General features: G+C 32.1%; 7 protein-coding genes across 11 annotated transcripts in view; all 7 read left to right on the top strand.

Moving 5' to 3' along the window:
- LOC114195603 (protein LURP-one-related 7) overlaps positions 1–1,242 on the top strand; it is a 2,841-nt gene extending 1,599 nt beyond the window's left edge. For 2 of the 3 annotated variants that reach the window (XM_028086124.1, XM_028086125.1), the window contains exon 5: positions 596–1,242. In XM_028086124.1, coding sequence (XP_027941925.1) covers positions 596–727 — 132 coding nt within the window. In that variant the 3' untranslated portion in view covers positions 728–1,242. Of the gene's footprint in view, positions 1–340 lie in introns of all 3 variants that reach the window. The other variant, XM_028086126.1, reaches the window with a different exon arrangement.
- Positions 1,243–4,370: 3,128 nt separating this feature from the next.
- On the top strand, positions 4,371–20,781 carry LOC114193010 (E3 ubiquitin-protein ligase listerin). Of its 2 annotated transcripts, XM_028082693.1 has the most exons (16): positions 4,371–4,673; positions 4,744–4,864; positions 5,269–5,331; positions 6,774–6,851; positions 7,952–8,043; positions 8,543–8,645; positions 10,122–10,274; positions 10,624–11,273; positions 11,413–11,887; positions 12,857–13,386; positions 14,785–15,472; positions 16,134–16,815; positions 17,091–18,121; positions 18,244–18,699; positions 19,311–19,541; positions 19,996–20,781. In XM_028082693.1, the coding sequence occupies exons 1-16, from the start codon at positions 4,618–4,620 to the stop codon at positions 20,239–20,241; spliced, it is 5,655 nt and encodes a 1,884-aa protein (XP_027938494.1). In that variant the 5' UTR covers positions 4,371–4,617; the 3' UTR covers positions 20,242–20,781. The 2 variants fall into 2 exon arrangements, with proteins under 2 accessions (XP_027938494.1, XP_027938495.1); XM_028082694.1 differs by lacking the exons at positions 4,371–4,673; positions 4,744–4,864; positions 5,269–5,331; positions 6,774–6,851; positions 7,952–8,043 and having other exon boundaries at positions 8,547–8,635.
- Positions 20,782–26,072: 5,291 nt separating this feature from the next.
- On the top strand, positions 26,073–27,363 carry LOC114195092. Its single transcript, XM_028085488.1, has 2 exons — positions 26,073–26,157; positions 26,595–27,363. Exons 1-2 carry the CDS (start codon positions 26,073–26,075, stop codon positions 27,155–27,157), a joined length of 648 nt encoding a protein of 215 aa, XP_027941289.1. The 3' UTR covers positions 27,158–27,363.
- Positions 27,364–35,774: 8,411 nt separating this feature from the next.
- Positions 35,775–39,176, top strand: LOC114193338 (U2 small nuclear ribonucleoprotein B'' 2-like). Its single transcript, XM_028083089.1, has 5 exons — positions 35,775–35,933; positions 36,794–36,966; positions 37,351–37,444; positions 38,281–38,363; positions 38,591–39,176. The coding sequence occupies exons 1-5, from the start codon at positions 35,861–35,863 to the stop codon at positions 38,864–38,866; spliced, it is 699 nt and encodes a 232-aa protein (XP_027938890.1). The 5' UTR covers positions 35,775–35,860; the 3' UTR covers positions 38,867–39,176.
- A 4,325-nt stretch (positions 39,177–43,501) lies between these two features.
- On the top strand, positions 43,502–47,578 carry LOC114194576 (F-box/LRR-repeat protein 3-like). Of its 2 annotated transcripts, none has more exons than XM_028084905.1 (9): positions 43,502–44,301; positions 44,406–44,531; positions 44,862–44,966; positions 45,054–45,444; positions 45,525–45,654; positions 45,921–46,215; positions 46,371–46,630; positions 46,953–47,008; positions 47,098–47,578. In XM_028084905.1, the coding sequence occupies exons 1-8, from the start codon at positions 43,681–43,683 to the stop codon at positions 46,960–46,962; spliced, it is 1,938 nt and encodes a 645-aa protein (XP_027940706.1). In that variant the 5' UTR covers positions 43,502–43,680; the 3' UTR covers positions 46,963–47,008; positions 47,098–47,578. The 2 variants fall into 2 exon arrangements, with proteins under 2 accessions (XP_027940706.1, XP_027940705.1); XM_028084904.1 differs by having other exon boundaries at positions 44,403–44,531.
- An 11,047-nt stretch (positions 47,579–58,625) lies between these two features.
- LOC114194094 (WRKY transcription factor WRKY24-like) lies at positions 58,626–61,827 on the top strand. The gene is made up of 5 exons (XM_028084149.1): positions 58,626–59,005; positions 59,391–59,579; positions 59,671–60,284; positions 60,378–60,539; positions 61,050–61,827. The coding sequence occupies exons 1-5, from the start codon at positions 58,685–58,687 to the stop codon at positions 61,489–61,491; spliced, it is 1,728 nt and encodes a 575-aa protein (XP_027939950.1). The 5' UTR covers positions 58,626–58,684; the 3' UTR covers positions 61,492–61,827.
- A 3,721-nt stretch (positions 61,828–65,548) lies between these two features.
- On the top strand, positions 65,549–68,245 carry LOC114195091 (cation/H(+) antiporter 15-like). Its single transcript, XM_028085487.1, has 3 exons — positions 65,549–65,752; positions 65,951–66,955; positions 67,028–68,245. Exons 1-3 carry the CDS (start codon positions 65,549–65,551, stop codon positions 68,243–68,245), a joined length of 2,427 nt encoding a protein of 808 aa, XP_027941288.1.
- The last annotated feature ends 3,552 nt before the right edge of the window (positions 68,246–71,797 follow it).

The raw sequence follows: 71,797 nt of genomic DNA, 5'->3' as shown, positions 1-71,797 counted from the left end.
CAAGGGCCTATTTATTATATAGATGGATAACATTGATTTTGATATAATTAATTTTGAACTATTAAAGGTAATTGAGACCTTTGGTCCGATTATGGCATGCTGTCAAACAAGTACTTAGATGTTTCTAATTCCCATTTAAAATTTATAAACTTATGTCATAAATTATTTGTTACTTATAGACACATAGTTACCATCCGTCCATGTATAATTGAAATTATGTTTGGGAACCCAAGAAACTTTCTATTCAGAATCCAAACAATACATTTTCTTTTATTATACAACGGTGGAATGGTGTTTGAATCTATGCCCCTCATGTAAACAAACTCCTTGATCCTAGTAGGTAGATTCCAAATAATGTTACATTAGATACATTATGCCTCAGAAGATTGAAGATATGGAGGTGATGCAGCAGGATTATTCTGTGTATGAATCTACTGGCATGATTTGATATGAGTATGATGATAATTTAAAGCTGAGATTTGTACATTATGACAAAGGAGCCTGATTTACAAGTTTACAGTGTTGAAAGTTCGTTACAATCCAAGGTATCAAAACAATTGATTCCGATTTACTTGTTCATTATACTTTTGTGCAGAGTAGCCTGATGTACAAGCTCCACCAAATATTTGTCAGTAGGGGAAAATTTCGCCTAACAATATTTCCGGGGACTATTGATCATGCTCTAATTTTGGCTATGTTTGTGATATTTTTAAGTGGAAGAAAGTAGTATCATTAACATTAACACCCAAATGACACTGCAAGGAGGAAAAAAAGGTTTTGATTAATGTCTTTGATGATCTTTCTGTCTCACTCTTACACATTTGTTTTGCTCATAACTTCGGTTCATTCATTGACTAATAAGGGGAAGAAATGGGGTATTGGTCTTTATAGGAAGCAATGTTTTATTTAAACTGGTGCTAGATCCTAGCCCCAGAAACATTTTCATTTTTATTGAACTGGGCAACGCATCAAACATTTGTCATTTATCCCTATTGGATGATACTTTTATTTCATCTGTCTTCATTCTCACCATTCATTTGGAACATAGCCAGTATGTATGCAACGACTCCTGAAAGGCGCTTTATGTATTAAAATATAGATATAGATTTGGAGGAAGCATCCACGTTTAGAATGCAGATCCAACCATAGAGAACTAGAGACTGGTCAAACAAAATATCTGTACTGAAAATTGATTCAGCAATCAATTTATTTATTTAGTGAAATTGAATACATTTGGATCTACTATTTGCTAGTATCGTTCTGTTTGTATTTGACCTGTGTTTTTGTTTTTGTTATCAAAGTAAATGTGGTCTTTGTAAGTGTTTGATTGATAATCTATCAGGACAAGTTAGATCCAAATCCCGTCGAAGCTAGCAATTTTGCTTCTGCGTTTTTTGTTTCTTTTAACGTAGTTTGGTTATGTAACAGAAAGGCAAACAAGCTGTTAGTTATTCAGCATTAACAACAGTAATGTATCAGCATTGCTTAATTTTATTTGATAATGATGTGTTTGAATAAAACATTTATTTATATTATTTGTTAGTGAAAGTTTTGCCAGAGTTTTTTATATTGATATTGAACAAGTTTTACTTTCTATATTGATTGATACTATTTTCAAATAATGTTGATACAATTATTGCACTTTACATAAGTTAACATTGTTTTTTTAGTTTTCTTTTTATGGACAATGCTACTTGTTAGAATTTGTTAGTGTCAGAGTTAAACTTACAACATCTTATATCCTTCATTTGAAACCTATTAAACCAATGTTATATATCCATTGATATATATATATATATATATATATATATATATATATATATATATATATATATATATATATATATATATATATATATATATATATATATATATATATTATAAAATTGGATGTCGATTAAAAAGTTATTCCAACGATAAAAAAAAAACAAAATAACGCTGTTAAAAGAAAAATAATTGATTGATACGATGGAAACATGTCACCTTCCTCAAGTTGGAGTTTGTGTACCCTCATCTTTTTTTCTTAATTTTTTTTGTATTCAGTGGAAATACAAAGAGGTAAATATTTTTACTTGTTATTTTTCTTCCATTTTTTTTTTCTGTTTTCTTTGGAACTCATCGTAAAATAGGAAAGTATTAAAAGAAGCGAAGAATGTAAATTCTATCTAAAGGAAAATGTCATTCAGTTCTTCTGCAAACAAAATAATTTTAGAAAAATATGTATTACATATGCGGACATGGTCACTTAGAAGCCAACTCATCACCTAGAAGATGTTAATAAATGTCAAAGACTAAAACAAAAATAAAAATTTTGTGGGGGACCTAAATGGAAAAAATTATTGAGAACCAAAAACAAAATGTAGAAAATTATTAAAGGCCAAAGTAAAACAAAAAACACATTTCAATCTTGCCGGAAATGTTATCACTTAACACATGATAATGAAAAAGGATAATATACTTTAACTCACTCTTATCATAAATAAGAATTTTATTAATAACATAAATAAGAAAAAAAAATTGGAAAATCATATGTAAAATTTTGAAAATGAGAATGACAATTTGTGAGTTCAAAATTCTACGATTCATTAATATATATCTTTTAATTTCGAAATCTACATAACAGTTACGAAATAGTTTAAATGTCAATAAGTATATCAATGTGCAATATGTATAGTTAAAGACAACACAGGGCGAGTCGACTCGTATATCCCGCATAAATTTAAACTAAAAAACAAAACTTATATATTTTTAATATTAAATGAAAATACACATATTCCATGACCGAGAATAATTTGTAATCATTATCATTAATCAAACATTTAGATAAATACTTGAACATAACTATTATGATTAATAATATTTATAATTCCAATAAAAAAAATCTTCATAACAACAATTGGAAAAATCAAGACTCAAAAAGTATACCAATTATATTTAAACTACATTTTTTTTCTTCTTCTTTACTTAATGCATTATACTTGTTAATTAAAAATAATAAAATTAAAAAATAACAATCTTTATGTGGACCGACCCGCAGGTTCATAAGCCATATATTATGTAAAACAAATAAGAAAAATCAGTCCGAATTTTTAAATTGACACACACCACCTGACTCACTTTTTATAGATTAAATGTGATACAGATCAACCTGCATTGACTCCATAAAGGTCAACTAATTTATTTTTAACAAAATATGATGAGTTGAATTAACTTTTTGATAAAATATTATTGTTTTAAGTTGTTAAAACACTAGATGATTTTGTTAACGAGTGTTTGTCTCATGTGACTAGCTATCATGTACTGATACATTAATTTGGATCACATATATGTATTCTCGACAGGTATCTGTGTCTGATACGTTATGATATTTTACTAATATTTATCAGTAAAGTATCTAATTTATAAAACACTAACACTTATATGATGATAATAATTTATATTTTTTTATTTACACAATGTTTAATATCTATGATTTTAATTTAAATTCATACAATAACAATTTAATATATATATACTCTTAAGACTTTTTTTATATTTTTCAATATAAATATACCACACATTTTATTAAATATCTAACTGATTTTTTACAAATATAATTGCTATTCATTTCAAATATAAAGATGGCTTTAGACATAAATTACGAATAAATACCACAAATTATAGCAAGTTTACCACCACGGTATTAATATTTGAAATTTAAATGTAGAAATGAAAAATACATATAAGAAATAAAAATAATCTCATTATCTAATAGTGGAATTATATATTTTAAGAAAGAAAAGAAAAATAAATAATGGCCCGATTGAGAAATGTTTGTTGTTATTGATGACACTTTGAAAAAATTAAAAAGAAGATCAAATTTTAAAATTGAAGGAAAAATATAAAAATAAATTGTTTAAATCAATACCCATGATCATTGTATTTATTAATATGACATAATACCTTAAAGTCACATTCGGATTGATTAAAATTAGATAACAATAGAGTATAATTTTTAAACAATAATATTTAAAAAATAAATATAATTTTTGAAATGTTTGATAATATTTTTACTTTAATTTATCTTAAAGAGTTTAAGATAATTGACGCAGTCTGTTTAGATTCTATTTTCAAGATATATTTCATATAAAAAAAGTTAAGAAATATACTTCAATTAATCAAATAGAAAATGTAAACAAAGCGTTAAGCCTAGAGATATAAAAAAAAAAGGAAAAACGTAAAAAGAATATTTGTATTTATTTTGATGAAAAATATTATAAAATCTTATTTAATAAAATATCAAAATTTATCTAAAATCTTCTATCTATATACAAGGGTTTTAAAGCCACGCGTGACATCAAATACTCTTCGATTACTTGTCCATACGGTGCACGACGGTGATTGGTATAAATTAGCTGCGAATCGTAAACTCGCCATCGACATTTCTAGCAATCCTCTCTGCGATTCTCACCAGCATCGTCAAAGCACTAATATATAAATATTCAGTAGCTGAAGATTTCATTTGCCAAACGACGCACGGAGACTCTGATATTACTGTATTTATTCGCTCTTCTTCGTTTCCCTAACTAGCACTTCCACAAAACAAGAGGAATTTGCTTACGCATTATAAAGAGAATAATGGGAAAGCAGAAAGGAGAAAACGCCAGAAGCAAGTCACGCCCTTCCAGTAGCAGGTTAGCGTCAATCCCTAATTTGAAATTTCAACTTCGTCTTCCTCGTCTTATCGATTCTTCTTCCTCGCAGTCTCGCCGCCTCGCTCTTGCCTTCCGGCCCCGCCGCCGCTGCCGCCGTTGGATTTGATGGTTTTGTCGGCAGCTCGCGCCTCGATCTTCCTTCTTCGTCCGAGGACTCCCTCCCCTTTGTCGTATGTATTTCTAGTTTTATGCTACTTTTTACTTTTGAAGATGGTTGTTGTGAGAGAGAGTTCTCTTTCCTGTTCAATTTTTGTGTTATTTATGACTGTAGTTATAATCGAGTATTGATTAGGTCTGTTTTTGTGGTCGTAATTAATATACTGGAATGGTACTGCTGCAGCGAGTTTCATGTTCTGGTTCAATAAATTGAGTTCATAATTAGCACGCGTGTGCTACTTGCATACACTTGAGTTTGAAGTTTTAATTTGCGATGTCTTTCATTCTGTGTTTGTATGAGAGTTTTGTACTGAGTTGGAATTGAGTTAGTAGAGCTGACTAGTCTGTTAGTGTTGCTTAGTGGACAATATTTCAATCCTTGCCTTAATGTCAATATATTGATTTATCGGATATGCAGGATGTTGATAGTGAGCTTGCGGTTCACTTGAAGAGGCTAGGCAGGAAGGATCCCACCACTAAGGTAAATTTGGATTAACTTGTGAGCTAGTTTGTAGATATATCTGGCATGCTCATCTGCAACTGGTTATAGTATTAATCCCAATGAGGTGTTCTCCCTAGATTCTAGGTTTAAAATTATCTTTTAGTTTAAATCAAATACCAATAAAACGAGTGAAAGGCGATGAATCTCATACACACATCATACATGAAAAAGGACGCTATACGTTAGAAAAATAATATGAGAAAAGGTACTTGTGAGATCTATCTTTAGATTCATATACATGTAGAAAGAGAAAGAGAGATGTGTATCTTGCAATAGAAGTACAAAGACAGAGAACAAAAAACAAAATAAAGTTCACTTGTGTAGAACTCTAGATGACAAATAGATACCACGAAAGGCAACTTCTACAAAGTTGCTTAGGAGGTAATATAATAATATAAACTATTGTAACCCTTCACCTGAAGCTGATACAAATAGTATGTACAAACTTAGGAACAAAGCCCATCGAGGTCTTCTTTGGGTTTTTGTCAAAATATTTCAAGTTGATTACTGGAGCTAACAATCTCAATACAATTTTTCTTGGACGACAACTTTTCTTAATTAAAATGATGGTCAATTTCTATGTGTTTGATTCTCTCATGAAACATGGGGTTGGAAATGATGTGAAGAGCTATTTGGTTATCACAATACTTCATTTCCTTATTTATTGGGTTTCACAAAATATCAGTTCTTGGAGAAATTGTTTTATCCAAACAAGTTCACAAGTGAGTGACACTGTTGCCCTATATTCAACTTCAAGAATTGACTGAGAAATTACATTATATTTTTTTTTTTGTTTTTCAAAGATATTAATATTCCTTCCAATGAAAACACAATATCTAGTCAGTATCACAATTCCCAAAGATTTGATTATTTTCTTTATCTTCATGTACCATACTTTCTCATAGAGCATTTTTGAGGTATATAAGGATGTGAATGACAACATTGCAATGATCAATACAAGGAATTTGCATAAACCAACTTGTCACACCAAGTGCATAAGATAGGTTAGGTCTAGTAATAGTGAGATAAATAAGTTTTCCAACAAGTCTTCTGTATCTCTTTGTATCTAAGAAAGGTTCACTTTATTTTGTCACTAATTTTTGGTTTGGATCCATAGGCTTGTTTCATTTTGCACATCTAAAGTATACACCTTTGAGAAATTGCAATACCTTTCTTTAAGTAAGCCACTATACTGTCTATAAAGTATTTGAGACATCCAAGATCTTTGGTCTAAAAGTGATTGCATAAGTGCTTCTTCATTTGAGAGATTTTATTTCATGCTGCCTTATCATTTTCACTCGCTTAAGCAAGCTTTGCTATTATAAATCTGTTGGTTATTTGTTCGCTCAAGTGAGCACATGACATCACTTATAAGTGAGTTTGTGCTTAAGGCTTCTTATTTTCCATTTTCTTTTTCACAGCTTAAGGCATTGACAGCTCTATCTATGCTGCTTCAAGAAAAGTCTGCAAAAGAAAGCATTCTAATAGTTCCGCAATGGGTATGTTGTCTTCATATTATATTACTTGTTTGTCTCTGAATTGTCTGCATCAGTTCTTTTACCTTTTATACAAAGAATATATAGTTTGAATAGTGAACTGATTGTTCTTTTGCATGGTGATTTTTCCCTTAAAGAATAAAAACAATTTCTTTCCTCCAAATGGTCTAACTGTTTGGCATTTAATCATGTAAGATTTTTATCTCAACAAATCATGATTACCATTTATTGAAAACTGTTGAAATCGAGAAAGGAGACAGGTATACCAACGGGATGGGAGTGATAAGATATGTTGTGCAAATCTATTTTTTCCCCTGAACGTACTGGAGTTGGAGGGAATTGAAAGGGTTAGGACGGGACTCTATATTTTACATTACACCTTAAGGTAGACTAATCAATAAAAGTCCCTTTTTTTTTTACATATTTAGGTAGACTAAGTTAGACATTGGATGTATGGTCTTTCATTTTATGGCCTGTTACAATGTGGATTCCTTTGTCGGATGACATAATAACAACATTGGAGAAGCAAGGCAGTGGCAGCCAAGACAGCCCAGTTCGCCCAATTAGAGTTTTATTTTGTTTTTTTATAGGTTCGATTTCATTCAGTAGAATCCTTAATTGATTTAGGTCCTATGATTTTGGATCTCTTTCCAGTTTCCATGGCTAGTCAAGACTAGAGATCTTATCACTTGTTATCTCTTTCTTTTGTTATCGGCAGTCTCTAAAAAGTCTGTGTGAGTATGCAGTGATGGGCATCATTTATTCTCTCTTTTAAGTTTATTTGGACAATGGAGCAAACCATAATTAATCACAAAGTTCATAGACCATGCAGCTCTCTGTAGACATGATTTGACAGACTAACAATAACTACTGTACTCTGATATGTAGGAAAAAAACAAATAGACCTCCAATTTTAATATTTAGAAATGGATGGGACTTGGAACATTGGATTGGGTGTCAGACTTCCATTTGTTTTGTTTGATCATATGCATCTTTCTTCTCTGGTGGATATTGGCCCCTTTTTTAATTTTTTAAATCCACTAGTGTCAATCTCCAAATATACTTTTTTAGTATATTTGACTATTTAATTTGTTCTTATGTAGGCATTTGAGTATAAAAGGCTTTTGCTGGACTACAATAGGGAGGTTCGGCGGGCCACTCATGATACCATGACTGCTCTTGTTACTTCTGTTGGGTAAGAACTTTTCTGACGGACATTTATATGCTGTTCTTTTTGCTTTCTCAATTGTACAATTTAATATATGAAAATGGAAATTTGAATGTGTAGCCTCATTTTCTGCAAACTTATATGGATACTTGTCTGACAACAATAGCACATAAGACCTTAAGCTTGGGGATATTGACATACTGTTTTCTATTACAGCGTGTTTACTGTCCATACTAGTTATAATTATTCCATTTCAATTATCTGATTGCTTATATCTTCTATGTTACTTGCACAATAGTTTGTGGGGAAGCCAAGCATCTTCTTGTAATGGCCTCAACATTTTAGTCTACCTGTCTGCTGCAAAATGCATTTCTACTAGTTTCTAGAATCCACATTTTTTTTAATGGAGATTGAATATTAGCTATTTACTTGTGTAATTGATCCAAAATTTGACGATTCTCTGGAGAGAACTTAATTAATGCAGTAGAAGATTTATAGTTGATTTCCCCTCTCACATCCTTCTCAGGAGAGATTTAGCTCTGCATTTGAAGACTTTGATGGGACCATGGTGGTTTGCTCAATTTGATCGAGTTTCTGAAGTTTCTCAGGCAGCAAAAAGGTCTTTCCAGGTTTGCTATGTTTGTTATTGCAAATTACAGTTGTGTTCTAAATTATTTCTTTCATGATGATGAACAAAGTCATCTTAAAGTATAGTAAACTTGTTTAGAATTTCATGCTTTATACATGTATATGTTTTCAACCTGCCAGGAGCACAAATGATCAGTTCTGGAAGCTTACAGTAATATTATGCATAGAAAGTACATGTCTTGCCATTGTTTCTTATCTACAAGTATCCACTTTAATTTGTAATAATTTTTTTATGGAATGGAAGAGAGGTTTATAAAGGAAAATGTTTATCTGGAATTTGTGTTTTAGTATTATAAAGAGTTGGTTCATTGAAAATTTTCAAGTTAATTGGTAAGTTCATAGATATAGTTCTTCAAATATTCTAGTGGTGTGGACCAAGATGCAATTATTAGTTTTATAGCATATCTTAGAGGTCCCGGTGGTTTCCTTCTTCTTTTGAAAATCTTTCTAGTAATCTGGGAGTAAAATATTCTGGCAAAAGTTTTCTGGATAGTAGTGCCATATCCTGTCTTCTATAGTTGTATCCTCTTTTAATGCATAAGAAATATATAGTTGTTGTTGCTCTGGGTGTGGGAGAGAGAGTTGAAACCCCCCCTAATTGTAGTCACCCGTAGGCTACCATAGTGGCAATTTTTGGTTAAAACAGTTCCTTTGGGGACTACTTTACTTGCAACTTTAGAGGTAGTGGTTTAGTCCTCCTACATCATCTAAAGTTCTCTTACAAGTTAATTTTGGAAGGTTGAGAGATAATCCTAAATTCTAAGAAATCCTAGTTGTGCTGGTCCTACCTACACTTATGCTATATGTGATTTGGTAGGCGTCCTACAAACCTAATTAACAATCAAGCCTGGCTTCAGTTGGTATCTTGAGCTATTGTATCAGTCTGTGATGTCAGGATAAGGATGATCCACCTGATAATTTCTTTTCTTTTATGTATTTTAGTACAACTATAAGCTCAAAAAATGATGGGGAATTTTTCTAAGTTACTTTGAATGAAATGTTCAATGTAATTTGTGTAGAATTGATTATCATGGGAAATATTTCTTGAAGTCTTAAACATATAGTTTTCTTATGCATATCTTTATGTTCAATGCATGCTTGCATGTTCCATGCTGAAAGTGATGGCCCAACTTTGTTTAAAAACATATTTAAAAAATGACACAGTGAGGATTTACATGAAAAGAACATGAAGGGCATTGATATGCTTAAACTGAAAACTGAAATATGTAAGTCTTTGTTTTGAAGTATCATTAAAATGTACATGGATGTCAGAATGCATTCCATTTTATTGCAGGTGTGTTGTGTTTAGTTGAATGTTCAGTTCAGTAACTTGTAATTTGTTGGGTTTGTGGTCTTACTAGGTATATTCTGCAAAGCAGATTTTAAACTTGTGCTTGACAACTTTATTACCAAATTTTTGCTGTTATTTGTTTTAGTCCTTTGTTTGATTGTGACAGGCAGCCTTTCCAGCACAGGAAAAGAGACTTGATGCTTTGGTTTTATGCACAACACAGATATTTATGTATTTAGAAGAAAACCTAAAGCTCACACCGCAAAATTTATCTGATAAAGCTGTAGCTACAGATGAGTTAGATGAGATATATCAGCAGGTATATCGTGAGAAATCACTTTAACACACTTAGATATCAAGTCTTTGATTTATTCATTTGCATTGGCTCTCCTTTTTAGTGGATTAAGAAAGATATTCTCAACAGTAAAATTTAATGGATGGATACCTTCTTTTAGTATCACAAATACCACAAACATTTTTTTAGTTATTATATGATGTAAGGATTTTAAAATTATGGTATGCTTATTGCATCATGGAAGCTCTTTTTACAAACTGATTATAGGCAGACATGTATTTTTAATTTAATCATTTAATCTTTTGCTCAAATGTGTCAACCTATCTTGGTGGCATACTTTTTTTACCTAAAGTCTAATATCTTGATCTAACAGGTGATATCATCAACGTTGTTAGCATTGGCCACTCTTCTTGATGTTTTAATTTGCTTACAACAACGACCTGGTTTTGAGAACGTAACTACTGAACCTAAACATGCTTCTAAGGCTAGGGCAGCTGCTGTTTCTTTTACCGAGAAGCTGTTCAAAGATCATAAATACTTTCATGACTTTTTGAGGTCAGAAAGGCCTAGCATTCGATCAGCTACTTATAGTGTATTGAAGAGCTTAATAAAAAATATGCCACAGGCTATTAATGATGGAAATTTAAAATCTGTTGCTGGTGCAATTCTTGGTGCTTTCAATGAGAAGGATCCAACTTGTCATCCCTCAATGTGGGATGTAATATTACTTTTCTCTAGACAATTCCCAGATGGTTGGTCTTCCTTAAACATTCAAAAAAGCATACTAAATCCGTTTTGGAATTTTCTTAGGAATGGTTGCTTTGGTTCCCAGAAGGTTTCATATCCAGCTTTGGTTTTATTCTTAGACAATGTTCCACCTAAATCTGTTGGAGGGGATAAGTTTTTTCTTGAATTTTTCAAGAACTTTTGGGCTGGAAGGAGAATTTCTCTATCTATAGATAGACTGGCATTTTTCCAGGCACTGCAAGAATGTTTCCTTTGGGCTTTGAAAAATGCTTCAAGGTACAAAACTTTTTCCTTTTAATTCTTTGGCTGCATTTTTTCGGATCTATTTACAACTTGTCTGTATGCCCCTCACCCACCAAAGAAAATATTTAGCTTTCCTTGTACCTTTTTATAACCTGTCTTCTGCTTGTATTAGATATAATGATGGAGAAGAGTCAATCTGTCACTTCCGAGTCACTCTTGTTGATCATGTCCTTGTAAAGCTTTTATGGAAGGATTTCCTTACAGCTGGAACCTCAAGAGCTGATGACATAATCAACTTAGGAAAAGCAACAGTTTCATTGGAGGAAAATGTTTCTGAAAGCAAGAAAGTGGATATGCTGAATATGAAGTATCCTATGCCCTATTTGCAAGAGTTGGGGAAGTGCTTTATTGAAATCCTTTTAGGCATTTTTATATTGGATATCAATGTTCTATCTGTTTTTATTGAGGAACTTCAGGATAATTGCATGGGTGCTCTTGAGCAAGCAGTTAATGTGGACATTGTTGAACGAATCATTTTGTTCATGTTTTTGCTGGAAAAACATGCTGTGCTGAAAGGTGCAATTTGGCCATTGGCCTATATTGTGGGACCAATGTTGGGGAAGTCTTTCTCACTCATTAAATCTTCAGTAAGTTGATATTTCTACAAACCTCTGACATTGTAATCTATCTTACTCCTTTTGTTGTAATTTTAATGATCGGTTGGATAATGAGAAATTGGTATTGACATATCACATATCTGTATTATGGAGTATATACAACATTTTCATCTTAATCAGAATGGAGTTCCTGTTCGTACTTGCTCACCTTGTAATAGTTTTCTGGCATAATCATTTATATTTTTATCTATGCTTAGAATCAGCCTCTTTTATACAGCTTGAACAAATCTGGGTTTGATGGGCTCTATTGTTACTCTGGAGATTATTTTTAGGTCTTTTAAACAGTAATGTTTTAAATCTAGAGACAGATGGTATACAAAGGAGATTTTTTGGGGGATTTTCAAATAGAGAATAGTTAAGAAACACGTAAAATATAAATAAGTTGTTAGATTTATGCTTCATATAATATATTACATATCTTATTGTAGGTGTAAAAGTTGTTTGACATCCCATATTCTTATTGTTACTTACATCAGTTATCACTCTAGTGTAACTTACATCAACTACTACACCAATGAATGTGATCTTAATCAATCCATTTGGTGAAGTATAATTTTATATTACATTGATGGTGTTTGTCAAATTTTGTGAAAAACAAACAACAATAAGACATTAATAAAATTCTTCATATTTTAATATATTTTGAAAAGTTCATATTACGTTGATTACATGAAAGGAACTTCCAGTTCAGGTGGGTTTTTGATAATAAATTGTATTACAAGCTATTGAATGATGTAATAGTTGGTGTAAGTTACACTAGCAACTTATGGGAATCAGTTATGATGTCACCATTGTTAGCTTAGCCTGTTTAGAAATTGGTATAAAAGTTGCATAGGATTACAACGTTGTTAAATTTAACAAGCATCAAATGATTACTTTAGATGTGAATGATATTTTCTACCATGTTTTTCCAGACTCACCTCGTTTTTTAAATATCAGGATTCACCAGATACTGTGAGACTTCTGTCAGTTGCTGTTTCAGTATTTGGACCACAAATGATTGTCCAAGAAGTTTTTATTAAAAACAAAGGGCATTATTCTAGTCAGGTTTCATGTAATGGGGATAAAGTAGGGGAAGCTGAAGACTTTATGCAAATATTCAAGAATATATTTGTTCCTTGGTGCCTGCAATCAAATAGTTGTTCAACCAGTGCTCGGGTAGATTTGTTATTGGCACTGCTGGATGATGAGCATTTCTCAGAACAGTGGTCCTTCATCATCAACTATGTGATTGGCCAAAGTTATTCTGAATTCGAATCAAAGTTATTAGATGCTGACCATGCAGCAATATTGGCCATGCTCCTGGAAAAAGCAAGGGATGGGAGAATGAAGAGGAAAGTGAAAGATGATTCCACTCATAGTCCAGGCAGTAATGCCAAAGATTGGCATCATCAATATCTCGAATTATCTGCTATTGCTGTTTCTCAATCCCTGCCACCTTTCAGCACTTCTCATGTGCAGTTTATATGGTATGTTAATTCAAAGTTTCAGCAGCAAGATGAAGTAATGGCACACATTATTTATTAATTCACCTGTCAGGAACTATACATGTCAATCATATGATGCTATATACTTCTCTTTTCCTTTTTTGTTTTAAATCCAAAGTTTAGTTATCTTCCTATATTTTGGTCTTTGATACTATTTCTTGCACGAAACAGATTAGTAATTTTCGAAATTTGATATAGCAAGCAAAATTGGAAATAGAGTAAATTAATCAATGGATCCATAAATTATATGAGAATTTTTATATAGGTCCTTGTACTTTAACAAGAATTTTTAAACAGATTATGTTTTGGTTTCTGGGCTAGGTTTCTGGCTGTTGGAAAAGATACTCTTGACCCCTTTTTTGATGTAGAGACCTGTTTGAAAATTTCCAATCAGTTTAGGACCTACTGAATATTAAACTAGTAATTTGATCTTTGAACTATTTGGGAATTTTCAAGAGCATCCTTGTACTTTAACAAGGATCGAGATTATTTTGTCTAACTTTGACGAAATCCCATCTCAGACATCCAATTAAAAATGATTTATAAGTCCAAGAACCCTATTTAAAATTCTCTTATAGTTCAGAAACTAACAAATTCATTTCAGCAAGGAGGGGGTAGTAATGGCTGTGAAATGGAATGCATCAATTGGTGTCAAGTGTTGCTAATTGTTTTGATTGTATCAATGCATGCATGCATGAATATGTTTGTACATAATTTAGTCTCATAACAGAACTTCCATAGAACTGAGTTTTTTTTCTTTTTTTTTGTTGGGTGGGTTTGACAATGAGGAGAGGAAAATCATGGGTGGATTGAATTGACTGAGTCTGGTGATTCATTGTCTCTTATTAAAAAGGATTTTTGAGGTGGTTAGATTTTGATGACAGCATATCTTTTCCCATTTTACAAATGCTAATTCAGACAGTCCACTTTAAACATCACCATATCTATGAACCTGCAACTAATTATGCAAAATATGGAAAGTGGATAGTTTCTGTAGTTTATGATGTTTGAAAGTTGACATGGATAATATGCATATGAAGCCATCAAGGCTTATAGGGAAAAAAGGCATGTGTAGCTGGTAACAATAGACTGATATACAAAGTTGAATAGAATAGATATATAAATATTTTGAACCTGTTCCACAGAAATAAAGGATTGACAACTTAAGTTGAATAGACTTCGTTCAGACTTGTTTAATTTTTGTTTGGAGGTTCTTTTTGTAATTTGTTATATGGATTTGGTTTGCCCCCTCCCCCACATACATTTTTTGTTTTTGTTTTCTTTTAATAAATTTATTGATGTGAAGGCATCATGCCTAGCATGAATTTATAAAAAGTTGCGTATACTTCACTCTGATCTTATTATGTTCTTGACCTGCAGCTCTCTTCTTGGTGGTTTAACAGAAGAAAAATCTTCTTTTCTGTCCAGAAATGCTTTGATTCTCATTTATGAAGAGATTTTCCGGAAGTTACTATGTTTTCTCCAGACTTCACCTTTCTTTTGGGTACGGAATGCGGCTTCTGTTTTAATCAATGATGAAAAAACCTCTGTAGAATTTGATAGTTCTCTCAACATTATTGAGATAGCTAAATTTGCTCTTGACATACTTGATGGTAGTTTCTATAGCCTGAAGACTCTTGATGGGGAAAGTGGACTTGTATCTGGAATTTTATCTGCAATTTTTGTCATTGAATGGGAGTGTAATTTAAGCAAAGCACTAGGTGATTCACTTGATGACAATTCAATGATACAAATCAAGCCCAGGATAACATTTGGTGAATACGTGTGTGCTTTCCATAACAAGATAAATGTTCAATTTTTGAAAAGCCTTTGCTCAGATAGCCGCAAGAGATTGTCAAATATCTTAGTTCAGTCAACAAGATTAGCTCTATTTGCCGAAGATAGACTTAGTAATGATGAAATTGTATCGTTATGCTGTACATGGGTTCTTGAAGTTCTTGAGCATGTCTGTCTGGATGAAAATGAAGAACAAAGTGTGCTACAATATCTACTGAGTAAGGATGAAGTGTGGCCTGTGTTTGTTGCTCCAAATTTTAGCTTGACAAAGGTATTGACAAATTTATGTGTTTATCTTTTATTTTTGAAATGTACTATTGCTTACTAAGTAAAATGGAATTATTCATGTTATTTAATTTGACATTCATACTGGAAACAAATTTCTTGTAAAACTACGTTGATGTGAATATAGGGTGTGTTTGAATAAATTTCTACAAAAACACTTCTAGAAGAGGAAAATAAGAAGTAACATGAAATAAGTTTCTATACTACGTGCTAAAATTAGCTCATGCATAAACTAAAAGTCATGTTTTCGAAAAGATAATATGGGGAAGTTTCTCCAAATTAATTTATGCATACGTTAATTTTAGTTTATGGAGAAAACTCTATCTATTTTCTTTACTTATTTATTTCTTCTAGTAGTTCATACAGAGAAATTTATTCATACGTGTCCTTAGCTAATTGAGCTATCGTTAATAATAGCCAATAAGACTCTTTTGGAGTTTATTGACTGAGTATGTAGCTAGTATTTCTAATATTCTTTTTTCATCTTTATTTAGTGAATGCTCAGAACAAATTTTAGTGCCTTCAGACAGTGGTTTATGATAAAGCTAGATATGGCTTCTAGGAAATAAAACATGTAGTCAAATCTCTGCATGATATATAGAGAAAATTATGTGCTACTTTTAACCATTAATTTATACTGAATGCAGGCTTCTGGAGACAAGAAGTTTGTTGCTTTTATTGACAGGTTAATATCAAAAATAGGGATTGATAGAGTTATTTCTGGGTGTGGTGTTCTTAATCCATCTTTGCTTGGAAAAGGTCAAGAGCTTGCATCTTCTGCATGGTTAACTGCTGAAATCCTGTGCACTTGGAGATGGCCTGGAAGCTGTGCTATGTCTTCTTTCTTACCTTCATTCTGTGCTTATGCCAAGGGCAGTAATTCTGTACAGGAAGGCCTGTTAGATGAAACATTAAGAATTTTGCTTGATGGTTCCCTTGTTTATGGAGGCACTGGCACAAAAAATTCCGTTAGTATGTGGCCAGTTCCAGCTGATGAAATGGAAGGTGTTGAAGAACCATTCTTAAGAGCACTTATTTCGTTTCTCTCTGCTTTATTCAAAGAGAAAATATGGGGCCCAGCAAAGGCATCCAGTCTGATAGAACTTTTTGTGAATAAACTTTTTATTGGGGAAGCAGTTAATACTAATTGTCTTAAGATTCTACCTTTGCTTATAAATATACTTCTAGAACCATTTTATGGGTATGAGGAACCTGGTACTGGTGTCCATCATTGTACTTTAGAAGAAAGTTTTGTGCAAAATACTATGATAGACTGGCTGGAGAGGGCACTAAGTCTTCCTCCTTTGGTCACATGGAAAACAGGAGAAGGTAAGCTTCCCTTTCTTCAGATAAAAACACTATGATAATTCACTAGTTTGTTCTGAAAAGGCATTTTTATCAGTAAGGATAGAGATTCCATTAAAATTCTGTGTTTTTGGCATACTTTAAGATGATTCTGTACATGGGCGTGTGCTTTTTTTTTTTTTTTATAGTGATAATTGTTCACTTTGTTCAAATGAAACTGTTACCATGAAGAATTTCTATCCAAAAAATCTCACGATGAATAATGTTGGTATTAATAAAATTGCTCGTTATTCTTGTAGACATGGAGGATTGGCTTCAGTTAGTTATTGGCTGTTATCCTTTCATCTCAGTGGGTGGTTCACAAGCATTGAAGCCAGCGAGAAATATCAGCTCTGATGAGAGGAAGCTTCTGTATAAATTATTCCAGAAGCAAAGGCATGTTGCTGGTGGATCAGCTATATTTAACCAGCTTACAGTGGTGCAGATGCTTCTGTCAAAACTTATGATTGTTTCTGTAGGATATTGCTGGAATGAATTCTGTAAAGAAGATTGGGACTTTTTATTGTCTAACCTAAGGTGTTGGATTCAATCAGCAGTTGTCATGATGGAGGATGTAACTGAAAATATAAATGGTGTTGTTGATAGCTCAGCTGATAATTTAAATCTGATGAGTCAGAAAATTGAGCAAATTGTTTTAATTTCAGATCCTTTTCCAATAAAGATTTGTGAAAATGCCCTTTTGTCTTTCTTGCTTCTCCTTAAGCATTGTAAACTTCAACAAGATGAAGAGAGAGATAATCTAAGTACATCTAAATCAGAAAATTTGGATTCTGTTAAAGATCGAATTCTAGAGGGTGTCCTCCGCCTACTATTTTGTACAGGCATTTCTGAGGCTATTGCATCTGATTGCTGTAAAGAAGCTGCCTTAGTTGTTGCATCATCACGGGTTGAATATACACACTTTTGGAATTTGGTAGCTTTTGGGGTTGTTAATTCCTCTTCACAATGTAGAGATAAAGCAGTGAAATCAGTTGAATTTTGGGGACTAAGGAAAGGGTCTATTAGCTCTTTGTATACTTTACTTTTTACTTCCAAGCCAATTCCTCCATTGCAGTTTGCTGCATATTTTGTTCTTTCAAATGATCCTGTTTTAAGCATTGCTATCCTTGAAGATAATGCTTGCAATTCAAATGTATATGCTGCTACTGACGATGATAGGCAGCATGACATGTCACTAGAAGAAAAGGTTCATCTGAAAAAGGAAATATCTGTCATGGTAGAAAGGGCGCCTTTTGAGGTTCTTGGAACGGACTCTCTTTCACATCAACGCGTAAGAATGCTTTATATGGGAATGAAATTGAACTATGCTTCATAAACATTTTCTAATGTTTATTTATTCATTTACTTTACCGTTTCATTGTTGGTACTAATGATTTACAAAATACATTTTAGGTAAATCTCTTCCTTGCTTGGTCTTTGTTGTTATCACATCTGCAGTCATTATCTTCCTCATCTCAGAGGGAGAGACTGATCCAGTACATACAAGACTCTGCTACCCCAGTTGTTTTGGATTGCCTTTTCCAGCATATTCCTGTAGAGACTTTCACAGTTCAGAGTCTAAAGAAGAAAGATGCAGAGCTTTCTGGTGGCTTGTCGGAAGCTGCAAGTGCTGCAACCCGTGCCACCACAACTGGTTCACTCTTGTTTGCCGTGGAATCTCTTTGGCCTGTTGAATTGGAGAAAATTTCATCACTTGCTGGTGCAATATATGGTTTAATGCTCCAGGTTCTTCCAGCTTATGTACGTGGCTGGTTTAGTGATTTACGTGACCGTAACACTTCAGCTGTCATTGAATCCTTTACAAGGACTTGCTGCAGCCCTCCTCTCATTGCAAATGAATTGTCTCAGGTATGATGTAATTAATTTCTTGTCCATGTAAGTAGTTTGTTGTTTGATAAATATTTTCGTGAAATAGCAGAATCTGTTATCATAGAGTGTGGACATTAAAACGTTAAGTTGCATGATCGTATCATATTTTTTGAATAGCACAAACTAATTAAATATTTTAGTGTGATAGTCACATTACTCTTTCCGGACAAAGGTATATTAATAGATACACTAGTATTTGCGTGTTCTAAACTTCTTTAACCTTGACTATAAGTACTATAGATAAATCTGATGATTCATGGGTGGCATTAACAAGGATTCTACTAGAAGTTAACTGGGGGAAGGTTCAGAACATAAATTGCAGCTGTCAATGAGATTTTGTGCTGTAACTGTTGCTTAGAATCCATTGGTCATAGTTACAGAGGATCTATTTATGTTTGGATCAAATCTCAATGTTCTAAAGTTCTAAAATACTTGTTTGTGCCAGAACCCAACGGCATTGTTTGGTCCTTGAAGCCAGCCCACCTAGTGGAAAAAGGCTTTGTTTGTTCTTTATTATTGTAACATGCAATAATTTATATAGGTATAAGCTTAGTTCTGTTATATATGCTCACTTATAATCTCCAATGCAGATTAAGAAAGCCGACTTTCGTGATGAGAATTTCTCAGTAAGTGTAAGCAAATCAGCAAACGAGATTGTTGCTACTTACACAAAGGATGAAACGGGAATGGATCTAGTCATTCGTCTCCCTGCATCTTATCCACTAAGGCCAGTAGATGTTGATTGTACAAGGAGCCTTGGAATTGCTGAGACCAAGCAAAGGAAATGGTTGATGTCAATGATGCTATTTGTTCGTAATCAGGTATTTTGTAGTTGGCTTCTGCTGCCCACTTTTGCGAGTTGCTCAGAATTAATCGTGTAGAGTCAAAACTCGTATAACTTACTCTTTTTTGTTTACCTTGCATGATTAGTTCAAATTAGTTTACTGAGAATTCTTTCCTGTGACCGATTACTTTTTAGTTTATACCAGTCTTGCTGAATAATATAAACCTTTATGAAATTCAGTGGACAATGGCTTAACGTGATAATTAATGATCATCAGAGCAGGTTTGCGTTGAAGTTACTCTTTGTTTGCATTGCATGATTAGTTCAAATATAACGGTTTGCTGAAATTATTTTCTGTGATTGATTACTTTTTAGTTTTACCAGTATATAGACCTTTGTGAAATTCAGTGCACAATGGATTAATTTGAGAATTAATGATTATCAGAGCAGGTTTGCGCTGAAACTAACTATTATTTCTTCTGGTCCTGCAGAATGGAGCTTTAGCAGAAGCTATAGGAATTTGGAAGCGCAATTTCGATAAAGAATTTGAAGGTGTTGAGGAGTGCCCGATCTGCTACAGTGTAATTCACACCACAGACCACAGTCTTCCACGTCTTGGTTGCAAGACATGCAAACACAAATTTCATTCTGCTTGTCTCTGTAAATGGTTTTCTACTTCTCACAAATCATCATGCCCATTGTGTCAATCTCCGTTCTATGGTTTACACCTTGAGTAATGAATTCAGTTTTACCAATTTTGCTGGCTTGTGATTTCTTGCACTGAAAGTAGTGGATGAAGAGAATGTCTCGACATTTGAGAATTAACAGTAATTTCAAGCATTGAGAATCAATGCTCTGATTGAGGCAGGGACAACTTACAAACTACAACTGGTTACCGAAGCAAAGGTGATTTCCAGATTCTTTTCTCCACAAAGCTTCTTTTTATTAGAAAGATAGCGTTGAACTCCTCGAAATTAAAGAGGAAGTTGAACAGTGTTTTTTGCGGCAACAGCATGGGTGTATTATATTTTCCATCAGGAGAGGTGTATCAGATTCCTTTCTCTTTTGTAATATTTATCCTCTCATTGGATTTTGCTTCCCGTGGTTGTAATAATTATCTCAGAATGGCTTGTACATTTTAGATTATTTTATTGTCACAACCACTCATAAATTCAATTATGTTTATTAGAATTTAATTTTATAATATCAACTTACAGTGAGAGGGTTGCATTTATGTATATAAATTGATCATATCTTTTATGTATATATTATTTAAACTTTGAATGTATTTTTTATGTTTTTTAATTTAAATTATTTAAAATGAACGTTACATATTTGAAATTAAGTAAATAAATACGTTATTAATTAAAAACATATAATTGACTATTTCGTTATAACATATTATATGCCAACATGGTACTCTTATAAATAGCTTCTATTAATTTACTTTTTTTCTTAAGACTTATAATATGCTTTGACTTTGGAATGAACTAAACCTTGTCTAAGAAGGTATCAAATCAAACTATACTTAATTATGTCAACGCCATGGTCAACCTTCTTAGTTGACACTACAAGGTAATGCGCCAAAATTATCTTCTAATCAATCTTAGTCATGGGTGTATAGAATATGTATAATTGGTATTTAATCAAATGCTAAAATTATCGAAAGAATTGATATACATCGACACGTGTTCAAGTCATACATCGATCAAATATCTCATGCAATCTTATTATATCTTCCTCTCTTTATCACGGTTTTTAAATAATGAAAGAGAACAATTTAGAAGGAATTGATTGGGAAGATGAGGAAGTGGACTACATACCAAGACCACTACGACAAAAATAAAAAACATTTTGCCTATGACAGTATAAAAAAGATTGCATGCGTAATTCAGATAAATCAGATAAAAATAATTAGTGCAAAACTACGAAATTCCCAAAGCAATACAACATGTGCATGCAACGTGTAAGTCACCAGGATTAAATGCGTAATGTCTCCATTTTTTAGTGGTCCATTCCTTTCGGTATTTACTTTTAATGCTGATAATTAGGGTTTGATTTCTCGCCATAATCATAAGTGTTAAAAAATTTAAGTATGTCAAATAAAGTTAAAAATTTAATAAAAACAAATATTATAAATTCATTATTTTAATTTTTTTTTTGTGTTATTAATTTCTTATATGATTGATTTATCTCTTATTGTTGTTGTATTTTACTGGTATCTTTTATTAAAAAATTCAACACCATTATTTTCACGACCATCTTATTAGATAAATACAATATAATTATTGTATCGAAATTCTTTCTAATAGAAATTCATACAACACTAATAACAACATAACATAAATATAAAAGCTCAATTATAAGGCAGTTAGTGCCGTTATGCTTGACTTGTGTTTTTGAGACACTAGAAACACCACTAAATGATTTACCAAATAAACCAAATTATATTGGCAAATGGTGGTGACATGAACGATACTAAATATTACAATTATTGTGAAGAAACGAGGATTAAAAGTAAAGATAATGGAGGAAATCACGGCTTTTGGAAGAAATATGAACATAATGTGGCCAACTATGGTGTTTTTCTATTACATCCATTCATGCTTGGGTAGTATCTTCTGGTCCTAACTGATCCACTAATGGCACATTCAATCAAAGTGATGTTTAATCTGAATTATGTGCGTGCATGAGATAAGTTTTTATATTCAACACACCCCACGCACGGGATTCTTCTTAGTTGAATTTAAAGGTCATAATCGTAGTGCATGTTTGAAATCTCTAAGACCTGCATGCATATTATCTTAATTTATCATAATTGTTTTACACAATACATAACTACTCAGTAATTTTCTATGCTTGAGTCAAATAAAAGCTAGTGATAACGGAAACAAAAATCAAGAATTCAGTTATTGAAAACTTTAGGTATGAAAACTAACTCGATAGCCGTGCTTCTACATACGTCACTCGACTATTTTTTCTTTTTATATTTGAAAAAAGTAAATGGATAACATAATATTATTTAGTTTATTCTAGAAATTAGTATAATACATATCAAAATATGTACTCTATATGTTGTGATACCGTTCATCCTTTTTGAGTTATAGATCTAGAGTGATATATTGGATTTTCATTCATTTGTATTCATTTGTATTGGACATATCCTATATTGATCCGATATATATTAGGTTAAATTATAATATATAATTTTAATGAAGTGTAGATCTTATTTTACAAATTTATTTTGTGACATTAAATTAGATATAACTTTTTTATTAAGATATTAAGATATACATAATTATCTAATATGATTTCAAAATTTAATTTTATTATACATAATATATAAGAGAGTAAAATATTAGTTTATATAGTTCAAAAAGATATATGAGAAATTATTAAAATTGCATATATTAATTAATGTTTTTAAATCATTTTCATCTATCTCAAATACTTAAACTTTATTATCTTAGATTATTAAGATTAATGTGTCAATCAATTACCAAAATCATAATGAACAATTATCGAATCTCAATCAATTGAATTTTATTTTATATATGACATGTAAATTGAAGAGAGTAAGTTAATGGTGTGTTTGGATTAGACAATTTAAGAGAGTAATTCATTTATTTGAAGAATTTGAATTTCTTTGAAACAAAATAACTTGTTTGGATGAGTGTATATATTAATATTTTTTAAAAAGTTATTTCAAATAACTAAAGTAATTGAATTTGAAATTCACTCAAAAAAGAAAGAAATTAAAATTTCATAAGTTGTGAAATTTCTCATTAGTCAAGATAAAAAAAAAGGTTGAGGCCAACTCAACAGACAATCGACCAATCGATCAGGACTGACTCGATCGAATTCGGTCAAATTTCAGTCAATATCAACTTGGACAAAATTTGGTTCGAATTGAATTGACCGAATTCGGCCAAATTTCGATTGAGCTGACTTAGTCAAGTTTGACCAAATATTTGGCTAAGGCCAATTCGACCAAATTTGGCCGAAGCTAACTCAATCGAAATTTGGTCAGAACCGAGTACGGCCAAATTAAATTAGTCAATAATCACAAAAATTCTTCGATAAATAAAAAATTAACGACAACTTACGAATGACCAATAGAAAAACTTTATTAACGGACGGAAAAATCCATTAGCAATTACCAACAATCAATATTCATTTGTAATTATTCATTGATAAGTATTTGTCAGTAATTACATCGAATTTTTTGTCATTTTTAATTATCTATCAGTAAATACTACAATTTGGTTTTCTTCTTTTTTCCTTTTTTTCTCTCTTTCTCTTCTTCTTCTTATTCTTATTTCTCCTCCTCAATCGTCACTCTTACTACATCCGTCGTTGTTGTCACATCCACCACCTCCTCTTCTTCCTTCTCCTTCACCTTCTTCTTTTTCTACTCATCCTCCTCCTTTGTTGTTGTGACTAACACCTCTATCGATGGAATTATCAACATATTTTACTAACGGACTTGAAAAAAATTGAGTTACTGATAGATTTTTCAACGACGTGATGAAAGCCCAAAGTGAGAAATTTGATGCTCATTTTACTGATGAAAATATCAATTACTAATAAGATTCATAAATTATAGACGGATGTTACCCATGAATAACAAAATTTATAATTTATCAACGAATATTACTAACGGATCCATTATTGACGAATCTTTCAATTAGTAATTAAAATTATAAACCCATTGGTAAAATTCGTTGTTAAATTCTGTTGTACCAACAAAATTTGTTTTCTCGATGATTTAATTAGTATTTTTTTTGTATTCTTCTTCTCATCCTCCTCTTCCTTCTCCTTTTTACATATCTCTAATTCATTTATAAGACATATTTTATCAGATTTAATGAAAAATTTGACATCCATTTTACCAACAAATTTAACAAGAAATTAAAAGAAAAGTTAATTACTGACATACCGACAGAATTTATCACGAAATAGTCAAAGACCAAAGGTGGAAACTTTGGTGCCTATGTTATCAACAAAATTTCTGACTGAATTACTTAAACACTGAATTATCAATTAATTTTACTAATGAATTCATTGTCGATGGATCGGTGATAAAAGTTATAAATTATTGATGAATTTTCTTACAAAATTTATCGATGGATCCATTATCTATGAAATTTAATGACAAAAATATTTGTCAATATAAAAATTCTAATACACTAACAAGATTATATGACGAATCCATTACAGAAAAAAATATTCGTCGATAATAAATTGTTTTACCAATAAATTTTTTCATCAGTAAAGTTCAATAATTACAAAATTTCTTTTAGTGTATTAGCCCATTTTTAATATGTATGAATTTGAAGTATTTTTAAACAAATTTGTAAACTAATGAAAATATTTAATTAATATATAATGATTTGTAAACAAATTTTTGTATTTTGTTACTTTTTTTAAAAAAATTCAATATTCAAGAAAATACACTACAAAAAACTAAAATAATACATTTTTCACATTTACTATTACTCTGGACTGTAAAAAAAAGGTTAAGAGTCTTTTCTGGTCTACATAGAGCAATTTAGAAAATCCCAATCGAGTCTCTTCAAATCTTTTATGTTCTCTTTATATATATAAATTTATTTTAATACAAATATGTAACAGTGTCAATTAAACTTTTTTTTAATATGATGGTATTATCTTTCTAATACAAGGGGCTTAGATTTATATTGTGCCTTTCTTTTATTTTTTATATAATAAAAACAACAAAATTTAAACACCCACACGCACACGTAAGTTATAAATCATATAATTAGATTGAAGATCCATGCATAGATATGATGTAGAAGGGGATATTCAACTCATGTAAGTTATAAGGAAACTCCCTGGGTATAAAATTCCAGCCATAAAATTCTATATAACATATATTTCCGAGTGCAAAACATCTTTAGTTGACAACAACCAAATAACATGACCAGTTTACATGGATAGAAAACTAGGTGAAGAACAAATTCTTCCTCAATCTTACAAACAACATATACGATCGACCAATTAACTGGATCCTTTTAAAAAAGAATTTTCTAATAAAAAACAGTATATCTCAAAGTTGACTTTGAACACCATTTTCTCTCAAATCAGATTTCACCATCTGCAAACTGCACAACTTCATTCTTCAAATAGCAAATGACGAAAAGTTAGCCCGAAAGAGCCAATGTGATTTTGAACGCCGCATACTATAAACAAAGATCCAATCATATTAACTATTGTGGGAGAATCTGAATATTGTAAAGCCTTCGTTACCAACTGAAATATTGCTTAGATTGCCATATGAGATAACTTTTTATGAAGAAAGAAACCTGTTTTATGTTTATCAAAAAATATATATATATTTTTATAAATAATTATTTGGGATATTCCATATACACATAAAATGTATATGGGTCCCAACCGGCCCAACAAATGGCTCGACCGTCCTGACGACTTATATGGGTTCGACAACCTCGACAAGTTCGGCTGACCCGACGACCCAAGCGTTACCGACGAGTTTGACAACCTAGTAGGGTTGGACCAGACCAAGTCGACGACCTTAACGAGCATAATGGGTCTGTATGGGTCGTCAAGTTGGTATGACCTTTTTGGATCGTCAGGCCGACCTAGCCCGTTTAGGTTTCCTTGCCGGTTAGGTACGTTGGTCGTCAGGTGGAACCAGCTCAATTGAGTAGTTGGGTTAGCCTGATCCATCTGGGTCGTCGAGCCCATTTCCAAATTTATCATGAATTCAAAACATAATTAAGCCTAAAATAAATATTGTTAAAATGAAATTTTATCTCACAAGAAATTCAATTGTTTTATCCAAACAAGAAATTGAAATGTAAGGTATTTTAATTTTTTTATCCAAACAAGTTATTTAGAAATTGAAGAGATTTTAATCGTAAGTAATTCAAATACAATGCATTTTAATTTCTAAGTGGTTAAAATGTTCATCCAAATACAAGGTTATACTTTGTGATGCAGGTCTATTGATAAAATAGTGTTATTGATGGATTGTTTTCTTATAGCACTAACCCTAATTATTAAAACTCTAAAACATGGTATGATGTAATGGAGAGGCCTATATAAGAACATTCACCACCATCGTCTTCCACTCCCATTCATACTAAAGCAATCATTTTACATACTCTCAATATTCCGGAGCTGGCAAACTCGAGTTCACATAAACCATGGCTACACGATCAAGAAGATCGCAACAAGAGAACCATAACAGACTTATACAAAGCCATGACCTCAGAGGACACCAACACAATGCACCGTCTTCTAGCCCCAGACCTGGAGTGGTGGTTCCACGGCCCACCCTCCCACCGCCACCACCTCGTTCCTCATCTCACCGCCACCACCACCACTTATACAAAGCCTGTGCTGGTTCCTGACCTCATCGTTGGCTTCGGATCAGTGACCATCGCTGAAGGGTTCGACGAGACCAACTTGGTGTGGTGGGTGCACGCGTGGACCACCACCGCTGACGGCGTCATCACGGAGATTAGGGAGTACGTCAACACCTCCGTCACCGTCACCAGGCTCGGCTTCCATGGCTCCGACGATGTTGTTGCTTCTGCCATGTGTCAAAGCGTTTGGCAGAGCAAGCTTTCCGATGAGTCTGTTCCAGGACTCATTCTCGCCATCTAGTGAACTGAAGTTCCAAAAGGCTTCGTTGGTTGTTTCTGAAATTCACTATATTTATCTGTCAGTTCAGTGTTGTGTGTCTTAGGTTGAATGAAAGAATCTTCTTGCTGTTGGTTGTGCCATCTTTTGTTATTGTGTGTTTATTTAGGTACGTTGAAACGATGTGTCTGGATAAATAAATATGTGCTACGTATCATGTTCTAGTTTCATGGCTCTCTCTAGTGTCTTCAATTACATTTAACTATTGAGTCAAAAAATAATATATCAAAATCCTATTATATAAGAACATTGTTTCTTTATTTGAGCAACTTTTCCTAATTACCTTTTTCATTTCCAATACCTACGAAGAGAGATAACGACATGTTATTATATATTTTGGAACACTTATAAGAAGAGAAAAGAAGAAGAATCATTAGAACTGTCACGAATAATGTTAATTATGAAACTGGTTGCAATTTTGGTTCTTGCACTGGCATGTCAGAACATATAAATGTAACTAACAAGAAATATGTTGTACAGTATTGCTTATAAACTACCCTTAACCTTTCTCCTTCTAATAAATAAATTAACAACAGATGGTAAATGCTGATTGTGGTGTTGTTGCTGATATTTTGAAGCTGATTTGGCTGTACATAGAATTGTCAACAAATTCAAGAGAAGTCAAAACTTAGTGAGGACTGTCACCAAGATTTGAAATATTTGAGATTCTTGACTTCATCTTTTTCTCTTTCTTATCCATGTGTACATTTTCACTGAGATGGGAATCCAGAAAATGAGGTATTGCATAATCAAAAAAGTTTGATAATCTATTTTGGTGTCTGCATCAAATTTTATAGTTTCACTTCCAATATACTATTTTATTAACTATTTGTAAAACTAAAAAATAGAAAAAAGATGGTTGTGTACTATTTAATGTGAAGCCTGAAAATAAATAAATAAAATAGTAAATCATTGTATAATATTATTTAATTAATTTTTATTAAATTTACCCTTAATTATAATAAAATGATTATATTCAAAGTCCAAAATTTTTATTTTATAATCACCACAAAAAAATAAATAAATGTGTTTTAGGGACCATCCATTTTAGTCGCTAAATGACCAAAAATCAGTCGCAAATCGTTTAACGACCGAAATAGATACTAAACAGAACTAGTGACGAAAATCCTGGTCGCAAACCACTTAGCAACCGAATATATATTTGGTCGTTAAATAGTCACCGAAATTATAGTCACTAATTGGTCGCTAAAAGGATCGGTTGCGTTTAACTTTTAGATACCAATTTACTCACCAAAAATTTCGTAGCTAATTCGGTGGCTAGTATTAAAAATTTAACGACCTTTTTTTTGTTGCTAACGACAAATAAAATCTATGATTTTAAACTAATTTGGTCATTAATTCGGTCACAAATGTGATAAAAATATCAATAATTATTTATTTTTTACTTCGAATTTGAATTTAAATTTTTAATATTTTATTAATTATTTTTTATTGTTGTGAATGCTTTAAATATTCTCCAATTCTCATTTTCATCACATAATTTACATTTACAACATAAAAAATAAGGTAAAAGTAATAAAAGAAAAGATTAAGAAACAAGTAATCATAAAATTCATTCAACAAAATTACAAAATAATTAAGCGTGCATTGTATTTACAGACAACAAGTCCTATATCCCAGAAAAATTAAAAATAAAATACAAAATTCCTCTACTACCACTCAACACCATTCATCTAGCAAGACTATATCACATGTAACATCCCTAGGGAATATTACTTAAAAATAAATAATAAAAGAAACAATTATATTAATAGCCATCTTTATAAAAACCCTAACGCAGGAGAATTTCAAATTTTTTTTTTAAAATAGCGCGCCAAAACTCATAACTCATAACTGAATTCATAAAATGTTACAAGTTCCCAAAATTTGCGTTTAAAACGTAAAATACATATGAGTAAAACCCTAGCTCTAATCCCATGCTAGCCCTCACTCCACCATCTGAACATCCTCAGCACCACCTGTATCAACATCTGCTCCCGTGTAACGAATTACACGATCATCGCCAAACACAAACAGAAAGGGTGAGCTGAGAAAAATAAAATAACAAGCATAAACAAAACGAGATGAATCATATACCCGTCCTATTCATTATATAAAATTCTTGGCCATGACCCTAACCCCAAGACTTAACAGTCTTCAAATCATACAATTGGTTAGCCTTGGACTCGGGAACATGATGCTCACACGAACCTGCCCGCTCGTGGTCCTGCCTCTACGAACCTCCCCGCTCGTAGTCCTGCTCTACGAACCTCCCCGCTCGTAGTCCAACACATGTGATCCACCAGCCCCGTACCTCCCCGCACGTGGCATCTCTCAACGTGAGCACGGAACATACGAACCTACCTCGCTCGTATCCCCACGTAAGAGTAACTAGATATGAACCTCCCCGCTCATACCATCACATGTTAACCACCATCCATGAACCTACCCGTTCATGGCACAGCATCTCCCGATCCAAGCAAAGCATCATTATCAGTTAAAAACGACACACACAGCTCATAACCTGCCACGCAAGCGCCTGGCGCGTCAACCAGTGCCGCCTGACGAAACAGGTTCAGGCCGCCTGGCGGTTTACGTCCCACCGCCAGGCGCTATGGCCTCCAACAGAAGCTCGTTGTCTCGCGTTCGCCTAGCGGATCTGATCTCACCGCCAGGCGCCAGCCTCTGCAGACTCCCCCTTTGGGTCTTCGACCGCCTGGCGCACCCAGTCCAGCCGCCAGGCGCTGTGACAGTACCATACCAGTCATGTTTTTGTCTCTCTTTCCATTTATCCCACACTACCCTAATCTCTCTAAGGTAGCAAGACAATCTTGGTTAACCCCACTCTCATTCTGGATTTCTTAGTCAACCTCTTGACTGATTACAGTACCTATAACTCCCATTTCAAACTCCCTATCACACCTACAATGCCCCAAATTTCTTCCACATTATATCGTAAGCTCTCTTATCTCCTAATAAAAGCCACATAGTATATTTTCCCATACCACATTCTCTACTTAAATTGCTTTATCACCGTACCACACTCCCTGCTCAGTGAATTCATAACTCATTCTACACAAATCATAGGTATTACCTCAAATCTTAATCCAACTATCTCTTATTCCAGTTGCGACCCCAACAAGTGTGTTCATTCAATTCTGAGACTGGTCACCAAAATTCTTGTTCTTACTATTTCAAACTACACTCCTTACAATCTTACCATATCACGCTCATGCCTTCACACTTAATCCTATTTCCTTAATCCTATACTCCATGCTATTTCTATCTTACAGCTTTATCAATATTTGTCTAACTCATGACTCATCCCAGTTCTACTCACTTCCACCCTCTTCTCTCTCTTTTAAGCACACAAAGGACGTACCCGCACCCATCATCGCCTGGCGGCAAGCAGCGCGCCGCCAGGCGGTACACCAGTGTTCTGCGGAATCACAGGATCCTCCATTCCTATCATGTACTCCGTCCATTTTCCAATTTCCATCCCTACCAATTTCAGTCACCAAGAAGCAACCATACCTATATTACCTACTAACTTGCTACTCTCAATTTGTTTCATAAAAGCGGCTCTACATTCACCCTCATGTGCAACCCGAATCAATTCACACATGATCATCCCTCAACCCTTACCATTTCGCAATTTGATGATCCATTTCGGTCCAGAAAGGTATCCAATAGAACCCACTCACACCAATCACAGAAAACACATACGCACTTACACGATTAGCAACAAACATCAACAAAGAACGCGAACGGAGTCGCGCCGCCTGGCAGGGATTCATCGCCGCCAGGCGGTTCAAACCAAAACAAGAACAAAAACTCATCACTGATGTGCCGCCTGGCAGTAGGGATTGAACCGCCAGGCGGTTTCTGGGAAAAACCCAGAAACTTCGATGAAACAGTGCACAAACTGACAGATTACATGCAATTTCGATCATGAGGCACAATGTAATTGATATAACTAAAAGAAAACACATAGAGCAACTCCCCTTACCTGGATTCCTTGCTAAATTCGGGTTGATATGCTTATCCCTTCACCAAAACCTCCCTCTGGAAAACCTTTTCTTATGACTAACACGAACCCCCCAATGCTATTTTCTCCTCTTTTAACCTTCTCTCTCCCTATAACTCTCCCTTAATTGCTCTTTTAGTGGCTTACCCGAATTTTAATTAAAAAAATGATATTAAAGCTCACCAAGTGTTTAATTAATCCCTTAGTTTTCCAGCCCTTAGGTTACCTCCCCCTCGGCTGATAGGTTTCTACCTTTCCACATTCATTCACAAGGAAAATTTGACAAAAAGACATTATTTAGTTCTCACCAAGGTTTTGAACCCACACTCATGCACATACCAATTCAACCAATCCAGATTTCATGATAACTCCTACAATTCTAAGAGTTTATCATGACGCCAAGCATTCAATATATAATTACATAAAAACGCATAATTTAATAACATCCAAGTGACACACGTAGGACTCGAACCCAAGTCCTCACACATAATAAAAGTACTCTCAACCACTTGAGCTAGTATTTTTCCACGTCATAATCCATCACATTTATTGTTTTAAATGTTATCGCTACCCGTCCTAATTAAATAATTAATTAAATAACTATTTAATTTTCCCGGTTCTTACATCACACACAACCATTCACCTGCAAAGAAAATAGATCGTCCTACAACATCAGCCATCAAACAATCATCTTCATCATTCACAAACTCCAAAAGTAGGCCCGTCTTTCTCACATTCAACCTCCCAAACACCATCCACTGAACCAATTTTACCTAAAAACAATTTTACCAAAAAAGAAAACGTTCATCTTCTTCACAACAAAATCAATCAATTGGAAGGTTAAGATCCATAAAGAGATTATTTGGTTCTTCACTCTTTGAGATGTAAAGTCTTCCTCTAGTAAGACAAAGAAACAGAGAATATTAGAATTTGGGTTTCACTTTCAACCTGCATTAGAAAAAAATAAGACAAAGACATTTGCTCAGAACATCCATTATCATCACATACCAAGCACACCAATTTCCAGACACATTACATCACATACAACATACATGACATCATACTTCATGCTTTAAGGGGTAAATCAATCAATCATGGAATAATCAAGTAATTAAAATGATTTTGTTGTCAATCTTGCTCAACCTAAAGAGCTCTCGCTCAAGTCAAAGACTCTTGCTTGAGCAAGATTGCAAATCCCTATTTTTTGACCTCTTTTTTTATTTTTCGGGGAGAAAGCTGCCTATTTTTACATCTAGGATTTACATAGACAACATATATCACTATCAAGATTAAGAATACATTATTATTATTTAGATTAGATCTTTCGATTTCAAAATTCAAAAATAAGATCAAATTGGAAAAATAAAGATTGGGTTGAGCCATACATAGAAAAGAGTATACAATAATGATGTATTTGACAAATTAAATACCATCGTTTAATTTAATAATAACATAACGAACCTTTGGGATTAATTGATAATAGTAGTTGATTTTTGTAAAAGATTTCATTAACTCCTAGCATTAACATTTACGAGTTCTTGCTTAAGCTAACTCATCTCGCTTAGGCGAGATTACTCTCGCTCAGACGAAAGGTCCTCGCTCAGGCGACAACTCGAGACAGAGAGCATGAATGAGTTTCTACTATTCTCGTTTAGGCGAGAGCTTCTCATTTGGGCAAAAAACTCCTCACTTAGGCGGGAACAATAGATCCTCACCTGCGCTCAAACATGCAAAGCCAAAAACTAGAGCAGAAAAATATACAATTCAATGCAAACATCAATCCAGCAATAGAAAACACATACAAGGGTTAAAAAAAATCATTCCGAAAACTTATAAATTCTAGCTTCCCTTAACTTGACAGATGCTAACCCAACAAAAACAAGTCCCAACAGAAGAGTACCACAACACGATTACAACTTAAGGAACTGATAAACAAGAACAAGGGAGAACTAATGAGGTCCATGACCACAATCTGAATCAGGCTAGAACTGCCGAACTAAAAAAGAAAAGGAAAATAAATGGGAGGTTGAGTTCGACTTACATTGAGAGCATTCGGTTAACTCGAAGGAGGATCTCACAAGGTCCTACCTCCGCTTCTGTTTCAAGGAAAACAAGAAAGGTGAGCTATTTTGGAGTGAATAAGGGAAAAAATGAGTGAAAAGCTGAATGGGAAGATTGAAGAGATTTTCTGAAAGGAGATAATGGCTGGTTGGACCTCTTGAATTTTAAACTGAGCCCAAAACTTTAAAATATAAAGTGGACTTTACAATTTTTGGAGATTTAGACAATGAATTTGAGATTGTTATGGAAAATGTTTAAAAAAAAAAGGATTACATGTTATTTTACATTAATTTTAATATAATTGTATATTAATTATAAAATTTTACACTTTTTTAGCATAAGACGAACAAAATAACAGTTATATTATTTCTTTAATAGAAAAATAAAAAAATAAAAATTCAATTAAAAAATATTAAATTTTTTAATATGTCAAAAATATTTAATAAAAAATCAATTAAAAATATTCAAATTTATAAAGACTTAAAATTTAATTAAATCTATAGATTAATTAATACAAATTTATTCTACTATTTTATGAAAAAAAATATAACAAATTAATTAATGGTTTTAAGTTTAAGTCTCGAGTACATAATTATATTAAATATTTATGTTTTTTTCATCATTTATACTTATTTCACTCATGCAACGTTGAATTCAATATTTTTTTTTATGTTAAATTAACAAAAACTAATGTTTATGTATAAATTATCATGTCATAAATAAATTAAGGTTTTACTTCCTGCACCCATAATCACTATCTACACTCTCATAATTTTTAAGAGATTATTTTATGTTATATTTCAATGGTGACTTTCAGACTAACTGTAATGAAAATCTTCGAAACCAAACTTTCCATAACAAAACATGATTTCTTGAATAAATTTTTCAGAACAAATCTTTTATAACATGAATCCAACTTTGCAGAACATGGTTTTGGAATATATGTGATGTTTTTTAGAATAAACTTTCGAAAACTTTAGAGATGTTTTGTGGAATAGGATTGCTAACACAAGCTTTTCACTATATGATATGTTTCTCGGAACAAATTTTCTACTAAGTCCAACATTTTTCTCTCTCTTCTTTTTTTTCCTTTTTCTTTCAAAGAGTGGAGAATAAGAATGCAGTCAAATGTACAGCATAGAAAAAAGAAGACACGGTGACGATAATGGCTCTTTGCTTTTTTAAAACAAGGCATATTAGTTATTTGGTTTAATTACTCAAAATGTACTCAATTTGGTTTTAAAATTTCGAAATAGTATCCACTTTTAAGTTTGTCTTAATTTAGTATCAAATTCATAATGTGCATCAATGTAGTACTATCGGTTAAGTTTTCGCAAACGTCGTTAAGTATCTTGTCACGTGTTAGTCTCTGATTTTTTAATTTATATTTTTTAATTTTTTTTTAAATTGTCATGTGTCAAATCCTTGATGTGATACGTGACATTGTCAGTGACACATGACAAGGTACCGTCACGTGCCAATGTACCAAGTTTTGATCTCAATTTAGTATCCACATATGTCTATTTGTTTCAATTTAGTAACGTTTATTTGTTTCAATTTAGTACCCGCTCTATTTGTTTCAATTTTGTCCGAATATTTTTTTTTAAAATAGAGAAATATTTTGTCTCTTTTAAAACAAAATTTATTATTTATATAAATGTTATATTTATATTTGTTATTAAAAATGACTTATAAAATTAAGTATTGAAATTTATATTAAAGTTAACAGTAAAAGTCATGAATAACAGACTTTTACCATTTTAACTTTAATATAAATTTCAATACTTAATTTTATAAGTCATTTTTAGTAACAAATATCAATATAATATTTATATAAATAATAAATTTTGTCTTAAGGGAGATACAATATTTCTCGATTTAAAAAAAAGATATATTTGAACAAAATTGAAACAAATAAAGCAGGTACTAAATTGAAACAAATAAACATATATGTATACTAAATTGAAACAAATAGACACGTGTGAGTACTAAATTGAAATCAAGACAATGACACTTGGTATATATTGCCACGTGGCGGTAGCTTGCCACGTGTCACTAACAATGTCACATGTCACATCAAATATTTGAAACGTGACAATTTTTTTTTAAATAAAATTCAAAATAAAAAAAAATTAAAAAAATCAGAGGTTAACACGTGGCAAGATACTTAACGGCGTTTGCGAAAACTTAACAGAGGATATTACATTATTGATGCACATTACAAATTTGGGTACGAAATTAAGACAAACTTAAAAGTGGGTACCATTTTAAATATTTGTAACCAAACCGAGTATGTTATGAGGAATTAAGCCTAGTTTTTTTTAACCAATAGTGTAAAGGTGCAAATACTAGCAATGAGGTGCAAAAAGAAAAAAATCACAGTTTAAAAACCTGTTACGATGGTAACTAGCAAACCCATTATAATGAAAGATGGGCCAAGCCCACTCATAAATTTGAATTTCTTTTAAAAAGCCCATAAAAAACAACGTTTTGTTTCTGATCTTCGTCTATGCTTGGTTAGGGCACCACCGCTACACTGTGTTCATTCATCTCCATCAGAAGGAGGAGAGAGAGAGAGAATGTTATCAGGGGACATACCTCCAAACCAGACCATTTACATCAAGAATCTCAATGAGAAGGTCAAGAAAGACGGTAACATCTTTTCACACCCTTCTTCACATGTTTTTTTTTTTTACTGTCTGCTTAATTAGCAACCATTTTCTCACTGTAATATTTTAACTCTGTTATGTTGCAACTTCTGTCGGTAAAGTTTTAAGTGAATTGGGATGTAATTTGGGGCAGGATGATAGTCTTTAAGTTTGTTTTGATCCGCTGAATTAGAGTAACTGGATTTGGCTTAGGAGCTGTGATTCTTGTATCACTTTTTGTTAAAATTTTGTTGATAATGAGGAATTTAATGATGTGGGCATGTTTCAATTAGACCATGTGGAGCTTAATAAGCTGGAGATACATGTAGTGGCATTTTATTATGGTTGCCCATGATTTTACATCTCAAATGCTGTAATTGGAGATGTTGATACGGCTTTTAGGGTTTAAGAACAATTAATTAACTTTGAATTTTCATGTTCACCCTGTGACGGTTCAAAATTAATTGGATTTATTCTTTTGGTGATTTCGTTTGTGACTCTAGGGGTTTCAAAAAACTAATTTGATGTTGATATGTGACAATTTTTTTTTTTCACGAATTGGAGTGATTGTGGACTTGGCTTAGGAGGAGCAATTTGTATCTCTTTTGGCTGAAATTTTATTGCTTATGGTGAAGGGGCGTGTTTCAATTGAGCAATATGGGTTTTTTTATTAACCAAGATATATGTGGTGACATTTTGTTATGCTTGCCAATGATTTTGCATCTTAGATGTTGTAATTTGATATGTTATTTTACTGATCTTGTTGATATGACTTTAGGTTTTAGAAAAATAGATTCATTTTGAATTTGATATTGACCCTGTAGCCGAATTTAATGTTATATGCTGTTCTATTCAATGTGGCAGAGTTGAAGAGATCACTGTATTGCTTGTTCTCTCAATATGGAAGGATTTTGGATGTTGTTGCTCTAAAGACTCCCAGGCTTCGAGGACAGGCATGGGTTTGTTTCAGTGAAGTCACTGCAGCCAGCAATGCTGTGAGACAAATGCAAAACTTTCCATTTTATGAAAAACCTATGGTAATCAAGTTGTGGTTTGTTAGTTTGCTTACAGTTCTGTCATAAATATGATATATCTTGTACCCAACTGTTGAAACCATTTCTTGTTGCTTGTGCAAGTTATTTCACTGTTTTTCTCTTCTATTATGGATTTATGTTTTGGCCCAACTATACTTCCATCTGGGTATTATTATTTAAAATTGTTTAAAATTTCTTTGATCCAAATTTCTAGTGTCCTGTTGAAACTATTTTCATCATCAAGAATGACACAAAATATGAATGAGGTCTCATGTCCCTCCCCCCCAGCAGTTTCCCATGAAGCTGCTTGGTATTTTGATTTTGGTTAATGCGTCATATATCTACAACATATGTCTAAAAGCTTTTTTTGCCAATAATTCGATGCAGAGAATTCAATATGCAAAAACTAAGTCTGATTGTATTGCAAAAGAAGAGGGTAGTTATGTTCCAAGGGAAAAGAAGAAGAAACAAGAGGAGAAAGGTGGGCATAACTGTCATTTATTGTTTCCTTCGTCATTTTTTGAATTGTAGAACTAATGCATACATGTACCGTTATTATCTTTCCCTCTTTTTAAGTTTGAACAGGACAAAGGATCATATATAATGAGATTGTAGCATTGCAAACACTAGTACTTAGAAATTAATGGGAGGAATCCGCAATGCAGCTAAAAGGAAGAAATAATTAGTGTTATTTAATTCTATCATAACATGACAATTCTATATGGAGAATTTAAAACTGAAAAATGTTAAATAGGTGAAAGTGTGTGAATATATGATGGAGATCATACTGTGATTGAACCCAATGGTCGTTTGTTGTGGTCATTCCTGAATGCACCTGATGTACTTTTTAAGTTAGTTTCGTTTCCTTTACCTAGGAACTTTAGCAAACCTTTACCAATCTCAGATTTCTTGGGCCCAAAATAAAATGATAGAAATTTTCTGTTGTAACGTTGTTAGTGAGCTTGTAGTGTTTATATAGCGTTTGTGACGTTAATTTTTTTTTCCCATATACATGGACTCCTATGCGTGTGAAAGATTAGTAAATCAACCCACCTATTCCCCCTCCAAATTTTCGAAAAAAACAAAAAGTCATCCTTCAATTCCTGCATCTAGATTTGAAGTGTAAATAAATCTTCATTTCCATTTAAATTCCATGTTTAACATTTTAAGAGAAAAATATCGAAATTCACCCTTTGGAAATTGTTTTTGTGATCCTTCTTTCTGATCTTGTTGTTACGAATTAATATTAGTTCATTTGTTGGGTTTGTAGTAATTTCTGACTGTTTAATTTAGACTCACATAGTTTTGCCTGTTCAGCTGAAAGAAAGCGGCGTGCTGAGGAAGCACAACAATCTGGTGCGGCTAATGGCACACATAGTGCTAGTAATGGTGGTCCAACTGTAAGTTTCTATAATCATTTATGGTGTCTGATTTTCTCTCTCTCCTCTTTCATATTTGGTTCATCAGATCAATCTTCATGTCTGATAGTTTTGTAAGCATGATTGAAACTAGCAAATTAAACAACAATGATTATTGTGATAGTTTTTGGTTTTGGTTTAACTGTAGGTCGGTGGATATGATGGTAATGTTTATTGGACTAACATAGAATATCTACTATTATCTGCAGGCATCATTCCGTCAAGGACCCAGTGCCCAAGAAGCAGCTGCTCCTAATAATATTTTATTCATAGAGAATTTGCCTCATGAAACTACTGGTAGGATGCTTGAAATGCTCTTCGAACAATACCCAGGTTTTAAGGAAGTGCGCTTGATTGAAGCCAAGCCAGGAATTGCATTTGTTGATTTTGAAGATGAGGTGCAATCATCCATGGCCATGCAGGCTCTTAACGGCTTCAAAATCACTCCACTGAATCCCATGAATATAACCTTTGCTAAGAAGTAGTAGCTTGTCAGTTTTCTGTAGTCTGTATTTTTGTAGATCTTCCAGAAACTAATTGCAGACATTGTAAGATTACAGGAAGTCAAACCAGCAAGGCAGAGTAAGAATTCAACCACATTTGTCGAAAGGTTGAGATAGTGCTGTTATAATGTTTATTGATTTTATGTGGTTTAATTTTAATTTTATCTCTCAAACATGTCCACTTGAACATTGTAATAGGTTCTTCAACTATATAGTTTTAATTGAAGAGTCAAGAGAGGAAATAAATAAATAAATAAACTAATGATGTGGTAACAAGCTTTCGAAACAGAAATAAGAGCAATGAAGAGCCATGATAAAGTTTTCTGAACTTGTGATACTATTATTACTGGTTTAGATTTTTAGAAATTACTACTAGGGTGTGTTATTTACTTTGTTGTTAGTATTTCTCATGGTTTATATCAGAGACTAGGTTAGTGTAATCCTTATTTATTGTAAATGAAGAAATCTAGAGTGCGTATGTGAAGAAAACCGAAGATGACACAATATAAAATGTTATTATTTTTTAGTCGTCCAGGTCATTTTTACCAATAGTTGACCAAATTTCGATCAAGAAAACAAAACATTCTAGATGGTTTTTGAAAGTACTTGTCATATTTTTGTGGAATAATTCTTTCAAAGTATTAGAAGTTAAGGTGCTTGTTACAAAATTATTTTTTCAAATACTATAACATTGTTTTTGCAGATCTGTATTATTAAATTAGTCTTCTGAGGAGATTTTTGTTGTGGCTTTTCCCCAAAAGTTTTTAGAAAAGGTGGTGTTTGTTTATCTTGATGAATTATTGGATAATAACCATAACGGCTTATGAATGAGTTTTTTTAAAAATGATTTGTCAATGAAGCACAAGGAGTGAACATAAATTTCGTTCAAGTAAATAATCTAAGTGGCATAAGTTTGAAAGAAAATAAAATATGTTTACATGCCTGAAATGTAATTTTCTTCACTCAGGTTGTGGTATGGTTTACGTTTTTTTCGTTAAATTTCAGTTGTGGAACGGGAAAGGCAAATATGTAAATGGATAAAAATAAAGTAAAAGGGGGAGTTTGAATTTTACTTCCGATCTCAACATCTTGTTGATAAATAATTTATGATAAATACTTTTGCAAGATTCTTTTTAAGAGAATGGATTTCTTTATGTTAAAAAAACACAATACAGATTCTCAAATGTTCTATTCTCTCATTCTATAAAACATTCACTTTATTTTAAAATATATTATATTAGCAAACTTATTTAAGAGTTTGGATCTTATAACAAAAACGTCATTGAAAATTATATCTTTTAAGACCTGAGACTTTTTCAATTCATCCAAATTTCATAAAAGAAAAAAAATGGCATGTAAACGGGTACGTGTAGGTTATTCTCTAGGGCTGTGTTTGGTGTCCCATGAAACATGGGGAAGAAGAAAACAAAGAAGATGAATGTTGGACTCTTTTCTTCCTTTACTCTCATCATCTTCACATACACTTTCTCATTTAAAATCATATTGATCCTCTTCTGATTATAACAATATTAATAACAATAATTATAATATTATTAATTAAAATCAATATTAATATTAATAATAACAAATTTAACAAATTATAATTTTATTTTTTAATTTTAATTAATACTAATTATAACAATAATGAATATTAACACTAATTTAAATAATAATATAAAATAAATTATTTAAGAGAATGATTTGAAATTTATTCCAATTTTTTTTATTATTTTATTTTTATATATTTCCATTTTAAATCTTTTTTCATTACAATTAAGAAATTCAATTTTATTTTAATATAATTTTAAGTATTTAAATTTAAATTTGTATTACATTTATACACAAGAGTAAATTAGTAATCATCTATTTTTATTAATTAAAACATTTTCTTTAGTTTATTGCACTCATCACATTATTTAGAAACTCTAAGAAACTTTTCACTCAAATCCCTTTGCTCATCCATTCAAATTTCTAAATCCAAACAACACAACAATCTGTCAAATCCATCCACTCACTCTCCCTCACATCGACTCTCTAATCCAAGCACTACTTAAAAAAAATATAAAAACTTTGTCTTCAAATGCACTCAAATCCATACACTTATTCTCCCTTAAATCCAATTTCTTAAAAGAACACACCCTTAAACCCACTTACTAATATGATATCAGAGTTATTAAAAGTCTATCCTACATTACATTGCACTAGTGTAAAATTAGTCTTTCATGTCACACGACTGTTAAAGGAAAATGACAAAAAAAAGTGTTGAGAAATTTTGGTAAATAGTAGTTGAACTTTATCACATCAAACTATTTAAGGTCCTCTTCCTTTTTGTTTTCTTTTTTTGGTGGCCTTGTTTGTGAGTGTTTCTAGAGATGTCAAAATTTATTTTATTGTTTGAATTGATTATTATGGGTCTTTTAAGAAGCTCTTTTAATTGAATATGGGTTTTATTGGATCCAAATGTGTCTGCAAGTAAGTACTATATATCTCTATTGTACTATTGAAACTAAAACCATGGTTGTTTCACTACCAAAAATAAAATAGAATTATCGACGAACAAAATTTGTCGATAATAGTAAAATTTCATTGGTAAATCAAAATTAATAAGGAAAAACTAACGGCAAAAAAATTGTTAGTAAAATTCTCGTTTGTAAATTTTACCAACGGATTTATTAGTAATTATTCGTTGATAAATATGACGATTTGGTTCTTCTTCTTTATCCTCCTCCTTTTCTCATCTTCTCCTTCTCTTCCTCCTCCTCCTCTCATCTTCTCATTCTCGTCCATGTTCTTCAACTTCGTTGCCTTTAAAGCCTCCTCCTCCTCCTACTATCACTCCTTTGATTCTACCTCTTTCTCCTTCAACTCCACTTCCTTCTATTCCTTTGATACCAATTTTACCCACGAATTTACTCAAATTAAATAAAAAAAATCAATTGTTGATGGAATTAAAAAAAAGAAATCAATGAAAAATTTATTGATCGATTTAAAAAAATTCAACAACTAATTTATTTATCAATGATTTTTGAAAAAGATTCAATTATTGACAACTTTGTCAATGAGTTTTGAAACAAATTAGTCAACTACCAATTTAAAAAAAATACTTAATTATCAACAAATTTACTGACGAAATCAATTATTGTTGTGCTTACCGAAAAAAATTTAAAAAAATTCAATTACCAATTAATTTTATCAAAAATGGTCAAAGTCCATTTTTAAAGTGCATTTTAATGATTAAATTCATACATTTTTAAAGTTTGGAAACTAAATTAGATCAAAATTTTAAAAAATAATTTTCACTAAAAATCAAAAGAGCAAGAACATATTTATTCCAACTTTTTATATTCAATTTTTTTTAATTTTCTTTAAACTCTATTAATGATTGAATTAAATAAACATGCCTTTTAGTCTTTAGTATTTATTATATGGTATTTATTAAAAGATATAATTAATATTAATATATAATTAATCTTGAAAAGAAACCACTTAACTTCTACTTTTTTTCTTTTGTAATAAACATAAAAAATAATTACTAAAAATTAAATACATACTTAATTATATTAATTGTTAGTAAAGTTTAAACAAAATTAACAAAATTAAATTTATTAAAAATATAATTTTTTTATACTGAAAGCAAAAATACGTGAATAACTATTATATATTAAACCAGTTATATATTTAATTATAAAGAAATACATAAAATTGTCATATAAACTATTTGTTTATTTAAATCTGCATAAATCAACTTCAAAAATCAATTACAAAAACCATAAAGAAAACCTCTTTTTAGTTTAAAGCCGTGATTAAAAATTCTCAACAAAGTGAGTTACCTACCACTGTTGTATTAGACATAAAAAGGAAAAGTATAAGAACCTAATTTGTTGTGCGCTTGTGAAGATGGTAACATAGTTTAAAAAATTTTTGAAGTGAGGACAAAGAAAAAGCCTAGTACGTAACATGTACACAGGAATTTCCCCATGAAAGAGCTGTCACCAAATTTGATAAAGTATTGTTTATATAATTTGATAATGAATAACGTAAGTGAAGATCTGCTTTAGTGGTCGCCGTACCATGTGGCATCGTAGCTGTACTATCCTACCTCAGATAAACACTTCACCGTGTAATGATTCCTTTTTTTGTTTTTTCCCATGCCAAATATGCCCCTTGCCCTTTTCTAAACACAGACTTAATTAAAAAAACAAATTAAAATTACTTAACATGTTAATAATTGCTTTTTATTAGTTTTTAAAAATCTGATTTTTAATTAATGTATGAAATAATTTAATTTATAAAGGGTATTACTTCTTCTAAAAGTAAATAGAGAAATGAATCCATTAACACTTAAAAATTGAAGAAAAAAAAACCATTCATAGACATCAAAAAGAGATATATTAACATTTAATGTATATTAGGTAGAATAAAAATACAGATTTATAAATTATACAACATGATAATAAAATTAATTATATGATAAATATAAATGAAAATAAAACATTAGAATTTAAGATTAAATATTAAAAAATAAAAGAAAAATATTGCGACAAGGGCAATTCGGTAATTTCCAGAGCAAAAGCAAAACGACGGAGGACAAAGTCATCAGCACTGTGAACTGACACTGATACCTTCATCGTCATCTGCGACCAGACTCAAAGCTTAACGCTTTCAACCGAAGAACGAAACTCCCCATCACTGCCCCACACACACATCAAACATTGCTTTGCTTTCAGTTAACCACCTTAATACAACCGCATCCAGAACCCGAATGTTCCGTTGACTTTCACTCTCGTTGCGCCACCATGGAACCACCCAACTTCTTCGATCTCCTTGCCAAGGACCTTCTCTACGCCATCCTCGACCACCTCCGCGACGACCCTTTTGCCCCAAAATTCTTCTCCCAAGCCTGCAAGTCCTTCTACGCGCTCGAGTCAACGCACCGCACCGCTCTCAAGCCACGTCGCCTTGACTTCCTCCCCAGAGCCTCTCGGCGCTACCCTTCCATCTTGCACCTCGACCTCACGCTCTGTCCCTGCGTCGATGATTTCGCCCTCAAGGCCCTCTCGCTCGCTTGGCGCTCTTCCCTGCGCTCCGTTGATCTCTCCAGGTGCAGGCTGTTCTCGCACGTGGGACTCTCCGCTCTCGCTCTCAACTGCACGTGCCTGGTGGAGCTTGACCTGTCCAACAGACCGGACCTCACTGACGTGGCGGCCAAGGCAATCGCCGAGGCTGTGAACTTGGAGAGGCTGCGTTTGGGAAGGTGTAAGGGAATAACGGACATGGGGATTGGGTGCATAGCTGTCAAGTGTGAAAGGTTGAGGCATGTTGTGTTGAGGTGGTGCATTCGGGTCACTGATTTTGGGGCTGGTTTGATTGCTATAAAGTGCAAGGAGATTCGGAGTTTGGATCTGTCTTATATGCCGGTAATGGATTTGAATGTTTAATGTTTTGAAGGTCATATATATATATACATGATGGCTTTTATTTTGGCACTGATAATTCAATGTTCAATTCGTTAATGTAGCAGATCACAGAAAGATGTCTTAATCATATCCTTCAATTAGAACATCTAGAAGATTTGGTTCTTGAGCATTGTCTGGGCATTGAGGATCACGGCCTTGCAACCCTCCAAGCAAACTGCAAGTCAATGAAGGTATTCCTTTTGGTTTTGCATTTCCTTCTCGGACCCATTGGACCCAAGCAAGCTTTTATTTGACTATTTTATGCCTGTTCTTATCTTTTTAATAGAGAAAAGTAATATTGTGGCCAAGCAATGGAGACTCACTGAAATGCTTGTGATTTTCAACCTATAAGAAATTGTACTTATTTTTTCTCTATGATATTCATTCAAACATCTAGCAAGTGAGTCATCTGGATTCTCTGTAAGTTGTTTATGGAACTAGTTTAAGTGTGCTCTACCAAAGAGAGGAATGCATTAACTTCACCAGTTTGATAACACTCATGTTCTCTCTTTTCTTGGCAGATGCTTAACTTGTCAAAATGTCAAAACATTGGTCATATTGGCATTGCTTCTCTAACAAATGGTGCTCAGAACTTAGAAAAGCTTATCCTATCTTCTAGCGTGGTTGTAAGTTTTGAATCTGGCTAATCATTTATGTGGTAATCGTGTTATGGACTGTGCCTTGTTCTGCAGCCACTAATTTTATGTACTCAGGTTACTACTGATCTGGCAAAGTGTCTACAAAGTTTTCCAAGACTGCAATTGGTGAAACTCGATGGTTGTTTGGGTGTAGAGTCAGGATTAAAAGCCATCGGTTATGCGTGCAACTCACTCAAAGAGCTGAACTTAAGTAAATGTGTTGGAGTCACTGATGAGAATCTCTCCTTTCTTCTGAAAACAAACAAAAACCTGGAGAAGTTAGACATAACATGCTGTCGTACAATAACACCTGAATTCATGCCCAACCTAACAAATTCATGTTTACGGCTTACATCCCTTAGAATGGAATCTTGTAGCTTGATCAGCAGAGAAGGTTTCTTATTTATTGGACAGTGTCAACTGTTGGAAGAATTAGATGTCACAGATACTGAAATAGATGACATAGGTTCAATTTCTTACCTTACATTTACATTATAAAATGTTTTTTACCTTCTGTGTGTGATTTATTCATCTTGATTTGTGTAGGGCTTTGTTCAATCTCAAGATGTACCAAACTTTCTAGTCTGAAGTTGGGCATATGTTTGATGATAACTGATAAAGGACTAAAGCATATTGCTAACAGTTGTTCAGAGCTCCAACATCTTGATCTTTACAGGTTCTTGTATCTCAACTTTGTTAAATTTAAATCCAACTTAAGCATTATTCGGGGAAAATTTGCAGCCTGTTACCTCATTTTTTAAGTGAGATGAGTGAAAAAGCTTCATGAAACTTCGTTATAGAGCATATGTAAACTGCAAAAGATTTAGTTTTGATTGCTCATAGACATTAGACAATTCTGATCTCATCTAAAGATTGTGATTCTTGATAAATGGTTACGAATTTTTAACTTGTCTTTAAAGTTTGCTCTGTTTTATTTCACAGGAGTTCAAGAATAACCGATGAGGGAATTATTGCAATTGCCCTTGGCTGTCCTTCACTTAGGGTTGTTAACATTGCTTACAACAGCAACATCACAGATTCTTCACTGGCATTTCTTTCAAAATGCCAAAAACTGAGAACTCTAGAAATCCGAGGGTGCCCTCATATTTCACCACAGGGTCTCTCAAATGTTGTTGTCGGTTGTAGGAATCTTGAGAATCTAGACCTGAAGAAGTGCCGCAAAATTAATGATACTGGAATGATTCAGTTGGCTCAACATTCTCAAAGCCTAAAACAGGTAGGTTCCTATTCCTAACTTGTCCAATACATTTGGAGTTTCTTTTGTATGCTAGTGTTTATGAAGTTATTATCATTAGTACCTGATGTTCTATGGTTTCAAATCCCCCAGTGTGTATTTAAGAACTAACTACCATTGATTTATTTGAATTGCAGATAAAGCTATCATATTGCTCGGTGACCGATGTGGGGCTCATTGCACTTGCTAGAATAAGCTGCCTGCAGTATATATCCATTTTTCACGTAGAGGGTTTAACTTCAAATGGCCTAGTAGCTTTTCTTTTGGCTTGTCAAAGTTTAACAAAAGCGAAGTTGCACGCATGCTTCGAGCCACTGATTCCTCAACAAATTCTAAAATTCATGGAAGCTCGTGGATGTGTGCTTGTTTGGAGGGAAAAAACGTTTGAAGCCTCTTGGTAACTTTTGGACATTTCAGCCCTTTATTTCTAGCTTGTCATATATGCAGAAATTGAATCATCTGTGATATACACGAATCCTTGAATTTGATGTTCAATTAAAAACACAACAAGTTTTGCATAGTGGGGACTCAACGATATCTCAGCACATGCGATACAATTTTTGATTAACCATGACAAAAGTAGAGAGATATTGATACTTGCAACTAGAGAATTTGAAACAGTTTATTTGAATTATAAAACGACAATACAAGATATTCTTAAATCTGAACATTCTTTTATGCAAATATTCAGCATGTCTTACTGTGCACATCTGTGACAGGTGGGACTAGGTTCAAAAGGGTGGAAGCTACACACTTGAAGGAGTTTGTAAGCTCTGTAAGTATGCAAAGTTTTAGTTTTGTTGCCAATTAATTGGCTTCTCAAAAGGTTTGTATGTTTAATTTTGACTGGTGCATTTTCTTCAGGTAGTGGCAACGAAAATGTTATGCCAAATCTTTGGAAATGAACAGCAATGTTACAAAGACAGACGAAGTTGTAGCTGCTAGGCTTGTCTTGTGTCAGCATAGGAGGAAGCGATGAGGAAACTTCCCAAGTGCATTAGGCTCAGTCAAAGATTTCCATTGTTGGCTTTTCAAAATCATAAATGGTCAAAATGGATATGATATGCGCCATTTGTTACAAGTTATAGTATTTTGACGGTCCAATATAGTTTCCCTCCGTCAAAAGTCATTGCTGAGTGTTACATAAAGGCTAAGTGAAAGCAAAACATTGTTTTCAAGTGTATTAATACGATGTTGTTTTCACACGAATGTGGAGGGGCCAGGAAATGGATTGGGTGAAATAAGTACAGTATGGACTCAATTTTTGTTGCAAGTAAAAGCTTTTTTGAAAAGCGCGTTTAGATATTATGATAATGGTGGTGCTAATGCACCATCCTTGATCGAATTAGCATTGCAGATCATATGAAAAATACTGATAAAATCATTCTATATTGTTTTACCGCAGCTCAACTACGACCATGGACGAAATTCTTAAAGTACTACAATCGACCCTTGTTTATTAAAATATTCAATATTTCGAAAACAACAAAATATTAAAAAAATTTCTCATCTAAATAAAAAAAATGGTTTTTTTTTCCCATTAGGTTTTGTTGTTGTTCACAACTTGAAAGTCAGAATTTAGTGAAGTCTGGTGAAGTGTGAACATGTGACTGTTAGTATTTGCCTTATTCTCTCTTCACATCGCAAAACGACAATTAATGAAACAGCAGAAACGGTCAAAGAAAATGAAATCTAGAAGGGGCACCATTGAACAGTATTTTCCCTTCTGCAACTGATTATTGCCTTTACTCAACTACAATGTTTTTCGAGTTTAACTTTGGTTTCTCACTTTTAAGGTTTGTTATTCTTATTATGTTTGTTTTTTTTTTTTTAAACTAAACCAATAACAGGGAAGCATAATGAACACGATTGAGTGTGAATAATTTAGTGGATCCATCTGGTTTGACGAGGCATTAGTGACAGGTTTTGAATAAATAGACATTGAAAACGTCATTTAACTGCTTAAATTTAAAAGTATTGTAATGAAGCAAGAGTCAATAAAGGTTGCATGGGAGTGGTTTAGTTTTGCTTTCTTTTAATACCTTTTTATCTTCCAATACGAACAATGACCTTGATTAAGGATGATGCAATTCCAAATGCCGACACCTTTTGAGGATCAGAATCTAACAAAATGTTAATCCACAGTTCACTGCTTTCTAGATATTATTATAGTGGCAACTTGGCACAGAACAAAACAAAACAAACCAAGGCTATATTAGATGGGCGTTTACTTGGGAAAACCACAAGTCAAAAAATAATATTAGTGGACACAAATATTTGTACTTGTCTCACTTAAATTGGACAAAATAAAAGGTTTTTTTTTTTTTTATAAGGGTCTGATCAAACAAAGAATTGAACAACCATTTCAATGTAAACTTTGTGAGGTTATTGAGTTGACTTCATTTTATTTTGTCGTGACCAGACAACAATGGTAGAAAAAAAAAAGCATACCAGTTTGGATATGATTGTGTTGAGAATAGTCTAAGTGTGAATCAAAGTTCCATATTAGATAAAATAGATAAAGTTAAACACTACATAAAAATACAGACCCATATCACTATTATCTTAAAGTTTTGGAGTAAAAGTGGTATCAAATATCTTATATGTATAAGACCAAATATATATATATATGGGATATATATATCTAGAACCCCAAGAAGTTGATACCTTTTGTAAACATGTTTTTATCACAAGTATGTGTCCTGACAAAATTATACTTGAACTATGACATCAAACATGAGACTTATCAACCCTCTATGGATGTCATCGACTTACACATATTTCATTCCTTTTCTAGATTAATAGGATTATCAGATATATTTTTTCAAATATCTCATTATCTGTACTATTATATAAAAATAATTTCTCTTTGGTGTACACGTCTGATTTTCATTGTTATTCTTTAAGTATTATTTTTAAATCAAAATAATTATTTTATCAATTTTATCCTTTCGTAATTTTTTTTAATTTCATATAGTTTTTTAAATTTAAATATTTTTTTAAACTAAAATAATTACTACAATAAAAAAACTTCTACAAAAAAATAAATATTAATTACAATAAAATTTTATAAATTATTGAAATTTCCTTTTATGATTATTATAATAATAGTAATAATTTTATTATTTTTGTTATCATAAAAAAAAATAGCGCATGTGCATGTAGCGCATGTGTTTTTACTAATTTTTTTATAATGAATTTTGAAAACTATTTTGTACTTTAGCAAGATGACAAAATCATTGATTATTTGATAAAAAAAAATCGTTGAATTATTTTGTTATGTTGATTAAGTTTAAGATCAATATAGGATTATTTTTGTGTGTGTTTAATCTCTAAATGTATAACAACATAATTGTAAATTTGTGAACTTGTTAAAACTATTATTCTTCTACTTTTGCTCTTTTGACAGGTGACTTTCAAAGTATTTATCTTATCTTATACGATTTGTGTTTATTTTGTAATGTTTTGTTTTACTATCAACAATTAGAATAAATTAACTTATCCAAAATGGTTGTCCAAATTGTATGACTTATGGTCAATAATTCTTTAAAGAAGTCAACAAAATTGTTATTTCCAAAGTTCGAATGGAAAATGAAACATATTATCATGAAATGAGCACCAATAATAAAAATTAAGAAGTCATTCATGCTTGGAATTAATGAATGATATTATACATATTATATATATTACACTAAAAAATTATTGAGTAGCAACCAAATTCAGGAACAAAAATAATTAATCATATATTCACTAAATTAAAGACTATTTTATAAACTAAAAATTATTAATATATAAAATAATTTATATTATTGATAAAATATTATAATTGATTTGTGAATTAAAATCTGAATTACTCCTGGTTTAATTAGTTAGAGATCATAACTACCGTAAACAAATAGATATCTTCACCCAGCAGCAACACAAGTTTACACATGGTCAATATTTGAATAAACTCTTCAACCATAACTTCTAGAATGACGAAAAAACCTAAATAAGATATAAAACTAGTTGACACTTCAGTTAAAAGTCCAATTATGATTGTATTCTTTCAACTTTGAAGTAAGCTTCCTCATGTTTTTCCAAACTTAAAATTGATCTATTCAAAATGTTTCTTTTAGTTCTGCTATCCTTAAATATCATTATAAATATAGCTTATATGACAAAATTATAAAATATTTAAACGATAATTTATTTCCGATCTTACATTTTCTAATCATCAAATATCTAACATTTATTTTCCTTTGAACGTACTCATTTTCGCAATATTTAGATAGTTGGACTAAACAATTAAAACATTTTTTTTAAAGTTTATAAGCTAAAACAATGAGTTTTAAATTTGAAGGATAAAAAAATATTTTAAATTTAAGGGAATAAAAATATAATTTGAACTTTTTACAAATTAATTTAATTTATAGAAGAGAAATAGTTCCTTCATTTCTCGAAGTTTTTTGCAACTAGACTCAAATTCAAGATCTCCCATTTGTAAATTTTTTTTTTTTCTTCACTGACTCTTAGTAGTTTCATTGCTGTCAATAGAGACCCGCTACATTAAATATTTGAATTTCTTTTTTGATACATTTGGAAGCAAATTTGAAGTAATGATAGATTTATTTTTCTTTTGTATGCACAGGGACTATATTTATATAATGGGATAACAATAAGATAAAATATAAGATAAGTACCGATGTTAAAAACTAGATATATGAAAATAAATATAAGATGGATACAAGTAGCATTCAAATACCGGAATTCCCAAATATACTTTTCAAAAATAATTATATTCAAGAGACAGTTAAATATTAAATGTAAATATTTTTTTAAATCCAACGATATTCACCTTATAATAAGTATAGGTACCTTTAACTAGAACAACCAAACCATATAAAGGCACATATTTTATAAAAAAAAAAAATCAAAAAATTTACAAGTTCATGTATGAAGTGAAAATCATATAAAAAATTGTGGATCTAAATAGGTTTAATTATTGTTTTGGTCTCCTAATTTTGGTCCCTTATTATTTTTTTGTTCAATTTGGTCATTGTCATTAAGTTCACGTTAATCCGTGTCTATACATGTTAGGTGTCATTTTGTGAATTTAAAAAAAAAAATTAAACTGTCATGTATCACATCATGGTTGTGACACGTGTCAATTTGAGAATTTTTTAATTTAAAAAAATGTCACATGGCAGGTCACGATTATGTCACGTGTCAAGCTATCGATGGTTGTTTTCAATTTAGTCTTTCTATTTAGAATTTTGATTCAAGTTAATCTTCCAAATTTTTAAAATGATTCAATTTGGTCTTTCTCCAATTTAAGCTTAATTACAACTTATATATTCATGTTAAACTAATTTTTCATCATTTATACATCAAATCACTCCATAAATACTCATATTACTTTATTTATCACATTTTTTCACTTATAATTTTTTACACTTAAAATTTTTTACTTATGTAAAAAAAATAATTTGAATAGTTAAGAGGAGTAATTTGATCTATAAATATATTAAAAATTATTTTAACATGTATATATAAGTTGTAATTAATCCTAATTACTAATTTGATCTCAAAATGGAAAAAACAAAATTGAATCATTTGAAAAAATAGAAAACTAACTTGAATCAAAATTGTAAACAAAATAAAGGGATCAAATTGAAAATAATCATTATTAGTCTGACACGTGACACGATCATAGCTGTCACATGATAGTTTTTTTAAAAAAAAATGAATTAAAAAAATTAAAAAAAATTAAAAAGAAATCTCAAATTGACATATGATACAATCATAACATGACATGTGATAGTTTAATATTTTAAAAAAATAAAAACTAAATTTAAAATAAATTTAAAAATTAAAATTCCACAAAATGAATCTTTTTAAAGAATTAAAAGATCAAATTAAACAAATAAATAATAAGAGACCAAAATAAACCAAACCAATAAATTAGAAACTAAGAGAGTAATTCAACCTATATAAATAATTTTACCAACATAGCTCGAGTTCGATCTTTGTTGAAACAATTCTTTGTCATATTTTATTTACTTTTCGGCTGAATTAGATTAATTAAAAACAAAAAATTTAAATATCAATAGATTGTGTTTATTTGATAAAAAAAAGTTAGCAATACTTTTTCTTTTCTTTTCTAATACTTTCTGTTTATTAAAAAAAATTATTGGAACATATCAATTTTAATGAACGTCGTATCTACATTGGAAAAGAAAAACATTAAACGAGAAATAAAGCTACAAAAGATTATGATTAAAGTTTTTCAAACAATATCGAAAAAGATGTGGGTGCTATTTTTGTTGTAATATTAATTCTAAAACTTCAAACACACTCTTAAAAATTTCTTCCACACGCTATATGATAAATGTTCCATACGTTACATGTTATTTGCTGGTGTTCTAGAAACATATTGTTGCATAGATTGCGCCAACTTGGAATAATCCAATAATGTGAAGCTGTCATTTTTTCCACATTTAATCTTTTCTCTAATTTTGCTTCTTCATTTCATCTTCCTTCTTCTCACCTTTCCCACTGTTCCTGCTTTGAAAATGCAAACACACAACTTTCTCCTAATAATGCCAATAACAACCAACATTTTCATCTTCATATCCAATCTTGCATATGACATCATATACATGATTGAATAACGTGCATAGTTTGATTTTTTTTTTTAAGAATAAATAGTTGTTTTTGAAAACTAACTTGCACTAAAATGAAAATTATTAGCACTTTTCATATATGTTAAAGTGAAAGAAAAGTTAATTAAGAAATGTTTTATTGTCTGATCTTGAATATAAACAAAAAAAAAAGTTAATTCAGTCACTAAAGAAAATTAGTTAGTAGCATATATTTGTATTAATTTTTCTTTTTTTTTCTAAGCTGTCATTTTTCTTAAAACTTTATATCAAGAATGAAAGATTTTAAAAAAAAAAAAGTAATTAACCAGGAGTATATTAGTGATAATTTCATTAGATGAGTAACATTAGTTTACATTTTCTTATATTAAAATACTACAATTTAAAACACTTTTATTGACATTTAAGATCTAAAGTGCTACCTTTTCACTTATGTAAAATGAGCTTTATATATATATATATATATATATATATATATATATATATATATATATATATATATATATATAACTTAACTATTTTTTATTTATAAATTTAGATATTTTTAATTGAGTTTCTATGGTTTAAATTTTTTATTAATTGAGTGACATTATTTTTATCGGTCACTTTGCTTATTTATTTTCACATATCATCTTGTTATTAGAGATTCAACCGAAAATACTTGATTTCATAAAATTTTTAATTAAGTCTTTTCTTTATAATTCAGTATACATTTATATTATTTTTATCATTTAGTAGCTAATATATGAAAAGACACCATAATATTTAAGTGAATAAGAATAAAATACAGGTAAGATACTAAATATGTAATAAATGTAAATATGATGAATATTAAGGTCTTTATCAATTTATAATATTTTAATAAGTCTTTTGTATGAATAGGCTTGGGTTGATTGTCCAATTCCTCCCAATATTCAATAAACGTTTAATTTGATAGATGGACACAAAATGTAGATCATAACACTAATATGAGATAATGGCATAATTGTTTATTGATGTCATCTCAGGGGCTAAAGAACTCACTAGCCCCTAATACTTGAAGGTTTTGATGTGTTGACAATCTTATAAAAAAAATCATATATTTGACTAAAACCTAACTTGGCTTCATTCATACATTGATTCTCTAATATTAAAGAGTGAGTCAAGTAAAGAAAAGCTTTGTCATCTTGAAAGAAAATTTTCACATCTTTAGCTTAGACATATCACAACATTATCCATACATTGGCTCTCTAGGCTCGAAGAGTGACCAAATGATAAAGAGTTGTAACACTTTGAAAGAAAAATTCCATAACTTTATTGAAGACGTGTTCTTACATCATTCGTGCATCAACCTCAAACTCAAGGAGCGACCCAAGTGATAAAGAGTCTTAATACTTTGAAATAAAATTTGTATATCTTTTATTGAAACATTTGTACACCAGTTCTCCAAACTCGACAAATAAGTTGAAGTCATATCATAGTAGATACGTGACTGGTTTTTTGTGATTATGATGATTATCCTAAGAAACAAGAAAAACTTTGTTTGTGGGTGTTGGATTGAAGAGATCTAATGAATGAAGATCATGACAACGATTGGTAAGGTATGCTTGACTTGTTTGCCTATAAATGTGGGGTGAATCATTTGTACAAGAACTAAGTGATCTTCAAGCATTATAAGAAGTGGCAAGCTGTAGAGGTTTTGTTTTCACATTAAGTTAGTAACATTATCTTGTTTGAGTTCTTTGAATTTTTTGAGTGGGTGATTGTTTGGAAAGGGTGATCGTGTATTGAATCAAATTGTGGACCTCGAGCTAGGTGTCAAGTTCTCATCATTGTGAGTGATTTTTATGTCCTGATAATGCTGATGATTTAGTCATGGACCAAGTGATTGAGCAAGCACAACTTATATGTCCTTATAGTATTGTACGGTTGGGTAGTTCCATTTGACAAAGTACTTTCCAAAGTATGGGTGGTCATCGTTGGTACCATTCTTTTGATGCCATTGTAGCCTTATTGGATAACACTACTAAAGTCTGGATCATTTAGCTTACCAATGTTGCACTATTGATAATACAAGTCATAATCAAGAGGGGTTTGTCAATGATTTCTTTGTGGGATTACACATCTTAGTAAGCGGTCAACATTTTTTTTTTCAATTTGCTTCAATCCCTAATTGTATTAGCATGATTCCCAAGAATTTCCTCTTTCTAACTTGAATATGCACTTCTCTAAGTTAAGCCTAATGTTGAATTTTCATAGTATGACAAAAACTTCTCCAAGATCAATTTTTCTTTCTTTTTCCTTTGATTGGAAAAGATTGTTCGGTCATCATTTTCACATTCTATGGGGGACTTTTATTTCAACTATATGGAGGGGAGGTTTAACAACACATAATGAAAAAAAAAAACCATTTTTACCCATATTATAATATTATGAAAACATATGATGCATTTTTGTTTCCAAAGCTTATAAGATGAGAAATGATTATCATTTTATGATATTTTAGGATAGTTTTAGGAACTATTAACATAACCATGTTTGAGTTATGGTCTTGAGAATCAAATGCTACTCATTTTTAGTTAAAGAAAAGACTAACCAACACAAAATGTCTTTGTTTTTTGTGATTTTAATATGAAATTCACATATGTCCTTATGGGTTGGGAAATAACAACATCTAATTCAAGGATATTAAGGAATTTTTCTAAGGAGGATCTGATGATGATACTTTAAGGTTAGCTAATATGGTGTGTGACATATTTATGACATTTTAATTATCATAATTTGATAATATGTATGAAGTTATTATCTTAGAGATGTCAGATATATGTTAAGGGGAGAAATTAGTATACCTAGGGATGACCACAAGATGGGCGGAATGTGGATAAGTTTCATTATTTCATCCCATCCTTGAAGTAAAAATTCACATCATATCATCCCATCTATATACCCATTAAGTATAAAACTTTTATCTCATTCTCATCCATATCATGTAATAGGTATATCACTACCCATGTCCATATTACTTTTTTTTTTTATTTCAATATTAATCAATTAATTTTTATAAAAGAATAAAAATTACAAAAGAGAAAACATGATATTATCAAATATTTAGAAAGAAATGATAATTATATAAATGTTAAATTAGAGTATCGAATAACAATTAGATAATAGTGAAAGAATTATATAAAATATTACACAATTACATATAAATGAATTTCATAACAACCAAATATCTATTAATTTTGAAAACGTTAATGAAACAAAATTTGATAAAGTTAAAAAATATTTTAAATAATTAACAAACAACAAATATTCAAGTTTAAAAATACTTCAAATGTCTATTTACTCCTTTTCTCAAATGAAATCTCTCCTTTTATACATTAATAAATATTATAATACATAAATGAAATTACATAATGAAAAAAAAAATAAACTAATAATAAATCGAATTTAAACAATTTTTCATATTTTAAACTTCATGACATGACATTAAAGCAATATTCTACATGATACAAGATGCCTTTATTCAATTGTGATGGTAAAATCATTGTGTGCTATAAAAATGATTTGATAAACCTTTGAACAAAACTGCATAAAGAAAAAAAATATGTATCATTAAGAGTATGGTAAGATAGAAAGTTCCTTGAAGATTTTTTAAAACTTCTAGATATCGAGCTAGTTAAACCATTGAGAGATCATGAAAATTGTTTAATCGAAACAAAAATTCTTCAAGGTGGAAGTTATCAGTTTGAGCCTGATTATCCCTAAAACCAAATATAAGTTTTTTTATTTGGATGCCATGATCGAATAAGAATTGATTGAATAATATAATAATTGAGAATGAAGAAAAAAAAAAGAGAACAAAGAAGATACATTTTTTATATTATCTAAGAAATAAAGAGTTTATGCAATTAAACACTTGAAATCTAAAAACTATTTGATTCACTACAATTGATAATACACCATTTGTACATAACCACACAAATAAAAAAAATATGTAATCAAAAGGAAGCTCCTAACTTGGAGATGCGAATAAAAATTTTGTAGATATATAACAAGTCAAACTATTAGAAGAGAGGATGAAAAAATGTGTAGCAAAAAGAAAAAGAAGGGTTACGAAACTAAATACTAAGAGAAGATAAATTTTTTAGGTTACCTAATAAACTATAAATACTTTAGTAATTTAAACGGAAACATGGATGAAAAATGGAGATGACTAGTAGGATGGGGATGGAGGAAGATATGTAGATGTTCATTCTTGTCCTCATATCCAATTGACAAAATCAAGTAATATCTACACTCGTATTCCATTAATGCAGAGATTCTATGTTAAAATGAAGACAAGTTCAGACAATACGAAGACAAATTTTTTTCAATAAATTCTCTAAAATTAAGAACTTTATTGGTGTAACTCATTTCTTATTTAATGTTTTACTTATATTTTTGTGGGCTTAATTAAGTCAAGTTGATGATATACATTTGGATATTATTTTTGTTGGCTTAATTGAGTTATTAGTTTATGATAAATTTGAGTATTTTCAATTAAGTTTTTATTAAATTTTTTTTGTGGTTTGTTGAGTACTAAACAATTTTATATTTTTGAATTGAATCTCTGTCACTTAAGTGTTTAACTTATTTGCTATGTAAGTGACGTGATTGATATCTTATCTTATTGTATACTTGATCTAACGTATTAAGAAAATAAGATTACATGGTTAATATAAAAGTTAAATAACATTGTAGTTAGATAACAATAATAATCTCATTAATTATAATGATAGATATAGTCCTTTGATGGGTATAAATATGACATAGAAGCTAACCTTATTATTTAACACATTTTTAATAAAAGTAATGATATTTTACATTAATCATAATATTCATTTTCTATTAATCATTAAATCTTATATTCTTAACTCATATAAATATGTAAGGAAAATAACATAATAAAATAATAATCATGTTACTTTATTGAAAAAATTAAATGACAAAAAATTAAATGAAAATATAAAAAAATTAAATAATTAAAAGATAAAAAAGTTGAAAGAGACTTCATTAAAAAATATTCAAATTCATTAGTTAAACCTATTTTTTTTAATGTATTCCTTATCATTATTATTATTTTAATATTATTATTACAGTCTGTCTCATTTTCCTTACATGTGTTCTTTTCCTTTGTATTTATGTAAGCAGTCTGTCAATTTATCTCTTTTTTTTGTTTTTGTTTTGTTTTATAGGTCTCTCGTTTCCCCTGACACACGAAACATGTACAAAAGTGTTCACGTAAACACATTTGTGTTTCTTCTTTTCATAAAAAAACAAAGCAATTTCTGTTACAAAATCTAGTTTAAAACTTGGGAAACTATATGAGATACTCTAGAAACAGTGTTCAAAAGTAACACCACAATCATCTCGGATTCTAGCACTGCAATAGTGGCTAAAAGAAGAAAAAAAAAAGTTTTGAAGCATATTAGCAGCTGAAGCCATTGAAGATTCCAAACTGCACACATAGCAGCAGTAACACAAACAAAGAAGCAAATCTCAGTGCAAGCCTAGCCGCCATCCAGTCAAACCCACGAGCTTTGACTAAAAAAGCACCTTTAAAAATTCCAAAAAATAGAAAAATAAAAAATACACGGTGGCAAATTTTCAGCGGTCAAACAATCCCTTCATTTCTTGTTTCTTACCTTCCCAGAAATATCGTCCCCCAATAGAAACCAAAGCCTTGTGCAATACGTACCCTCTCCCTCTTTATATTAAACGTTTCCATTTCCAACTTTCAAAGATTTTCTCTCCACTCCTTCTTCTTCCTCTTCTTCTATTCCTCTCTCATGGCTTCTTCTACTGGTAGTTTAGACACCTCTGCAACTGCAAACTCCTTCGCCAACTTCACCTTCGCCACACACCCCTTCATGACCACTTCTTTCTCTGACCTCCTTGCTTCTCCCACAGACAACAACAATAACAACAACAAGTCTCAGGGTGCTTTCTCTGAAAAAAATGCCTCTGGTGTGCCCAAATTCAAGTCCACTCCACCTCCTTCTTTGCCTCTCTCCCCTCCTCCCATTTCTCCTTCTTCATACTTTGCTATTCCACCTGGTTTGAGTCCTGCTGAGCTTCTTGACTCTCCGGTTCTCCTTAACTCTTCTAACGTCAGTCCAACCTCACCTCTCTTGTCTTGTTTTGTTGTTTGAGTTAGGTTGTTAAGAAAAGTTTGATAAAAAAAATGAAGTATTTTTTTAGTTTTTGATAGATGTTTATGTTGGAACTAGACATGATTAACATGTTTTGTATGAGAGAGTTTTGTAGTTTAGTTTTCAACTTATGTAAGATAAATTGTATCATACTAGTTTGTATGTTAAAACAAGGCGATTTCTTTGGAATTTGAACTTGCTTTTGCTTCAGATTTTTGTTTTCTGTTTTTGGTAATTTATTTTTCCTTATGGTTCCTGTTGTTTTTCCTTATGGTTCCTGTTTCGTTTCACCGACTTGCTTTTTGTTGATGTTGAATTAATTGGTTTGTGTTTTTAAATACAGATACTGCCATCTCCAACAACCGGAGCATTTGTTTCTCAGAGCTTCAATTGGAAGAGCAGTTCAGGGGGAAACCAGCAAATTGTCAAAGAAGAAGACAAAAGCTTCTCAAATTTCTCTTTCCAGACCCAGGCGAGGCCTCCTGCTTCATCCACAGTAACATATCAATCTTCAAATGTTGCACTTCAAGCAGTAAGTGATCCATTTAAATGCTTTTCTCTTGTTGGATTTTTGTATTATATGCTATTCTTTTCTTAATTTTCAATTTTGATGCTTGCAACAGCAAAATCCATGGAATTTTCAGGAGAGCACAAAGCAAGATAGTTTTTCTTCAGGGAAGAGTGTGATGAAAACCGAAAACTCTTCTTCCATGCATAGTTTTGCCCCTGAGATTGTTAGTGTGCAGACTAACCATAGCAATGGATTTCAATCTGATTTTGGAAATTATCCCGCACAATCTCAGACCCTAAACAGAAAGTCAGATGACGGATACAATTGGAGGAAGTATGGCCAAAAACAAGTGAAAGGGAGTGAGAATCCAAGAAGTTATTACAAATGCACATACCCCAGTTGCCCCACGAAGAAGAAGGTTGAGAGGTCTTTAGATGGACAAATTACTGAGATAGTTTATAAGGGTACTCATAACCATCCCAAGCCTCAATCTACCAGGAGAAACTCATCATCTTCCTCTTCTCTTGCAATCCCTCCTTCAAATCCCATCAGCAATGAAATCCAAGATCAATCATATGCTACTCATGGCAGTGGACAAATGGATTCCGCAGCCACCCCAGATAACTCATCAATATCAATAGGAGATGATGACTTTGAGCAGAGTTCTCAAAAGTGTAAATCAGGTGGAGATGAATACGATGAAGATGAACCTGATGCAAAAAGATGGTGAGTTTTTACTTCATTACTTTGTATCATAATTAAGGTTCTCCATTCCACTTTATAGCATTTTATTGGCTAACTTCTTCATTAATTTTTCAGGAAAATTGAAGGAGAAAATGAGGGTATGTCAGCGCCTGGTAGTAGAACAGTAAGAGAACCTAGAGTTGTGGTTCAGACAACCAGTGACATTGATATCCTAGACGATGGATACAGATGGAGAAAATATGGGCAGAAAGTAGTAAAGGGCAATCCAAATCCAAGGTAAACAAAGACACTCACCGTAGGTTTTACTTTTGTCCAACCTTTTAAAAGTTGTTATACTTTGCAGAAACAGTAGATGGAGAATCAATTAAGGAATTCCTCATTCTCATGCTAATTATAATTGAAACAGTTTGATTTAGATATAAAGAATTTCCTAGGGGACCAGACAGGAATTCTTGCAGATAATGTAGTTATTAACTTACCTTATATGACAATAGGTAAAATTTTTGTTGTTAACTGTACATACCATTTTGTCTGATGTAAATGTGGTAAAGACATTATAACTGTATGATGGCTGCTATTTCTTTGCCTAAATCTGTAATGATGGTTTTCTTTGTGGAAATTCTGCTGTACACTACTATACTTGTGCCAGTTTTTCCTTTTCCTTGTCTGAAACTCCTTGGTCAAATTTGGCAACTTTGATTTTTCTCATGTGTGCATGTGATTTAGAAGAAAAAAAGTTCTCTCATATTGGCTGGTCTGATAATGTTATTAACTTGTGACATGTAGGAGTTACTACAAGTGCACACACCCAGGATGTCCAGTGAGAAAGCACGTGGAACGAGCCTCACATGACCTCAGAGCTGTGATCACAACCTATGAGGGAAAGCACAACCATGATGTCCCTGCAGCCCGTGGCAGTGGCAGCCATTCTGTTAACAGACCCCTGCCAAACAATGCTGCAAACCCCACCACTGCAATAAGGCCATTGTCAGTGAACCATCACACTGACAACAACTCCATTCAAAACCAAAGGCCACAAGCACCACCATCAGGGCAATCACCCTTCACCCTAGAGATGCTACAAAGTCCAGGAAACTTTGGATTCTCAGGTTTTGGAAATTCAATGGGCTCTTACATGAACCAGCAACAATTATCTGACAATGTTTTTTCCTCCAGAACCAAGGAGGAGCCCAGAGATGACATGTTCCTTGAGTCTCTACTATGCTGAAGGATCTCTCTCTTTTTTTTTCCCTTTTGGTAGGCATGAAAATTTTGGAAGGAGGGGGGGACTAGGATTTAGTGGACAAATAAGGTTCATTCCATTTATTGCATTTTTTGGTTTGTTTTGTTGTAAATTTATACAGCCACAGGATTGGTATATAGTATATATTCCATAACTGTTGTATGTCACAGATGGTGTTGCTGAGATTTTTTCATTACTTTGAGGTTTCTCTCTAGTTGGGAAGACAACCTCGTGTTAATCCTTTGTAAGACAGTTAATAGTTAATCTCTTGTCAATTGTTCACTACAAAGACAGTAAACTTCACTATTATTTGTGTTAAAACATTAAACTGTGTCACATGGGTTTGATTCACACTGATAAGAAAGAGGTTTAAAATTTGATGATTGGAGGAACATAAGGACAAGTGATGCATTTAATTGGATGGCATACTAGTCAAAGATAGGGTGCTGGCTTGTTTGGTGGGGAAGGTGGTCAAGGTCAACTTTGGTTGTTTCCTTGCATTTTTCTTCCTTAAACAAATGGATGCTTCCAGGTAGCAACCCTATCTATCTATCTAGTCATAAATTTTGTCTTGTACAGTTGAAATACAGGAATGCCCCTGGGAGGGACTTGAGAGAGTGGTGGTGGGAAGGGACAGTTTTGGAAAAAGGGTTTTGTTTTCACATTTTTGTTTAATGAGAGTTGTGTGAATGTAGGAGAACTGGGAATGAGACATTTACGTGATGCACACGTTTCTCTTCTGCAGATTCATTTGTCCTAGCCTTTGTTGTCACTGTCATGGGGCCACACAACACATGCTTTTTTCCTTCTTCGCCGACCTTACCTTGCAACTCCATGGCTAAGCTAATCCATTTATATCTTTGTTTTTGCCGCACCTCAAGCATAGAAAATTGATGATTGAAAAGGAAGCCAAATAATCTATTGCAGTGTGGTGTGGTTGGGTGTTGGGGGTTAAAATTCTGTTATGTCTTTGCTCCTACTTGGGATGGATTAATTAAGACACACAAGTGAGTTTAAAATGTTTACATTAAGTACTTATGGTATTAAAATGTTTACATTAAGTACTTTGTACTTAGTTTTATAAGTTTTGTTTGAAACAATTCATTTGTAATACTCAAGTGAGTTCGATCTTGTAGAATTTGAATGATACGTAAGAATTTATAGGTTTTAATTTGAATGTGATTGTTGCATACACATATATAAATTAATAAATTAAGACCTACACTAAAATATGTTTTGATGTTAGAAGAAAAAAAGTAAATAAAGTTTTGAGGATTAAGTTTTACTAGTTATCACTTATTATTATTATTATTATTATTAAGAATAACAAATATGATATTTAGTGAAACAATTTAATCAAAGTAGTTTTATTTTATCAAAATATATTATTTTTGTCTATTGAAAATATAACTTATTTGGAAGAAAATTAAGAAAAAACTAACATTTCATTCAAAACTAAGAGTATCATTCCATTTAAAAAAAAATAGAGGAAAAAATTGTTGTTATTTTAGAATGAAGTAATTTTCAGAATATTTAAACAAGTATAGAAATTTTTAAAAGATGTAGAAGAGTAAATATATATATACACACACATATATATATATATATATATATATATATATATATATATTCAAAGCTCTAATTAAATGAATATTATTATTATTTCTTTCAATGTTTTCTTTTAGTATTTTTTTTCCTATACAAAGTAATTTGTATTAACATAGTACTGAATCTAATCCAAAATATGAAAAATAAAGAACATAATACAATTTTTTAAAGATGAAACTCTCTAAAATGTTCTTTTACCTTTTCAAAGTCAAGAAAAACAAATTCTGTCATAAATTTAAGGGATGAGATTATTATATCAGTTTTAGTGAAAAGGGTTGTGTTTTTTGAGAATTAATTATAGGATATGTTCCTTTAGGTCTTGAAAAAAGATTTATTTCTTTTGTTAGATGCAGATGGATATATAGATAAGATCTAAAACTGATAGTTGTCGTGTTCATAAATGTGCTACCATGCCAAATAGTTTATGATGACCCCATGAATGATGTCATCCATTTGCTAAGTGCATTTTTTATTATGCAGGTGATATTGCTATGTTTCTTTCTTAATCATCATTTATCTTTTCTAATCAAATTATTGTAAGCTTAAACATCAAAATAAATTGGGAAAATGCACCTTCACATCAATGATAAAAAAAATACATTAATTTCTTCTGTTTAAGAGACACTTGTGACAATCGATTCTGGTTATGTTTAATGAAAACGAGAAACTTCAGGATTGTGCAAGATTTGAATTTTGAATAAGTACAATAATACAAAAACTAATTAAATCATTTTCTTGTTATGTTTAATGAAAACGAGAAACTTCAGGATTGTGCAAGATTTGAATTTTGAATAAGTAGAATAATACAAAAACTAATTAAATCATTTTATGAAAATGGTTGATTAATTGAAATGTTTCTATAAAGTAGTCTGGTTCCATTCTTTTAAGAAGTTGTGTATTTTTCTAATTTAGTTTGATTTAATTTTATTAATTTATTCTTATTTTTTAAATTGAAATGTTATTAATTTATTCTTATTTTTTAAATAAATTATTTTTTTTGTTAAATTTATAATAACAAAAACGTAATAATAAAAATACATGAATAGAAAATAATATCATTAATTGAAATTAACTTGCTAATAAATAAAATGTGAAATAATTATATTAAAATTATCATTTATAAATATCTATATATATATAACACTGGTATTAAACAATTTATTTAATATTGTATCATAAAAGAAGTACTGTTACAGTTTTTAATCTGATTAAACAACTTATTGAATATTATACAAGAAGAGGTTCCATTACAGTTTTTAGTGAGTGATTTTGTTTTGTTTGTATTTAAGTTTGGTTTATTTTAAAACCAATTTCATTTTGAGTGTTCAATTAAAAACACCATTAATGTTAAGCTCAAATTTGAAAAGATAAATAAATTCGTGTTTAACATGTTTCAATCTTTAGTTTTTGATGAAAAATATTTAGGTTAGTTTGAAGATTTTCATTTCGACTGAAAATATTTATACTAACTGAACATGAATATAAGTCAGAGTAGTATTTTGATTAAATCAGTTATACCCTCTTGTCTTTTCTTATTTAAATTATTAAAACATTTTAGTTTATTAAGTTTTGGTTATACTATTTTTCATTTCTTCACACTTAAGTTATTTTTTTTATAATTATGGAGGTGCAGAAGAAAAAAGGGATGTACAGGAAGAGATGTCCAAGTTTTGAAAAGTTTTGATGGGGTGTAGGAAGATATTGCCCAATAACAAAATCCGTATCCACTGTTTGGGCTGATTTAGGGCCATAAGTTATTTGAACGTGTGAACTCTCATATTAATAAAACTGAAATTAATGGATAAAAATTATTTCAAAACTTTTTAATCAAATTAAAAGAAATTTAAATTTGAAACAAACAAAGGTGTTCGATTAAATTTGATTCGTAAACTATTTAGAATTGCTATCATTTATTTAATTATATGAACCCTCAAATGAATAAAATATTGAAATTAGTAAATAAAAATTATTTTAAAACTTTTAATAAAACTAAAAGATATTTCTGTACGAAAAAGAATTTGTTAGATTAATTTTGATTGATAAGCAATCAATTAGATCGTTTACCAAGATGAAGTGTTATCATTTATTTAATCATATGAAGAATCCTATTGGATTTAGTTTCTTAGCTTACTAGATTCATAAACTTTGTAGCATTTTATGTGAACACCACCCATTTCAATGCCAAAAATATCATCAATTAATCATAAAACAAAACTAATTTTAAGTCACCAATCCGCAATTCAGCATTGCCGCTAGAAATAAATAATCACAGTAACTGGGTGGTGCATAATCTACATCTTCCAAATAAGTCAACAAAACATGTTTATATTTGAAGGTTTTGACTTTATCCCTTCTTCTTCATTCTCTTCCAAATGACATGATCTTCATTGGAAATCACGGTTGATTTGACGGAAATGTCTCTTTAGGTGACAAAATGGGCGTTAACGAAACTAAATGGGTTTGTGAACATACAACATTGTTTCAAACTAATCCCAAAGGAATATTCTACAACGAAGACCCTTTAAACTACACGTTAACGGTGGTCCTTTTACAGGCCTCCATAGCGTGCTTAGCCTCCTTATTCTTCGAGTTTCTTCTTGTCCCCATTGGGGAGACTACCTTCATTCCACATGTGCTGGTAATACAACATATATATTTTGTTATATGCATATATATCATCATTTATTCTGCAGATAACAATGCTTAAAGCACCTTTAATGTTGTGTTTTACAATGTTTGCTTTAATAATTAAAGTGTGAATTAGGAATGCATGTAGTTGGATATGTAACTAAGCTAATACTTAATTTGGTTATGGAAATGCATGTATTTTTCTCAGGCAGGGTTGGTACTGGGACCATCACTTTTGGGGAAAACTTTAAACCTTAAAAAGTTGTTCTCCCCAAAAACTATCTACATAGCTGAGGCACTCTCTCGTTTCGGGGTGATGGTGTTTCTGTTCTTGGTGGGAGTGAAGGTAGATCCACTTTTAATTTTTAGAACAGGGAAAAAGACTTGGGCCATTGGGTTGGGTTCTTGTCTATTGCCACTCGGTTTTAGCGTATGTTCAGCTTATATTATAAGGCTATATTTGTCCCCGGAATCAGAAATCTACAAGGCCTTATATTTTATTTCGACTTTCTCATCAGCTGGTTCCTTTCAAGCCACTGCAAGTGCAGTGCATGATTTTAAGCTCCTAAATTCCGAGGTTGGTCGATTAGCGGTCTCTTCATCTATGATAAATGGAGCGTTCAGTGCGATGTGGCAAGGCATGGTAGTCTCACAGCGTCCAAAAGTTATGCGAAAAAAACCAGACGGATATCTGACATTGGGTATCCTCAGTCTGATTGCACTGGTGCTTATCATAATTTGTATTCTTCGACCTATCATGTTATGGATGACACGCATGACACCCAAAGGGAAACCCGTGAAAGAGTCCTACATAATTTCCATCTATGTCATGATGTTGGGGTGTTCACTCTTTAGTGAGGCCATTGGGGAGCACTACATGCTTGGACCATTGATTTTTGGCCTAGCAGTGCCAGAAGGTCCACCTATTGGAGCAGCATTGGTGGATAGGCTAGATACCCTCATCTCGGGACTGCTTATGCCATTGTTCTTCTTCTCTTCCAGTGCTAGATTCAGTGCCGATATACTTAATTTCACTGACTTCACAATTGTACAACTAGTGGCCTTAGGTAACTTCTTTGCCAAGATTGCAGGAGTCGTGTTACCCTCTCTCTATTGCAAGATGTCATTCACCGATGCAATCTCCTTAGGTCTCATCCTTAGTGCCCAAGGCATATCACAGTTGGTGCACTTGCAAAGTTTACAAACCTTTAAGGTATGTATGTATCTATGTATGCCTTTACTTTCCTACTGCTGCATAATTTTCCACATGTTTTGTGTCTTGCAGATTATAGATGATATGATATACTCGCAAATGGCGATAGCTTTAGTATGGTTGACAGCAGCTTCCAGCCCTATAGTCAAATTATTGTATGACCCATCTAAAAGTTACTTGTCTCTAACAAGGTGGAGAACCGTTGAGCATGCTCCTCCCGACATTGAACTCCCCATCATTGCATGCATACACTGTGAGGAAAACACTCCAACCATGATCAATTTTCTAGAAATATCTAACTCTAGAGTTGAAAGTCCCATTTACTTCCATGTTCTACACCTACTTCAACTCAAAGGAAGATCAGCCCCACTTATGATAGATCATGATCTCAAGAGCAACACCCATCTATGGCGCTCTAATCGCTCAGTCAGCATAATAAATGCCTTTAAATCATATGAGCAACAATGCAGTAACGTGCAGGTCAAAGTCTACACATGTATCTCCCCTTATGAGACAATGCACGACGAGGTATGCATGCAGGCTGCAGAGAAAAGAGCATGCATATTAATTGTGCCTTTTCACAGGCACTTTAGAAGAACTGGGATTATAGAATTATCAAACCCCGTCAGAGCATTGAATCGCCATTTGCTGAGAACCGCACCTTGTTCCGTTGGGATCTTAGTTGAACGTGGGAGTTTGGTTAACAACAACCCTCTAACAACTGTATCCTTTTATAATGTTGCAGTTGTATTTATAGAAGGACCAGATGACCGTGAAGCCTTGGCATATGCAATGCGCATGGCAGATCACCCCAATGTAAAAGTCACTGTAATTAGGATAACGGGATCTCGCAGGAAAAGTAGAACTATGATCACCAGAGACCCTGATGCTGAAATAATTCACAAGTTTATGGTTAACTACCTCCAAGTGAAACGCCATGATTTCCGAGAGCAAATTGTGAGAGATAGTGTTGAAATGATTGGCGTGATTAGGGAATTCGATGGTTGCTTTGATTTGATTTTGGTGGGTCGACGCCACGAGAGTGAGTCTTCAATGTTCTATGGAATGAATGAGTGGAATGAGTACCCAGAACTTGGGTCTGTAGCAGACATGTTGGTGTCTTCAGATTCTACCTTTGACGGGTCAGTTTTGGTGGTGCAGCAACAAAATAAAGTAGGGACGCATGTTATTCGTCAAGATTGTCACAATTTAGAAAATTCGGTCCCTAGGCGTGAACTACCAACCGTTTTGGATGTGCAGCCTAAACCATCGGGGTGGCCAATTCTTTAACCTTTTAATTCAGCTTATCAGAAATATAGTTGTAGATTTCATTCACGAAGTACATACAATTTTTTATTATTTTCTTTCTTAATTCTTTCTAGAGGACTAAACATTTGCCAATGGATTTCTAAAGTCTAGGCCTATAAATTATAAAGTAATCAAAATGAAGGCAGTATGTTTCTTTTGTTAATGAAGATTTATATGGATACAGAGTGATTAAGGTTGTATATGTGACGAGGAATCAATTAATATTGTTTTAGAGGAGGGAGGTGTGATTCGTAATGAGAGAGTGTTCGCCTTTTACTAAGAAAATGTTTCAAACTTTCTTTTTCTAAATTTTCTTATGAAAAAAGGATTCATGTATCATAGCTCCTCCACAAAATTTACCTGCACTATGTTTCACCAAAATCCTAAATGAGGAGGACAATCTCAAAGCGACGAGTGAACCACTACAAGAGTCAAAACGCAAAAGGAACCAAAGCATAAATTGTTTAGTTTTTAATAAACTTAAATGTATTAACCATTATGGGTAACTAGCCATTGTAAGAAACTAGTCGTTGTGAGTGCTTAATGCACTAGCTATTGGAGTCTAGATAGTTAATAAGTTAGCCGTTTATAACCGTTGAGAGTACAACGGTCAAGAAATGTATTGTATGAATAAACAACATAAGAGGTGAATAAAATTTTTTCATAAGATTATAGAGTTGTTGTCTAACAAAGTGGTATCAAGAACTAATTAGCTTGAGTGTTTGAGTGGAAAAGAGAGAGCTAGAGAGTTTGAGTGTTTGAGAAAAGAGAGCTAGAGACCTAAGTATTTGAGAAAAAAGAGAGTGAGATGATCAGTCTTACAAACAGTGTTTCCCTGCCCAAGTTGACAAAGGTTGTCAACTATGACAATTGGAGTCTCAAAATGAAGACCCTTCTTGGATCTCAAGAAAATTGGGAGGTGATTGAAGATGGTTTCGATGAACCAGCCAACACTACAAGTTGGTCAAATGCCCAGTTGAAAGTGCTGAAAGACGCACGTGTGAAGGACAAGGCCGCTTTGTACATCCTGTACCAAGCTATCGACGAGTCTGACTTTGAGAAGATTGCAAGTGGCAAATCTTCAAAAGAAGCGTGAGATATTTTGGAGAAGGCGTATAAGGGAGATGACGAGTGAAGCAGGTGCGACTTCAAACACTTAGAGGCAAATTAGAGAGCAAGGGGATGAAAGAGACCGAAGGAGTAGCCAAGTACATTACTCGAGTTGAAACCGTGGCGAACCAACTTGCTAGAAACAAAGAGACGTTACCCGTTAGCCGAGTTGTGGAGAAGATCTTGAGGTCATTGAAAAACGACTTTGAGAATGTGGTGTGCACGATTGAGGAGTCCAATGACCTATCAAAGCTCACGGTTGAAAGGCTTGCAAGATCTCTTGAAGCACACGAACAATGAAAGAAGAAGAAGTGGGAGCCACTTGATCAATTACTCAAAACGAAGATGTCAGTTAAAGATGAGAAAGCTCAGAACACTCAAGGTAAAGGATGATATCGAGGAAGTATAAGAAGCGGTCCTGGGGGTAGAAGCCGAGGAAAAGAAGAGAAAGAACAGTTCGGTCAACAAAATTGGCATGGAAGAGGATGAGGTCCATGGAGAGGAGGTCAATCAAGCAACTCAAATGTTGAGTGCTTCAAGTGTGGCAAGTATGGTCATTATGCAAAGGAGTGCTACTCCGGCAAGTGTTTCAGTTGTGGTAAGTCTGGTCATTTTGCTAAAGATTGTAGATATGATAGTAGAAAGGAAGAGACGATTAACCTCACAAAAGATGTTAAAGAAGAAGCGACATTGTTGATGATGGCTCGTAGCTTGGGAGCTGAGCATAAGCAAGTGGTGAACTTGGCAAGAAGACCGAGTAACATGGAGAATTCAACAAGAAGGCTGAGTATAGTCGATAACTCGACAAGACAGTCAAGTAGTGTGGATAGCTCAGTTGCGTAGGATGGTGAGACATGCAGATAACCCGCACAGGGTGGTGGAGCATGTAGATACCTTGGACACCATGGTGGAGCATGAGGCCAACTTGGTTAACTTGGTGGAACACCTACATAGCTCAAATAAGTTAGTGGAGCAAGTGGATTACTCAGATAGCTCGGTGGAGCATGTGAAAAGCTTGAGTAGCTCCGTATTTGAAGAAGAAGAGCTTCTAATCCAAAGGTTAGAGATTTCAAAAAGAGACTTGCAACAGAGTATTGAAAAGGAGGTTAGAGACAATTTAATTCTACAAGCAAGCTTAGAGAGAAGGAAACAGGCTTTGCAGAAGCGATGCTTGGAATTTGAAGATGTTTCAAGTTTGCAAGAACAGTTACAAGTTGAGAAGGATCTGAGAGCTGCACTAGAGGTGCAAGATGAGAAGTGGCGACTTGAAATGGATGAGGAGATTGAGGAGATTGAGCACAACAATACGTGGGTGTGGTTTGATCTTTCAAAAGGAAGTCAGCCAATTGACAAGAACTCAGTTAACGATAAGTCGACCACAAAGACAAAGAACCCAATGAGTAACAAGTCGGCCAAAGAGAAAAACAAGTTTTCCAATAAGAATGCAAAAATTGAGAGAGTAGAGAACAAGTTAGCCATAGGGAAAGCGAAGTATAGGTCGACTATAGATAAAGTGAAAGGGAAGTCAGTCATGAAGAAAGCGAAGAACTTAACTATTCACGAAAGAGACAAACACAATGTAAGAAGAGTTATTGCATGTTGGAAGCCGTGATGAAGAATAAAGGAACAAAGATGGAGAATAAAAGAAGCATATGTGAGAGCAAAATATTCATCCAACAAAGAAATACAACAAACAAAAGCATATCTGAGAGCAAAAATCCATCCAATAGAGAAATATAACAAAGAAAAGTAGATCTGAGAGTTCAACATTCATCCAACAGAGAAATACAACAAAGAAAAGTAGTTAAATATGGTAGAAGAAGGAAACAACACAAAAAAGTTGTTACTTTTGTTATGTTCTTCATGGTGCTCATGAATCTGAGAGCAAAATATCCATCAAACACACAAATACAACAAATAAGAGAGAAGAACAAAATCGGTGTAAGAGAGATGGAGGACAGAGAGTGATGGAGTAAGAGAGAATAAGGATGAGAGGAAGAGTAAAAAGAGAGCAAATGAGGCTAAAAGGAAGAGAGAGAGGTCAAACCTGCTTTTATTTCAACTGCCAATTCCTCACCAAATGACACGTATGTGATTTCTGTTTGTGGTAAAATAAATTTGAATGCTTTTATTCAGAAAATAATAAAATATTCAAATGTTTCCGATTGTTAGGTTCTCAATTGTATATTATATTAGATTCCTTCTTGCAAATTTTTGCCTTAATAATAGAAGAAAATATGAAAATAATTCTTCTACTCAATTTCATATATATATATATATATATATATATATATATATATATATATATTGTTACTACAATTTTGGGAAAAAACTAATGAAATTTTGTCTTTTATTTTAACTGGTTAAGGGTGTCATCGGAAGTCTACTTCTAGAAGCTTGGTGACATGCAGAAAGGTGTTCCTT

Source organism: Vigna unguiculata, chromosome 8 (assembly GCF_004118075.2).
Source record: "Vigna unguiculata cultivar IT97K-499-35 chromosome 8, ASM411807v1, whole genome shotgun sequence".
NCBI classification, from domain to species: Eukaryota; Viridiplantae; Streptophyta; class Magnoliopsida; order Fabales; family Fabaceae; genus Vigna; species Vigna unguiculata.
This window is presented reverse-complemented; position numbering and strand designations above follow the sequence as displayed.

Coding starts and splice junctions, on each gene's coding strand:
- LOC114193010 (XM_028082693.1), top strand. CDS start 4,618: ATGGGAAAGCAGAAAGGAGAAAACGCCAGAAGCAAGTCACGCCCTTCC. Junction 8,044..8,542: donor GCTCTTGTTACTTCTGTTGG/GTAAGAACTTTT, acceptor CATCCTTCTCAG/GAGAGATTTAGCTCTGCATT. Junction 8,646..10,121: donor CAGCAAAAAGGTCTTTCCAG/GTTTGCTATGTT, acceptor TGATTGTGACAG/GCAGCCTTTCCAGCACAGGA.
- LOC114195092 (XM_028085488.1), top strand. CDS start 26,073: ATGGGTCTGTATGGGTCGTCAAGTTGGTATGACCTTTTTGGATCGTCA. Junction 26,158..26,594: donor TAGGTTTCCTTGCCGGTTAG/GTACGTTGGTCG, acceptor GGCCTATATAAG/AACATTCACCACCATCGTCT.
- LOC114193338 (XM_028083089.1), top strand. CDS start 35,861: ATGTTATCAGGGGACATACCTCCAAACCAGACCATTTACATCAAGAAT. Junction 36,967..37,350: donor CATTTTATGAAAAACCTATG/GTAATCAAGTTG, acceptor AATTCGATGCAG/AGAATTCAATATGCAAAAAC. Junction 38,364..38,590: donor CTAGTAATGGTGGTCCAACT/GTAAGTTTCTAT, acceptor TATTATCTGCAG/GCATCATTCCGTCAAGGACC.
- LOC114194576 (XM_028084904.1), top strand. CDS start 43,681: ATGGAACCACCCAACTTCTTCGATCTCCTTGCCAAGGACCTTCTCTAC. Junction 44,302..44,402: donor TGGATCTGTCTTATATGCCG/GTAATGGATTTG, acceptor TCGTTAATGTAG/CAGATCACAGAAAGATGTCT. Junction 45,445..45,524: donor TACTGAAATAGATGACATAG/GTTCAATTTCTT, acceptor TGATTTGTGTAG/GGCTTTGTTCAATCTCAAGA.
- LOC114194094 (XM_028084149.1), top strand. CDS start 58,685: ATGGCTTCTTCTACTGGTAGTTTAGACACCTCTGCAACTGCAAACTCC. Junction 59,580..59,670: donor CAAATGTTGCACTTCAAGCA/GTAAGTGATCCA, acceptor TGCTTGCAACAG/CAAAATCCATGGAATTTTCA. Junction 60,540..61,049: donor AAGGGCAATCCAAATCCAAG/GTAAACAAAGAC, acceptor TGTGACATGTAG/GAGTTACTACAAGTGCACAC.
- LOC114195091 (XM_028085487.1), top strand. CDS start 65,549: ATGGGCGTTAACGAAACTAAATGGGTTTGTGAACATACAACATTGTTT. Junction 65,753..65,950: donor CCTTCATTCCACATGTGCTG/GTAATACAACAT, acceptor TATTTTTCTCAG/GCAGGGTTGGTACTGGGACC. Junction 66,956..67,027: donor AAAGTTTACAAACCTTTAAG/GTATGTATGTAT, acceptor TGTGTCTTGCAG/ATTATAGATGATATGATATA.